The following is a 72,089-nucleotide window of genomic DNA, read 5'->3' as shown; positions in this document are numbered from 1 at the left end:
ACTGTTTGTATAAAAGCTAACATTGTTTTAAGTCTAACCAGTGCTGCTGTGGCGATGACAGTTATAAATGATAATATATCACAAAGTTGCTTTTAAACTGACTTCCACCACAGTGGGCTGCGCATTTCAATGCACAAGTAGGATTTATCCCACTTGCGCAGAGCAGCATCTGGAACACGTGTTTAGCGTGGTGTAATGAGTGGAAGCTCTGGCTGGGTTGTTTGAGGTGCACTGCACTTCGTCATTCAAACAATTGACTGGCTCCATCTTAAAGTCCAAAATACGGTTTGAATAAAAGCTAACATTGTTGTTAGGCTAACCAGTGCTGCTGTGGTGTTAAAAACAATGAGACTTCTGCTAGACCACAACCACATGCCACAGTCTGTCTGTTCGAGGCTAGCCAGAACTACTATTGTGTGGAGGCGCATGTGTCCTATGTGGATGGCCTAATTTTGTCATGGCCATTCTTCTTCTTTTTTCACAATGAGAGCCTGTGGGCAGGCATTAGATTAATGATACTAAAGGGAGGCACTAATTACATAGATATCTGTTCAGCAGCTGAACCTGTAAACTGCCCTTGAGGGAGGAAATGTTGAAATGGACTCTTATCATTTGGTACATCCATGCTAAAATGGTGACACAATATGATTGTACTGTGTGTGTCTGCATAATGCCATGCTGGCTTACTAGTTTTCTTCTTTCCTGGAAACATGAGTATATCTGGGCCTCTCCTGCATTTCACTTGCACAGCAATGTGCCCCTGATTTGACACAAATCAGCTTTGTATGGTATCTAAGGGATGCACTTCCACTCTTTGCCTTATGAGACAATGGCACCGATTAAGCAGAGTGTAGAGAGTAAGCAAAGGCTTATAGAGTGTGATACTGTATTCACTCCTAAATAAATGTCAATGCAGTTGGAAATTAAAGTTATTAAAAAGACATTCCGGAACATAACCTATATATCCTGTAATTTGCAGTATTGGCAGTGCGGCATGTACCTTTTTAAATTTGTTACGGCACTTTTTATTTTGGTATTGGTAACCGCATTCGAACTTTTTAAATTGTCCAATCACCTTGAAAATGGAACATAGTTCAAACTGTTGTCTCAATATTGGCCGCTGCCGTCCTTCATGTGTGCAATGTTCACGTGATTTACTGTAAAGTCATGAATGTGTGCATTCTGGATCTCCTCGAAGAGTGTATAGCTAGCCAAAGCTAGCTACCCACTCTTGCTGGGTGCCTTACCAATGTTGCCATATTAACATCCCTGTTAAAAGCAATAGCAATAAACCAGTGGGTCCACAATTCCTTACGCATTTCGTCATGAGCATTGTATTAGTGCGTTTTCAACTAAATATACAGCAGTTTCAATGTCTAAATCTGTAAATATGTATATGTATATATCAGAGCTGCCAAGTCTCACGCAATCGCCGTGAGACTCACGCATTTCAAACAGTTCTCACGCTCTCACGCCGCATCTCTATTTCTCACAGCGAGAAATAACAATTGTTTTACGGGACTTTCCTTGAAATTCCTTGAAAGAAAGCTACCGGACATGAGTTTCGTGGCATCTTTCTGCACGCGCGTTAACTTGAGTCTGCAATCGAAGCGGCAGGCGAGCGCTGATGGAAGAACCTGTGTTCACGCGAGCTGCAAGAACGTAGCAAGCAGTGTTGCCAGATTGGGCTACTTTTGGTCACACTGGACGGGTGGCAGCTGGACGGGTGGCAGCTTTTAGACTGGTTGGGCTGGACATTGTCAATTCCGTCTGGCAACCGTGGTAGCAAAATATGTGCATACATTACAACATCGTATCTGGTAGCCTACTGGACTGGGTTGCACCAATATGGCGTAAGTCATTACTAAATGCAGGCATTTAGTAGTTACTAAACCCCTAGTTGTTACTAGCTAGTTTCAAACTAGTTGTTTACTAATTTCGGTTGCACCACGCCAATCTTTTGCCAATCTTAGCTAGTAAATACTCAGTTTTGGTAACTGTTTTTTGTTTCTCTACTGTAACATAACCAGGTACATTAATAATAATAATTATTAATAATTACAATTTACAATACAAATACAACAATTGGGGGTCCCTCAAAAAAAATGTGGGCGCGCCATGCGCGCACAAAGTCACCCACCAAGCCCTCATTCTGACCCAGGAAAAACCCTGGTATGTACTGTATAACATGATAGCCATCTATGAGCAATGCACTGTATATAAGATGATGACCACGGGTCTTTCTGCTGCTGACCAAGGGTCTGAGTCCTGTTGAAGGGGCCCAATTTTTCTTTTAGAGTCTGTAGGCTACTGTATTTGTTTATTAAGATTTCATAAATATGATATATTGTCAGAATTTTTTTCTTGTTTTATAAAATGTTAATTATTTTCATTTCTTGTGCTGGTTTATTATGAACAACATGTAACATTGCAGGAAACTAGCACAAATAATTGGGTGGGAGAGAGGGGCCGCCGCTGCCAAAACGTGCACCGTTTTGGGTCGCTCCACCGCCAAAAAATCTCACTCCAAACTTTTGGTGAAACTTGGCAGCCCTGTATATAGTATAAATATTTTAAATCCACACTTCTCCGTTCTCTGTTTCAAAGCAGAAACCCCATGTAGGCTATATTATGTAAGTTAAAAGAACATAAGGTGATGGGCAGTATTTTTCCGGTGATCTCTCTCTCTCTGTCTCTCCCCGGTAGTTTAGTATTCTCTTGCCAGGCAACAATGTGACAGATACTTTCCATCTTGCTATGTTGCGATCAAACTTGCGTGAAATGACATGTCATTGGCACAATTGCGAAATATTAAAACCAATAACATTCCTGTGGAAATGCACATGCTCTGAATGATTTGTCTAATCTTTCTCTCGTTCTCATAAAAAATAAATAGATAATACGTTCTATTTTCTTCATGATCAACACACAGTTTCCCAATTAAACAAATTCTTTATTTATGGTCTTTATTGTCATTGCTATAGTACAGGTACCAAACAACGAAATTTAGGAGGGGTGGCTCCCCTGGTGCTAGGAAAGAAAAAAAAACTAAAAACCAAAAAGAAACACAAGAAGGGAAGGAGCTGGTTTACATAAATAAAGGCTATGTACACTATCCACTATACTATACTGTACAGATAGACGACTAGGGTTGTCATATTGCACATAGTGTTATTGCACATTCATTTGAAGTGTCGCAGTTTGCAGGCTAGAAATTTACATATTTGTGCCTCAGCACTACACCTGATTTTTTCAGTCCAGCAGCTGCCATCAATCCGTCCAGACTGTCCAGGGCCCAGAACCTAGGTCTTTGCTGTGTTCAGGGCCTGGATGGCCCTGGGGTAGAAGCTGTGCTTCAGTCTGTTTGTCCTTGCGGCCATGGTCCTGTACCGCCTTTTCGAGGGCAGCCGGGTAAAGTGTTCGTACCCAGGGTGGGTTGGGTCTCTGGAGATCTTGGAGGCCTTCCTGAGACAGCGTGTGTTGTACAGCTCTTCCAGAGAGGGGAGGGGGGCGCCGGTGATCTTCTGGGCTGTTCTCACGACTCTCTGTAGCGCATTTCTCTCCGCGGTTGTGCAGCTGGAGAACCAGTTGCAGATGCCGTAGGTGAGGATGCTCTCCACTGCGCCGCGGTAGTAGGCCACCATTATCTAATGTTAAATGACGTGAATGCTTTCTGCTTATAACCGTTTCACTTTTCAAATCGCTCTTTAAGGATGGATGACAACAGAGACTGAACCCGGAACAATTTATAATGACTGTGAACCATAGACATTACAACCCTCCTTTCCTTACATTTCTTTTCTTTAACAATAACTATACATCACTTGAACTCAACAATGTATTTTTAACATAGTGCACATTATTCAAAATCAGTGAGGTATGACGGTGGTCTTCTGCTTTCCCTAACTGGGTACCTGTGAACAGGTGACTGTGGTCTAGGGTTGTCAGGGCGTAAGAGTTCAGCTGTTTGCTGAGGATTTATTTCAGTCCAGTCCATCACATCTTGCATGTCAACTGATTGAGAGTGGTGATCGTCAACCTTAGGTAGAGTCTTGAAGTGGGATGAGTTTCTGGTGATCATATGATTGTTGTTTTTGGCTGTCACCATGGAGCCTTTGATCGCGATGATCTTGTATGGGTGGGGATTGTAAGCAGAGCACAGCTTCCCTTCCTTCTTTTGACGACAGAGAACCCTATCACCAGCCTTCAGAGCCAAAGGAGCCACATGGCGCCTCTTTTCCGCATTGTGTTTCATCCTGTGCTTTGCCATCGTATCTGCTCGTCGTAGTTTTGCATCAGTCTGGGACTGACAGGGGAGAGGGGGCGCAGGTAGCTTGATCCGTAGGGGCCTACCAAACAGCACATCAGCTGGAGCCATCCCAGTGGAGCAGTGTGGCGTGGCACGGTAGTTCCGTAGAAATGCATACAGAGTCTGTTTCCATGGACGACCTTCAACATGTGTAGCACGTATAGTCTTTTCCAAGGTGCGCATGAATCGTTCTGCCTCTGCATTGGCCTGAGGCCACAATGGAGTTATCTTCCTGTGTCTGAAACCCAGATATGTTGCAAAGTCTGCAAATTCTGAGCTCTGAAAGGGGGGGCCATTATCTGTTTTGACCTGTAGTGGAATTCCCAGAGTAGAGAATATCTTGTCGAGTTTAGGGATAGTGGCTCTGGCTGACGTGGACTGAAGAATCTCCACCTCTGGGTACCTTGAGTATTCATCAACAACAACCAAGAGATAATCACCAGAGGGGAATGGACCACAGAAATCAACACTAACCTTTTCCCATGGTGACGATGGCAGCTCAGACATGCAGAGGGGTTCTTGTGTGTGGTTGGGCACAACAGCCTGACATGGGACGCAGCCAGCTATCATTGCCTCCACTTGCTTGTCAATGCCAGGGAACCAGACTTTCTCCCTGATCAGCTTCTTAGTCTTGACTATCCCCTGGTGACCTTCATGTGCAAGCGATATTGCTCTGACTTGTAAAGAGTGGGGGACGACAATCTTTGTGCCACGCAGTATAGTGTCACCATTAACAGTCACTGTCAGTTCATCTTTGATTTACCATAGACATTACATTATTGACAGCCATTATCGAGGCAACTCAATGTGCATAGGGCTGGCTGTAGCAGTTCGCAGCCAAGCCGCTGGACAAACACGCTGGCAGTGAAAAAGCCGCGTCAGAAAGTCGTGAGTATATGACTTGCTTATATATGATTATTTTCTAAAAGTGTTCCTCTGTGATCGCTGTGGATTTCTCAAGTAAAGCGGCCTGTTTTGACTTTCACCATCATTGGACCCAGAACACACTTATAATGAAGTGAAATTAAACATATTATTAACGGCCATTATCAAAGGCAAACTCAATGTACAAAGATAGGGCTGGCAGTAGCAGCTCCGTATTAAAGAACAGTAGTCATAGCAGAATTCTCTTTCCGGTGATATCTTAATTAAGTTATTGAAAGTGGTTAAGAGAGAGAAGGTGAGCGGGAAATAGGGACAGCATGAGAAGGAAAAAGAGAAGTAGAGTGCACAACTAACAAAACTGTGGTCAAATCAGTTTGAGGGAGATATTTTAATTAACCCAAAGCTTGACTGTGAAACCCAACTTTCAAAGACGAGGTACTCTTATGTATCGTCATCTTGGTGCGTTCTTCTAGCATCAACATCTAATGATTATCTTCCTCTACCCTCCCATCTCTCTTTCTCTCTGCATCTCTCTCTGTCTCTCTGTCTGTGTGTGTGTGCGTGACTGCGTTACTTACTCTGCTTATAACCGATTCACTTTTCAAATCGCTCTTTAAGGATGGATGACAGAAGAGACTGAACCCAGAACAATTTATAATGAAGTGAATGAAATGAAACATTATATTATTGACGGCCATTCTCGAAGGCAAACTCAATGTGCATAGAGCTGGCTGTAGTAGCTCGCAGCCAAGCTGCTGGACAAACATGCTGGCAGTGAAAAAGCCGTGACAGAAAGTCGTGAGTATATGACTTGCTATTATTTTCTAAAAGTGTTCCTCTGTGATAGCTGTGGATTATTCTCAAGTAAAGCGGCCTGTTTTGACTTTCACCATCATTCCCTCATCCTGTCTCATCTCTGCTCCTGGGTCCTACACTCCACCTCACATGTTCAGAACTGATTGTAACTTTAGTGTTTAGCACCACTTTGATGTGTCTTCCAATAAATACCCCCTTTCTTGTGTCTCTCCTTCTCTCCTTCTCCACAGCTGGCTTTGTGCATTCCATGGCCTGCATTAAATGCCCATGTTGCTGATTTGATATGTGACTGTGGATGCTGCAATCAATGTACAAAGCAGCTCATAATGCATACTATGATACTAAGGTCTCTCCCTTTGAGCAAGTGCATTCCTGATTGCTCCAAACATTTACAATAACACTGCCCCATCCATCCATCCACCACACCCACCCACAACCAGACACTTAAAACCATGTCTTTACCTTGTACTGCCAGGTGCATTTTGTTTTGAAAACACATGCTTCTTGGCAATGTCGTATGTGAAGCAGAAGAGGAGTCCAATACTCTGAGTGGATTAGGCCTCACAGTACTATGTGCACATTGGAGCTCCAGAGACAGAGGCAGTATGGAAGCAATCCCACTGAGAGTAGCTCCTGTCCTGTCTCAGGCCTGCGGCTCTCATGTGTGAAGAATGCAGCGTATGGAGGCAGTCGACTGAAAAGCCTACCGGGTGCTTGAGCAAAGGTGACTCAAAAATCTGTTTTCACCCCAGACATAGAGTATGGAACTATTCCACCTCACATTCCAGCAGTTACTTTTATTGTAAGATTCTTTGATAACAATATGCAAGTGTAGTGCTCTTACACTATTGAACTAGTACAGCAGAAAAACAAATAATCGGAGTTATTACACATACAAGTTAAACACATGCATGGTATTTATTGATTTATATATTGTACTGTACCTGTGATTTGGCTGTGTGTTCTCTATTACAGGTTGGCAACTGCCATTTTTAGACATATCAGTCACTTTATAAAGAGCAGCTAATGGCTTATGTACAGTATGCACGTCCAAAAAGCTTCTTAAGCTTTCACACAGAGCTTAGCACCTGAGTGAGCTGTGAAGACCAGACCCATAGATACAGAGTGTTAACTCAGTGGTGAAAATGTAGAATTATTTCATTATGCAATTATTATAGTATGCACAGTAGCAATGCTTGAATGCAGAGATATGGACGGTGGATAATGCACATTGATCTTAACCACTAGCCAGACAGATATCACTCTTAAGCAATCTATCAATCGTAATAATCCTTCCTGGTGTTTCTGTGACACTCGGTGACTCCTGCTCAGTCCATGCGTGCCTGTTTACAGCAGTCAACAAACAAATTTAGCGTTATAACTACATTCTGTGGATTACTAGTTTGTCTTATTGTTTTTTCATTCAACCTTTTACACCTGATGACCTAACAACCGGTGAACTACACCAAACTTGAAGCAATGCCACCAAAAGCGAGAAACGGAGATGAGGACTATAACACTGTGTGATCTGATGGAACAGCAGAACATTTTCTATAAAGAGCTGTTGGAACAACAGGACCACAGCTATAAGAACTTTAACAATAATGACCGAGGCAAACAACACAAGACTTGATGAATTCGCTAAAGAAATAAGTGGACTGCGTGGAAGCCATCACCATACCCAAAAGGATGTGGATGAAACGCTAAGGAAAAGCAATCTTACTCAAAGCTTTCTGAAATTGACACTGAAGTTTCAATTATTTTCCACAAACATCCGTTCATTTCTGCCAAAAATTGACTACCTGGAGGTCACAACGAAACAACATTGTGATTGACGGGAACCAGGAGTCTAATAACGAGAGCTGGGCTGAGTCGGAGGCTAAAGTGTGGAAACTCTTTTCTGACGAGCTCAAAATCACTGGGATTGAGCTAGAATGGACTGAACGACCAACTGGAGAGAGAACCAGGCCAATCGTTGCAAAGTTTCTCAAATTTAAAGACAAAGTCAGGGCCATGGAGAAAGCAACGGATTTAAAAGGAACGAACGTGTACATCAATAAGGACTATTCGGATACAGTGCGACAAATGCATAAAGAGCTCTTACCAGCCATGAGGGCAGCACGCAAGCGTGGGGACATAGCATTCCTGTGATACCACAGACTTAGGCCCGATCCCAATTTCCTTCCCTACCCCTACGGCTCGTTTTGGAGTGCCACTCTCTTTGGAGCCAAGACCTCTGAATACAGCCACAAGGCGTAGTGGTTGAAATCTTTCCCTATGAAATGGGAAAACCCTTCAAGACCCTGATACGTCATCAGTAGTGTTATAGAAAAGCATTGACGCTCGCGATTCATTCACAACTTAAGTTTTATGCTATCAATCGATCAAACAAATAAAAAAGAACAATGCTTCATTATCAGACCATGACAGAATAACGGTGCTCTGTAGGCTATCAACCTGTGCTCCAACCCTGCCAGTCTGCACTGATATAGGACAACAGTGCAACAACTTCGGGGCTGAACTTTTGTTAAATTTCGGGCATCATATGCCATCAAAGAGGACGTGGAGCACTTCACATACCTAGGGAGCAACATCAGCAGGGATGGAGGAGCAGACAGGGACATAGTAGCACGCATCAGCAAAGCACAAGTAGCCTTCAATATACTCAGGCCCATCTGGCTGTCCAAGCAACTCTCCAACAACACAAAGCTACGGATCTTCAATACCAATGTGAAGACTGTCCTGCTCTACGGCTCTGAAACGTGGAGGACCACCGAGGGCCTCACAAGCAAGATCCAGGTGTTTGTCAACAAATGCCTGCGGTACATCCTCAAGCTGTGGTGGCCCACCAGAATCACAAATGAAGAGCTGTGGAGAATAACAAACCAGGACAGCATAGCTACCACCATCAAAAGGAGAAAGTGGAGCTGGATAGGGCACACCCTTAGGAAGGACTCCAACAACATCACTAGACAGGCCTTGGACTACAACCCGCAGGGGAAGAGGAAAGTTGGAAGGCCGAAAAACACCTGGAGACGTTCCACACTCCAAGACCTGAAGAACATCGGGGTGAGCTGGCAAGAAACAAAGGCCCAGGCCCAAAAGAGAGTGAGATGGAGAGCTCTGGTGGACGCCCTATGCCCCTCAACGGGGTGAAGAGGACTAACTAACCTAACTATGCCATCAAAGGGGGAAAATGCAACATGAAATATGTCAAAATGCACCAGTATCATGCACAGATCAGCCTTAAAACATGTAACGTTAGATAGATAACATTAGACATGGAGCGCTGATTTATTTTTATGGTGGTCCGGAATCTGATGTGACAGGAACGCTGGAGAAACAGCCGCTGTCCACAGTGCTAGTCAGCTACATGATATAACCCATCAATAATATTACATAGTAACAACTGCTTGGATTAGATTGTGTGTTTTGGTTTAATAAGTGCCATAGCTATGTTAATGTTAATGTTAATTTTATTTATAATGCGCCCCCCATCCAACTTTTACATCGGCCCGGGGCGCAGCCCGGGTAAAGGAACAGATAAAGACAAGGACAAGGACAAGGAACACAGAAAGCAAACAGACACAGACTACTTAAACGAACATCTCAAGGGATACAATTTACAACAAATAGGGAGTAGACTTAGGGAACATCATTGACGAAGAGGTGGGTTTTTAACTTGGCTCTAAAGGAGTGGGGGCAGAGTGGGGGCAGACTTGATGGCGGAAGGGAGCGCGTTCCACAGGGTCGGTGCTATCACCGCAAAGGCACGGTCACCCTTCCTCTTGAGGTTGGTGCGGGGGACCCTCAGGCTGAGTTGGGCGTCGGACCTGAGCCTGGGCCTTGAGGTGGAAGACAGGTCCAGGAGGTCCTTGATGTAGGGTGGGGCGAGACTGTTGAGAGCTTTGTAGACAAAGGTGCAGATCTTGATATATAGAGTAGCTATAGCGTCATATGCCATCAAAGGGGGAAATAGGTCAAAACACGCGACTATCATGCACAAATCAGCCTAATGTTAGATAGATAACTTACGTTTCCATTGGACTGGGACGCCGGGGTGCTCTTACAATCTCCGCATTTGTTGCAGAGGAACAGGGTGACTGACAAACGCGCAGATATGAGGTCTCCGGTCTCTTGCCTTGGGTTGTTTTTTGTTATGCTTGTTATAAAGAAAGGTCTATAATACATTGAAATGACATTAAACTAAGATAATAATATGGTTATCATATTTTTTCTTATCTTTAATAACAAGTAATTACAGAAAAAATAATTACATTTGTGAGTGTCTTCCGCATTGCCTAGAGCGAAATCCGATTTATGTAGATGATTCGCAATGCATCCTGGGAGGTAGGGTTATGGTTCCGAATCGAACATGGTCCCGAAAAATCTCCAAACGGAGCCGTGGAAAGCCCTCCCCCTTCCCCCTAGCCCTTGATGAAAACATGAATTGGGACACCCCACCCCTATAGACAGCTTACACTCAGCTCTGATGCACCCACATACTGACAGGCCACCAGTGGTAACTACTGGTTGACTACTACTGAATGGTTGAATGGAACTCCCTACCAGGTCATATCTCTAAAACCCAGAATAAAATCTGTTTAATAAAACAAGTGAAGCAACACATCATACACATTAGATCCTAGCTGAGTATTTTGTTTTTGTGAGGCTCACTAAAAACTACGACCGTGAGCATTGCTAACTTTTATTTTGTTTTTATTTTTGTCATTTGTTGTTATGTATATTGATGTTTTTCTTCTTTGTTATATGTTATGTATGGACCCCAGGAAGTGTAGCTGATGTTTTGCATCAGCTAATGGTGATCCTAATAAATAAATTCAAATCAAAACAAACAGTTAATATGATTTCGATCTGTCTGCAAATGGGAAGAGGCCCGAGCAGAACAATGATACCCTGTTACTTCAGCACTGTCAGCTAGAGATGAATGTGTCCAATTGTTAATCACCCAAAGGCATAGCCAGACCTGCTTGTACTCCTCAATAAAGAAGGTCTTGCTAAATGTGTGTGGCCTTCCATTGAATATTTCATTGAGGTCAAGGGTAAACTGCAGTCATACTTGAATACATTGAGTTAAAGAAGGCACCGGTGGCTGCACACTGGACTGGTTGATCAAGTTAATGGTGTAAGTAGAAGGGAGGTACACATTGAGTAATTCAACCAGATGATTTCTGAAAAAAATCAGAGACTCCATGTGACGGGGTCTTGTGCAGAAGCCTGGTCCCCAAGTAGGGCAAGGTGATTTTTCAGTTTTTCACATATTATGAAAGTGCAGATTGTCACTGACCATGTCACATATCTGACGATAAATTAGATGCTTAGTTTTCCTAAACTATAACATGTTGTTTGATTTAACAATTAATTATGGTTGAAATTGTTCCCTCAGCAATGAGAGCACTGAGGTAAGAATATCCTAGTTTTATTTCTGTGGGGCTAGATGATATCGGAAGATTTTCCGTATGCAAATTGATTTTATTTCTCCCTCTTAACGAGTGCTGCTCCCACATATTACACAGCTACCTTCAGCAATGACATACTAAAGAAACAGAGTTTCTGTTCAAATGAATTAACAGGATGTTCTGAGTCTTTTTTTGTCACCCTGGTCACTGCAAAGTCATTCTCTATGGTTAACAGCCATATGGCAGAGGTACAAAGCACAGGAACTATGCATTTCAGAGAAAGACTTATGATGGTTAAAATAGTGTGTACAACACAATAAAACAAAGTATTCATTAATATGCAAATGAATTCCCTGCAGGAACCACATGATTCATTATGATAAAAGTCCCAGTAAATGTATGTGAGGAGTCCAGATGTATGTGACAGTTTCATATGATGAACTGTGATTTTGGTGATGTTATGCCAGCCTCAATTTAGAAATCTGTTTGTGTAACTCACAAAGTGAATATTCTGTCACAATACTGTAGGTATACTTCTACTTCTACTTATTAGAATGGCAGTTATCACGTGAAGGTTTGGCAAGGAAATGTGACCAGATTTTGTTAATAGCAAAGTATATCATAATATTAATAATCTGACTCCAAGTAATTGAATTAACCCTATATGCAAAGAATTGTTGAGTTTGTGCTGAATTAGTGCATGAATAGTCAAATGAGGCTTTAAGAATACTGTATACTTATACAATTATTACGCTTTTTGAAAAACCTTAATTCTAAATGCCTATAAATCAAGTCCAATAGAATATTAGAAGACTGTGTAGCTTTGCTGAGGAATACGGAGTACCAACCAGGCACTGATTAAATGCTTTCATGACATTGTTTAATGTCTGCTAATTAGGTGAAAACAATGACTTAATTAGAAGCAAGATATTAACACATTAGAAATATGAATAGAGGTAATCTCATTAGGTTCTGCACATTTTAAGATTGCTTTAGAACACTATCCAAAACTCAATCCACATTTTTTTTGATAGCATCCAAGACACACAAAGATTTTAATCTAACTGGAAATCTATTCTAACCTGCTTTCCTGTACCGCATCAATTGCATTAGTAGAACAATATTAGTCTACACACTATTAAAGGAACATTTCACAGATGATCATCAATGGTCACTCAACAGCAAGTTATAAGTGGTCTTTGATATGTCCCAATGATGGGATCCTGTAACATCCGTGGTGCTTTGCGGCTCCCTGCTAGCCACAAAAGCGTGTCTAAGCTAAGATGCACATTTTGAGGTCAAAAATCAGTATGTGTCCCTTTAAGATCAACATTGCTCATTGCGTAGGCGCTCATCCATCTCCCATAGATCATTAATAAAGAGGACTCAAGTATCAGAGCTGAAACCCAGAAGTTATGCATGTGCACATGTAATGACTTCATAAGGTTCCTTCATCTGCATACAATCAAACTGTGCAGTGAGCCATTAAGAAGCTTGGAGGATGAAGACCAGGTCGACACTGATGAAGAACCTGCCATCTGAACAACAAGGCAGCAAATCAATCAGTCTGTCACCAGCCTCGAAGGGCTGCTGCTTGTCCCAAAACTTTCTTTTCCTCTTTTGAACAGTGGAAACTTTGGAAATGTGGGTATCTCAGAGAGCTTGTGCTGTAAACGTAGTAAAAAATAAGTAGATCATATTTTTCTCTGAATAGCATAACAAAATCAGACTCATTATTATTTTGGTTAGAAACAGATGGTGTACCACCAATTAGACAGTGAATTTACATTATTAGTAATTGAGATTTGCTGTTGGCTTTAGCACAGAATAGAACAGTATTATATTTTTGTTGCTGCTCAGCACTATACACAGCCTCCATTCCTTTCAGTATCACCACAGTCATATATCTTCATTTGGATATAGACAAAAGACAGTCATTGCAACTCAACAGAAGATTTGACTACAGTAAAAAAATAAAATCATGAAAGTCTGAATAAAGGTCAGTGTCTTTAAAATAAACTAACTCAATAAACCATGCAAATATTATCACACAGATGATATTTTCATTTCCAATTGAATAATACACTTTGTTAAATACTTAATAGATGCAGTACAGCCCAAACTGGTATTTGTTCATGAATTGTATCAAATACTTTTTCAAGCACTAATGATCTAGAATCGTCTTCTCTATCTAAAGCTTGAAAGTTATTTGCCAATGATTACATGATAGCCGGTAGTCAATAATTACTGCATCAATAGCTAAATGAAGGTAGAGACCGTCTGACCTTCTCACAACAAGGATCTTATTATTGGTGCTCCATATTCAGAGGACATTTACACTGTTTAGTAAGGGTCAGGGAGGGGAATGTGTCTGTGAATAGAAAGGCATTTAGAATGATAATTTTATGTTGAAAACACATTTTGCCATTCAAATGTGACCATGATAAGCTCAGCTGATTAACATTTACTCTGAGTTACAGAATGATAAGCATAATGTTGAATTACACAACAAAATCACTTTTGCCCTTTTTCTTGCAGTACTTATTTTGTTACCTAATATTTGTATGGCTCACTAAAATTGTGACATTGTTGTTGAATGTTAGGACAGAAGATGAAATGTCAAAACTAATGTCCCTGGTACAAACCCCTTGTTTTATTGACCAGTTGAGTACACTGATAAATGTTCAATGCTATTGGTCCACTCACTTCTTCCGCTGGTTGTTGCTGGGATGGACAGCACATCAGATAACATGACATGAACTAATAGAGAAGAAACGGCACATATCAGGAAAACAAAAACATGCAAGGGGCACATTTTGCAGGCCTTTGATTCTGGTTGGAACTAAGGAACCCTCTGCAGAGTTAATTTAATTTTGGCCCGTAAGCATTAAATCCCTACTTTGAACCACATACTGCCTTGAGATTAGAGGGTGCCTCGAGTATTTCTCAAGCAAGCTATTATGAAAAGATTCTATATATTTTCACCACTCATAATTATGTTCAACGGCAGTCAAGAAAAGAGCTAAGCTGGTTTACTGACAAGTGTAATAGACCTTAAAATTCATTTGGTTACAAATGTTTGGATGTGGATTTCAGGCTACTCAATGATGAATGTGATGCCTGCTTATGTCCCTTATGTCACAAATATTGTCACATACGTTGTCTGTACAACTACGGAACATGTGAAGTGAGAGCATACATTTCAAAACGTCCTCGTTAACAAAGAAAACCCAGAATGAAAACACCCTGTGTGCCCTCTTTGTGCCAGAAAGTACCTGACGGATCATCTGTGGATAAAGAAATATTTTCAAGAAATGCAAGATTGCCCCTCAGTAAATCTTGTCATATCTGGTTTACTGATGTATCTATAATGTCCCCCTTGGTTTGATTTAGCCTCAATCCCAATTAAAGTGCATCAGAGCATTGTTTGAATAGCAATACCCACTGTTGTTTTAACAAAAAAAGCTTTAATTAAAACAACAACCCACCTTCGTACAAAATCAGTACAATCAAACTGGAATGTCCTTTTGCTGCCAAGAAACCTTTAATGTATCATCAATACATTAGTTTGCTGCTGCATAATGGATTTGGAGCATATTTGCTAATATTTACACATTGATAATGAAGTAGATAGTTTGTTTGACGTTGATGTTTTTTCTTAGGATCACCATTACATTTTCTCCTTGTTTTTCCTTGTAAACCTCTGTGATGCAGAGGCAAGGCAAGTTTATTTGTATAGCACATTTCATACAACAGGGGCAATTCAAAGTGCTTTACATACATTATTTTAAAATACAGCAAGAGGAGCATAGTAAGAAAATAAAAATTACAATGAATAAAATCACATATAAGAACTAAATAGATAAAACATTCAATAAGACAATAGTTAATGGAAAAAATACATTTATAGAAGTGTTTGTGTTTAATCATAACTGCTGCAAAACATGAAGGTTTTTAGCTTAGATTTAAATATTTTAAGGGTTTGGGCCTGTTTGATTTCTTCAGGGAGTTTGTTCCAGGAGGATGCAGCAGTGTGACTGAAAGCTGCTGCACCGTGTTTTGTTTTCACTCTTGGAATGATTAGCTGATTATTAATTCAGTAGAATTCGAAGTCTTCACCTTTGGCTACAGGGATACTGCTTTCGTATGCAAATCCCATTTATAGACAATTTCACCACATTCTTTAACCGTAGTGAGCTGTTTGCGAGAGATAGGTTTCACCCAAACAGGTATGGTGCCCGCCTGCTGTCCCTGTCCATGAACCTCGCTGTCCGGCCCTGGACCTGGCCGGTGTCCAGACGAGACTGATGTGGGATGAGTCCGATCCATTCCTCTAACACCAAACATGCCATCCAGACTATTGTCTCCCATCGGACTCCCACCACCACAAATAAGGTAATACATGGCGCAAATATGAGAAACTTATTACCCATTTCATTAAGTATTCCCTCGAGTCAGTCCCAGTGTCAAAATGACATCTCCATGGCAATTTTGAATATCAGGTCCCTATCGAACAAAAAAACATTTATCATAAATGATCATTTGTGATAGAAAACTCGATTGTATGCTACTCACAGAAACCTGGCTAGATACAAATGGAGCAGCAGCCCTTATTGAGGCATCTCCCCCCAACTACAGTTTTTTCCAATCAATCAGAAATGGAAAAAAGGGGGGAGGAACAGCTACCATAGCTTCAAATAATCTAAACTGCAAGAGCATATCCTTTGATATATTCTCCTCCTTTGAATATCATGCCACAGTTATGGCATGCCAACCACCTATTCTAACGGTAACTGTATACAGGCCGCCGAAACCAGACCCTACCTTCCTACCTGACTTCTCTGAGTTCCTATCCATTATCCATCCCAACTATGATAGGATTATTATCACTGGAGATTTTAATTTTCATGTTGATAATGAGGCTGACTTGAGGGCTAGGGATTTTATTGACCTCTTGAAATCTATGGATTTTATCCAACATGTCAATGAACCCACTCACAATCACGGCCATACCCTTGATCTTGTGATTACAAAGGGTCTCGAGGTCTCAATATCAGGTATCAGCGACCTGGCCCTCTCTGACCATTTCTGTATTTTCTTTACCATTGTAACACGTAAAGCTGAAAGCAATGCTGAACGTGTTGTTAAAAAACTTTATCTTACCCCTGCAGTGGCTGAGAATTTCAAAGCTTTAATGAACAGTAATCACACAACTCCCACGTTATATGAAAACGACTTAGTAATTACCTTTAACAATAAAGTTAAAATGGCCCTAGACTCCCTGGCACCTACCAAACTAAAAAAGGTTGGAGCCAAGAGGAGCGCACCATGGCGTAACAGTGAAATAAATCTCCTTAAGAGAACATGTAGGAAAGCTGAGCGCAGATGGAGAAAGAGCAAATTACAGGTTGATCAGAATATTTTTAAAGAACGTCTATCTGCCTTTAACTTGGCAATGTGAAATGCTAGGAAAAATCACTTCTCAAATATAATATCTACAAACAAGAATAACCCCAGGGTCTTGTTCTCGACAATTGATTGCCTTGTAAACCCTGCTCCTAGAACACTAGACGGCGCAGCCTCTGTCACCAAATGCGAGGAATTTGCAGCCCACTTCAGGGATAAGATAACAAATATTAGAATGGGTATTACTCAGGAAAGACAATCTCACTTTTCTAAGCAACATTTTAGAAAAGGCAGCGTACAAACAGCTTCATGAATTCTTAGTCTTAAATAATAGGTATGACCCATTTCAGTCAGGTTTCCGATCATACCACAGCACAGAAACCGCTTTACTTAAGGTAACTAATGACCTTAGGATAAATACAGACTCGAAAAAACTCTTGATTCTTGTACTCTTAGACTTAAGCGCAGACTTTGATACGGTAGACCATTCCATACTTATTGAGAGACTTGAAAACTGGGTTGGCCTCTCAGGTCCGGTCTTAAACTGGTTCAGGACTTACCTGGCTGACCGAGACTACTTTGTAGCCCTTGGTAACCATAAGTCCAAAAATTATAGCGCAACCTGTGGAGTTCCCCAGGGGTCCATTTTAGGACCGTTGCTTTTTAGCCTATACATGCTACCCCTCAGTTCTGTTATCAAGAGGCATAGTGTTAACTACCACAGCTATGCTGACAACACTCAGTTTTACATCTCAGTAACTCCCAACGACTACAAGATGATCGACCACCTGATAGATTGTATTGCTGATATTAATATTTGGATGACACAACATTTTCTCCAACTCAATCAATAAAAAACAGAGATATTGATCATTGGCGAGAAAACTGGGAGAGAGAAATTATCTGCACACTTGAAAACACTAGCTCTTAACACTAAGTGTCAGGCTAGGAATCTTGGTGTCATAATTGACCCAGATCTACATTTTGAAACTCATATTAATAATACTATTAAAACATCCTTCTACCATTTAAGAAACATCACTAAGGTACAATCATTTCTCTCCCAGGCAGACACCGAAAAATTAATGCATGCGTTTGTTACTAGTCGGCTAGATTACTGTAATGCTCTCCTGACAGGTCTCCCCCAAAAAATGATTAATAGACTACAAATGGTTCAGAATGCTGCTGCTCGTGTCCTTACTAGGACCAAACGAAGAGCGCACATCACACCTGTCTTGAGATCACTACACTGGCTCCCTGTCAGTTATAGAATAGACTTTAAGATCCTTTTACTAGTCTATAAATCACTCCACTGCGATGCGCCCAATTACATGGTGGACATGCTCATAAGATACACACCAGCTAGACCCCTAAGGTCTAGTGGCACGGAACTTCTAATAGTGCCAGAGGCTAGGACTAAGAGATTTGGAGGATCAGCTTTGAGCATATATGCTCCTAGATTGTGGAACACCCTACCTGAGGGCTTGAGGTTGTCTAAAACTCAGGAAATGTTTAAGCGAGACCTCAAAACCTACTTATTCAATGTCGCCTTTTGCTACTAAGGGGAGACATTGGACATTATAGAACTAGGATCACTAGGCCATTACACCATACTCGTGTTTTGAGATTTGTGTTGACAGGAAAAAGAACCTGGGTGCTGATGAGGCACTGTCAGCTCCCAGTAGCACCTAGAGCAGTACTGGAATCGGTACCAGGATGTACCTGGACCACCATCAGGTTGTAATGCTGTCATCTTTATTATGTTGTTGCATCATAACTGCGCTTAAGATTCTCTTTTGGCAGGACCTGTGCCCATGCTGGATGCAGAACGATGCAGATATAACACTAAATTTATGGACAGTGTGTACGCCGATAATATGCATGGAACTTTTCCTGGATACATGGTGTACAGGTTTTTCGCCCTTGCTTGCTTGCTTTGCGCCGGTGGTCCTTGGGCCTCCCCTTGGGGGCCCCCGGCTGCCCCGTGTGCTTGGTTTGTTCCGGGGCACCTGCTTGGCCGTCCTTGTGCGGGGCCTTTGTGGTCTGTGCTTGCTTGGCTGGGCCGGGTGTGCTGGTGGTGGGGCGGGCTGGGTGTGTGGGGCGGCGGGGGCTCCCCGGGGGGGGGGGGTGTGGGGGCCCACCGCTGGGTGCTGGTAGGCAAACTGGCTAGTAGTCGCTCTATGTATAGAGGGCTGCAAGGGAATTTTCCTGGCTACATAGTGTACAGGTTTTTACTTTTACTTTTGCCTGCTTGCGGCTCTGTCAGTATTGATTGATTGATTGATTGATTGATTGATTGATTGACTGAGAATGTTCATTATGTGAAGCGCATTGAGTTGCATCTTGTAAGAAATGCGCTATACAAATACAATTTGATTTGATTTGATTTGATTTGATTAGTCTCAGCTGACCTTAGGGACCTTGCGGGAATATAGGGTGGGAGGAGATCTGATATGTATTTTGGTCCAAGACCAAATGTAATGTATGTAATTAGGAGGATTTTGACTTCAATTCTCTGAGAGACTGGTAGCCAGTGCAGGGATCTCAGGATTGGTGTAATGTGTTCAAATTTCTTTGTTTTTGTTAGGACCCTAGCTGTGGCATTTTGGATGAGCTGCAATTTATGAACAGCTCCTTTAGATAGGCCTGTTAGTAGACCATTACAATAATCAAGTCTACTCGAAAACAAATGCATGGATGAGTTTTTCAAGGTCTTGCTTGGACATGAAACCTCTCATTCTTGTTATGTTTTTCAGGTGATAGTAGGCTGATTTTTAGTTTGAAGAGAGAGAGAATCAAGTTTTGCACTGACTTTCAATCTTTTGTCAGGTCCACCGAATACAATTATCTCTGTTTTGTCCTTGTTTAGTTGGAGGAAGTTTTCATCCAGGCGTTTATTTGCTCAATGCAATTACAGAGATTGTCAATGGGACTATAGTCGTTCGGTGAGAGGGCTATGTAGATTTGAGTGTCATCCGCATAGTTGTGGTAGGCAATTTTGTTCTTTTTTATGATGTGTCCCAATGGAAGCATGTAGAGATTGAATAGAAGGGGGCCAAGGATTGACCGTTGGGGAACCCCACATGTCATTTTAATTTGGTCAGATACAAAGTTGCCAATGGAGACATAGTAGCTTCTGTCCTGTAGGTAGGATCTAAACCAGTTTAGGGCAGTGCCCGAAAGTCCAACCCAGGTTTTTTGTCTATCTATTAGAATGTTGTGGTCTACAGTGTCAAAGGCAGCGCTAAGATCTAGTAGTACCAAAACTGAAGATTTTTCCGGAGTCTGTGTTTAAGGGCCATTTCAATGCTATGTAGGTGGCCGAAAGCCTGATTGAAAGTCATCGAAGAGATCATTTAGGGTCAAATAATTGTTAAGTTGTTTGTGGGCAACCATTTCAATTATTTTTTTATAGGTTTGATATGGGTCTGTACTTGTTTAGTACAAATGGGTCTAGGCCGTTCTTTTTTAGTAGAGGCTTAATAGTGGACTTAAAGGATCGTTTTTCTCCATCTGCGCTCTGCTTTACGACATTCTCTTTTTTGGGTCTTTACGAATGGAGCAGTTCTCCAGGGAGCTTATTGCTTACCAGAGATGCATTTGGATCTAATGGGTGCAATATCATCAATGGTTTTTGTGATTTTTAAGTTGAAATCGTGTAGGAGGTCATTTACTGAGGTTGAAATAGAAGTTTTGGGGAGGGCTAGGGAAAAGGCCTGTGTGAACAGTGCATTGGTGTTTTATTTTATATATCGTTTGGAAATAGTTTTAGACATAGTTTGAATAACCGGGAAGATAGATACATCAAAGAATATGCAACAATGGTCAGATAGGGCAATGTCAGTTACAACAACATTTGAAATATCTAGGCCTTTGGTGATGATAAGGTCCAGAGTGTGACCTCGATTATGAGTAGGGAGGTTCACATGTTGTTGAAGTTCAAAAACATCTAACAGAACAGAGAGTTTGGCTTTGTTGTCCTCTGAGTTATCTACATGAATATTGAAATCACCAGCAATGATCAGACCATTAAATTCAGCAGTAATGATGGAGAGAAGCTCTGTAAGTTCATTAAAGAAGATAGTAGAGTATTGGGCTGGTCTATATAAAATTATAACTGTTTGCAGTTAAAACTTTCTCGGAAAAGAGAGGCGATTCCACCACCTTCCACCACCTTTAACAACATCTAAGGTTCTAAAATTGGGGGGTGCTGACTCGATAAGAATTGGTGTCTTGTTATCTTTATCTAGCCACGTCTCAGTTATAAATAAGAAATCTAGTTCATAGGAGCTAATCAAGTCGTTGATTAAGAGAGACTTCTGGCATTGAAAAGTGCTAGCTTGAGTGGTTTTGTGGTCTCTGTGTGTGGCAGGGTACAGAAATACAATTTGAGGGGTGTATAAAGCATTCTGACTTGCAATTAACTGTTCTGTTACTGATATGAACAGGGATAGCAAGAATTGAGAGTCCGAAATGTCAATGGTATCAACTCTATGGAAGCGGGGACTGTTAGAGCATCAACTGATTATGGGTGTCATCCGGGGGAAAGGGATGGGTGTTGTAGATAGTGTCCTGCGGTGTCGGGGTATGGGTGGGGCGATGGGTATTGTTGATGAGGTTGGCGTCACAGGGAGTGTGGGGCCAGGTGTTGTAGAATGGAGAGTTGCCTGAGATGGAGCAGCTCTCAGGGTGAGCTCTACTCCTGGCTTCACCATTTTCTCTAACTTATCTGAGAAAGGCAGGAACGGCGTGAGTTGGAGGAAGGAGAAATCAGTGGACTCAGTGGATGAGTGTCTCAGGGAGTTTGGGGTAGAGTGGTTTGGGAGGTTTGGGGCAGGGAGAGTTGGTGGGGGGAGAGAAAGGGGGCTGCACCGTTGCCTTAGTGGGGGTTCAACGAGTTGGCTAATGATTAGTTTTGCCCTGGCAACTTTGGAGTGCAGTTTAGGCAGTTGCGATGGGGAGACTGATAAGTCATCTGCAGCGCGCATTTCAGCCAGCTGTGATGACTTTGGAGGGGCCTTTACTGTAGGCTGTGATGAGTCGCAGGACTGCGGGGAGAGTTTATCCACTGTGAACAATTCAGCTGCCTGTGCTGAGTCTGAAGAACCCTGTGTTGTAGGCCTTTCAGTTGGTTCAAGAGCAGGGAACGGGGAAGAGGGAGCAGAGTTTACGAGGTTGAAGAGTATGTTGTTCATTAAATGGTATTCTCCCGATCTGTTTAAGTGAAGGCCATCTCTTTTGAATAGGTCTCTCTGCCTCCAGAATATGTTCCAGTGGTCAATACATTTCAGCCCTTTAAGTTTGCACGCACCAGAGAGCCACGTGTTAAGGCTTAGGAGCCGGCTGAATTCGAGGTTACTTCTGTCAACAGTGGGTAGCAGTCCACAGATGAATGTCTCAATCTTAAGCTTGTCAAGTCTATTGAAAAGTTCCATAAAATCTCGTCTCAAGTCTACTGAGTCTATTTTAAAGCAGAAAATAAAAGCAAAGAAAGCAATAGGCAGGGGGAAGCAAGCAAGAAGCACGTCTACCGTCCTTCAGCACCCGGAAGCAAGCCGAGCAGAGCTTTGTTTCCTCCACATACCCCACATTGTGGAAAATAGATAAATCTCAGAAGCGCCAGTTTTATCTTCATCCTCAAAAATCGACAGGTCTCCCCAAGGGACCTGAAGTATGAAGTAAGAGCTGGCCAGCTTTATAGGAGACAATCGACAGCTGGATGAAGAGAGAGCCATCGTGTGCAAACATGTCACAGAATTTAATGCCACTCAATGTCAACAAAGGCAAAACATGCACACAATTCCTCTCTTCAGGAAGCAGATACAGAGAAGTGTCTGTAGATCTTTAAAACAAATGACTGTATATATGATATCCATTGACAGCTGATTGCAGGTGTGATTGCAGGCGTGCTTGCAGGCGTGCTTGCAGGCGTTATAAGCTATGTGAGCTGGGCAATTAGCTTTAAGAATGAGATTGTTGGCACTGCTCAATAATTGGTAAAAGGAGTAGTGTTTTCCAAAGTTGACATTGGCATTGTCTGCTGCATAGGCTGTGATGTGTCTAATATCCAGTTCACGCTTTTCCACAGTTCATCAGAGCTTGATGTATGCCATTTGTAGTTTCATCACTGTCTTCATACATGTCAAGTAACTTGCACTGCACTCCATCAGACACAGAGAAATATCTTACACACACTGGGAACATTTTTCTATTTCCCTTGTTTGAGGCAACACTGGCAACTGAGAAATACACATGCTCACCTTCGGTCGGGGACAGATCATCCAAAATATCCCGGTCTTTGGTCAGAAAATATTAATTGTAATTATCTCAGCTTTCGTTCTTCGCAAGTTCATTTTCTTCACAACATTTGAGTCATGAAAAAAAAAAGAACTGTTGAACTTAAGCCATGAGCTTAAGCCAAGACAGTCGGTGGGTACATAGGGAAAAATAAGAAATAGAAGGACCTTCATTCCTTATTTGTGTGCCCATAAGTGCTGTATACCTTGTGTTCTACTTCCTTCTAATAAGAATATATTAAAAAAAAAATAAAAATAAAAAAGACAGTCGGTGCTGTTGTAGCTGAGTCCATGTTTAACCCTATGGTACACAGGAGGCTTTATTTGCTGTCATTTTGTAATTTTCCGCAGTAGATGTCGCCAAGAATGCACCGGTATCGCTTGCAATAAGGGAGACAAGGGAGGTCCTGTATAGGACAAACCAATTTAGCCCATTATAGCGGACATCCCAGCTAATATGGGACAGTTGGCAACCCTAACTGGGGCGGTTGGCTAGCTAGCATAGGGCTTTGCGCCTACAGAGCTTTGCGCCTACAGAGCTTTGCACCAACAGAGCTATCTGAAAACAAAAATGCTACCAGTTGGTGGCATAGTAACTAGCATGCTAGCTTTCTACCACCATTGCTGTACTGTTTTGGTGTGTGGGTTTTTTCTCTCAAGAGACAATTTACTCTTTTGGTTGTTGGCCTCTCTATGTCTATAGTATGTGTACCAACCAGTGTCTCCGTTTTGTCTCCCAGAAAACATGGCTCCGGTTTCAGGAGACACCGCACCAAGAGAGCGAGCCCCATGGCCTGCCTGAATGGATGCGGCCGTGCCTTGTGGAGATCCTGTCTGCCTTATAGGACCTCCTCGGTAAGGGCAAAGCCTTCTCTATGGTGAAGCTCTATCTGGCTTCCATCTCAGTGTGCCACGGAGTATTCAATAGAACAGCACAGCGCACCACCTCATATGCTATTTTATGAAGGGAGTGTGATGTCTAGCGCAGTGTTCCCAATACTTTTGGTGCAATGAAATAGGGGGACTATGTATACACATTTTAAAATCAGGAATCACAGGGGAAACAAGCCAACTACTCCTCCACTGTAATTTCAAAGGTAGAATCAATCAGTGGTTTGTTCAAGTGTTCAAATAAGCATAGAATATGCAAACATTATGTGTTTAGAACAGGTGCGTGGGAAAAAATAAGAAGAAATATATTATCGGGAGCTCTCACTACATTTCCACTATGATCAACACAATCATTCTCCACTTTAGGCTTCATGTCTTCTTTACAACACAGATATTCAGACAATGAATTGCAATAACCGCTACGAGTTGTACAGAATTTTGAGGGCCTATATGACATTAACCTGCACATTTGACTTGTATTATGGCTGCTAAAAAGGAATGGGATATCCTAGAAAGGCCTATCATGAACATTATGCATGATTAGGTATTCAACGCATGGAGACAACATAATAGCATATCCCTGACATTATCATTGGCAGTGAGCAATCATGTCTCAATGGGGTTGGCACTGGGTTGTTCATTTCTCTAAACCTTTATATGTACAGTATAGCATATCATTAGCTGCACAATCTACAGGCAGTTTACTATGCAAAAATGGAGAATAAAACGATATTTAGAAAACTCTGCCATATTGAAGCATCACATAACGTGATAACACTCTTGTGACCACTAATTAGTTATAATGGATCTTAAACGTAGTCTTGATTTGACACTGATCAATAAATCACAGAATTGTAGCAACAATGGAGACACATTGAAATTATCTGAATCATACTAGGTCTGAAAATGCATCACTGATTACTTACATTAATTACAGGTCACTACACAACCTGACATCTTATGGAATACCCACACACAGCCAGTGTTAATGATTGCCTCTAGTTTTGAAGCAAAATAAACACATTTTGCCTAAAAAATACAAATATAACTTCAAAACAAATAATTTAGGCTATCTATTTTCCACTGTCAGTTGAACCACTGGTACACCCCTCCTTTTAACAACATATAACTTATTCCTTGAGTGAAGGAATGGTACTGTATGTTGACAACTTAATGTGCTTCCCATCATTCTCTTAAATTGTCCTCTTGGATTACAGCACAAAATCTACTGAAACCCATTAATGCATGAACTACATTAAAACTGGGCTTTAACCCTTTGGCAGTGCTTCAGGTTATGCAATAGCTAATCATTCTGAGTGCTGCAGAGCTTATACAGGATGCCTTTATTTCCTAATATAACACAAGGGTCCATGCTCATGGGCCAAAATACTGCACATAATCTAATATGATGCTTCTGTTTGGTTGATGATCTTGGATCACGAAACCAACATGCTAAACTTAAATTGCCAATGGCCGCTCCATTGCCATGATTGCTTTGTTTGTACAATGCCACAGAAACTAATACATTGACAAACTGTAAACATGTACTTGTGCAGATATAATATGTCAACAATTACTATCTCTACTCGGTTACATGGCTCGGTTACATGGCTCACTATACACTATACACTATCTCTACACTATCTCTACTCGGCTGTGGCTCAGGAGGTAGATCCGGCGTCTAATGATCGCAAGGTTGGCAGATCGGCGGTTCAAGCCCTGGCTGGCCACATGTCGAAATGTCCTTGGGCAAGATACTGAACCCCAAATTGCTCCCAGTGAGCGGGCTGGCGCCTTGCATGGTAGCTTGCCGCCATTGGTGTGTGAATGGGTGAATGAGAGGCCGTTGTAAAGCGCTTTGGATAAAGGCGCTATATACTGTAAGTGCAGTCCACATATACTGTATATGTTTTCTTACTTCTGTGTGATTTTTAAAAATGCTGTTCTTTAAAATCCACTACCATAGCAACACTCATTTGCTTACCTCTTCCAACCACATATGACTCTTTTAACCTATGTTTAGCAGCTGTCCTCAACAGACCATTATTTAAGTCAAGTCATTGACGCAATCAGATTAAAATACCTTTGTTGTAGGAGAAAATTAAAAACCACACTCAAACAAAGTGATCTTTGCAACGAACATCTGAATCATCAAACTCAAATGGCCAATGGCCTCTGGTCCTAGCATATATTTGCTTTTCTTATGATGACTGATGTACTGTATATGTATATGTGATTCACTTACTTAGCCAAATGTACTTGTTGTAAATCGCTTTGGATAACAGCGTCTGCTAAATGTCTAAAATGTAAAAAATAAATTTAAAAAATGTTAATGTAGATATAAATAGGATTTTAAGTGAAAAATATGTCTCATTTGTTAGAGCAAACTAAATGTAAACAGATTAGGACATATTGTATTACATGTGCCTAGTTGCGTACTACAGTACAGTACATGAAATATAGGATCCAGTGCACCATCTGTGTAATAAGAACATTAGATTTTGCACTTCTAGTGACACCTCATAACTCAAGTAATGAAAGTGATGCTGTTGGATAATTTGTATAATTTCACCCTACAGTTGAAAAAGTAGTGCTAATGAACAGAAACTGATTCCCGTAGCATGCCCGGAGTGTGGTGCGTATGCATGTGGATTTCATGCAGCCCAGTGCCACGGGCACTAAAATGAAAGTTAACAGTACTGCTGCTTTAAAAGTTAAACTAGAGATTCATAGATTATATTTGTACAAACTATATATTGACCACTGGGAAGCAAAAAGAAATAGTCAAGATATCTGGTAGCTTCTTTTTAAGAAGTCGCTCTTTGCTCTGAATATCCCTAGACATTATTTAAGGATTTGAAAGAGGGGGATGATAGTAATTAGTTCAGTAATGAAATAAGATTTGGGTTAATCCATTTTATTACTTTTGCAAAAACCTTGGGAGTGAAACACTTGATTCATACACAGCTGAATGTCTTCCAATGTGGTCATGCAGGAATATGACTGAATTCAATAAAATAAAAAAACAGGAAGAAATCTGAGGAAATTTGAGATTATAAAAAAAGAAGAAAGAAGAGGCAATGATCTTCTTGAGTGCACACATTTTAACCTGTCTGCCTGATTTGTAGTGACAAGAAACTGTATTCTAAAGCATTGGTCTCTTGAGATTTCTGTAGGGAAACTAATCCATTACAAACAGACAGATTTTATTAAAGGGTGGATTGCAGAGGGCGATATGCATCATCTACAAAATATAATAAACATTATAGATGCGCTCCCTGATGGCAGTGCTATCTTATTCTATGGCAGATGAGATGGTTGAAGCAATGGATTATTCATGAAGATGGCTTCATCATTAGGAGGCTCTAATTAAATGTTAAGAGCCGTAGGGCCTGATTTCCTACTCGTATCTGGTGCAGAGTTTGTATGTGTTATTTTCTTGAGGTAAAGTGTAAAAAGTCAAAGGTTTTTGGTGTTTCGACTGTTTGGTCCTATCCCTTGACAGAAGTTTCAAAACGTTTCACTACTACCGTATAACATTTAACTTGGATTAAAAGCTAATGTGAAGAAAAATTGTGATCTCAGTGTATTGAGTGATTTTCCACTCTACCAAAGGTGACCTGCTCTAACAAAAAAGAACATGGACAGAGGGACAAGTCAGGCTTAAAACAGAATGATAATGTTCATTTCTTATATCATTGCTCCAGCTGGGGCCCAACACAGTATTAGGAATGTCTATTTCTGTCTAGTTCTGCCGAACACTGGGGTTTTTAACTGAAACAGATCACGTCAAAATGTCAGGATGTCATATCAGAGTTCCAAATGGTTGTGAACTTAATTGTGAACTCAATTAAATGGCATTTTAAAGGTTTCAATGTGAATCTTGTAGCTGATCCTCTGCAATATGCCCAGCAGTACTTTGTCAAGATGCAATAATCTAAACTTGATAGATCCCATACAGATCTGTAGACAACCATCATAGAATATTATGGCAAAACACACTGCAACTGCGATTGAGGTTTCCACGGTAAAATAAATAATTAAAAATCAACTACTAATCTTTCTGCAGCGTTGGTTGTTGTGACAAATTAGCCATAGCTTGAGGGTTTTGAGTTTCATAAGTGTTGTACAACACATTGTATGACAGATTAATGTCTGCAATATTCCACTCAATCATTAGTTACCAGTACAATAAACCCTCGGGGGACATAACAGGTCTTTGTCATGCCAAGAAAATAGAAAACTAAAGGCAGGCCACTCCACGTGTGGTGATACCATTCCTCATTCCATTCCATGCATTAAAATGAGCCCTCGATTTCTACCTCCACCAGCCTACCCTGCTCTCCTGTGTACCCTGAGAGAGGTCAGTGATGATAAATCACAGTCAAGGCCATGGCTGGTGGTTAGGAAATGTTGAAGAAAAGCCTTGGAGTCACGACCTGCTACTGTACCTTATTAAACTGTCTCTCTGACATATATTGTCATACAATTCATTCAGTATCATGGGCTGTGCTACAGTTTTACAACCAGCATTTGCTGAATGTTTATCAACACAGAAGTACCATTTATGGACAAAGATATGTTGGAAATATAAGAGGTACTATTTGGAAATAAGTAGGTAGCCTTAGGTATTTTATGTCTGGCTCTTATGTTGTGGTGAATCTATTGTAATACTATCTTCAAGTATTGCACCATTCAGATACCATCATTTGATGAAACATGTTATGTGGCAGCAGTTGTCTCCACTATCTGACGTTATCATTATAAAGCATGTGAAGTGATATGCACATTCAATTCAATGTCATTCCACGTATTTGCTGTACTGTAGTTACCCAAACTCTTGCCAGAAGCTACTATGGCTAAGCATGTAAAATATTAAACAGGTATAATTAAATTTGTAAAGTGTATGGTTCCCTTGAGACCATGAGGGGGAAAAAAGAAAAAGAAAAATGAAAACACCCTCTGAGGATTAGTGGAAAATAATAATATTCTTGAAAATCAGCTAAAAACATATTTTGCCTGTGCATTGTTCAACAATATCTTCATATTCTGTGGTGGTCTTCATTTGAATAATATAATGACATGAATGCCTTCAGAATAAAGTAAATGAGAGCACAAGAAGGAGACTACCAAGGGGCAGATAAGAACAGGTGAAGTCAAACAGAATGTTCCTGTCCAGTGAGCACATTAAACTGACAGATTTATGCTCCTTCTGCCAGACAAGCTCTGGACACTAAGTACACTTGAGGAAACACGGGATTTAACATTTCTAGCTTAACTGGGAATCTTTAAAAAACAGACTCTGAACCAAAGCAAACACCACAGAGGACCTCAGCACAACCCCCAAGCCCCATCAACCACACACTCACGCACGCATGCATACACACTGATGTCCTGATGCCTTTGTGACCGATGACAGGCTCTGCACTCCCATTCCAAATTGCTGCCGCCACATTGTTAATTTAGTGGAGCGCTACAGGGGAATTAAAAATCAGGCTAGCAGGGAGCTTGATTTGCTGAGTAACACAAATTCACACCATCCCAAAGGAAAAAGATGGTGCTCATTCAAGTAGCTCATGTATTGAAATGCTGCACAGATACAGTATCTGGAGTATGGGATTTCAGTGCATTCAACTGTAAATCATTTGCTACTACATAAAGATGGTCCAAGCAAATCCAGAGAGATATTTGACAATGTGAATGGATGGAATGGAATCCACTGCATGGAATTTAGGGTATTCTAAAAAAGAAAAAAGAATTGTGGAATAATTCAAGGTAAATAGTGAATTCAAAATGTACAGTAGTGATACTCTTTGGATTCTAATAATATAGAAAATAACTTTTTGGCTGTTTTGAGATTTCCATACATGGATATGCCGTGACCCTTAACATTCTGGTGAGAGTGCCTGGGTCATTGGGATTCTACTCTATACTGTATCTACAGTATACCCATTTAGCCCTCCATTTACTGATGCCTTAGTACTCAGTAATGTGAGTTGTGCATCATGCAGATGGAGAATTGGCCCTCAATTACCTTCTAGCATCATAGAAGGTCAACATGGTCTTTGGTGAAATGTACAACTCTCCGTCTACAGGCCTATACGACAGCCTGTGGATCACTAACCTTGAGAGGAAATGAGGAAAGAGCCATTCATCTTTGGGATTACATGTCTCAGTAAAACATACACAGTACTTTATTTCAATCAAGACTATAGGATTGTAAACCACAGACATGAAAGCTGAAGAACATAAATCATATTCTGTGATGTAATGGTATGTATGGTGTATGTATGGTATGTATGGTGCAGAATACAGTCAGGAACCCTGCTGGGATTTCTCATGTTCATACTTGTCTCTTGAAGCGCCTATGTGGACAAGCTTGTGATCATTAAGTAAGACCTCCTGATATTCTCCATATAAAAACGTGTAAATAACACTCTATAATGTATTATAAATTATCTTTACACAGATAACACCACATGGTGTCACTGAACAAGATTCTGTATTGTTGATTTTTTAAATTAAACTGCCCGTATGCAAGATGTCCTTGATTAATTGATTGAACTATCATTTAATTGAGAAGTTAATTCCATTGAACAGTGTAAATGAACCAGGACCGATTAATGTAAACCAGTCAAAGTGCTCATTTTCAATCAGAGCAAGGCCCTCACGATGGGCCTATATGACTGACTCAGTAACATGAAAGACCAATAATGTGATGGAGAGGCAATTTACTGCCGCTCTCCATCTTTCTCCATGACCTTTTCCCAGATGTGTGTAATGTATTTGTGTCCCTCGCGTCGCTGTAAATAATACCAAGGCAGAATCACAGACCTGTTATATCACCTGTACTCAGTCTTCACAAAATGCCGCCCAATCATCAAACAGAGGGGACTAGATTGATTGTATGAATTTAAGGTGGTCCGCCTTCACAGATGTTACAGTGTCATTGTAAAATATTGAGCCTATTATTGCCTAAAAAAGACGAAACAGAAAAATAATACCCAATGGTTTCAATCATGAAAGCCTATAATGATGAATGTCAAGATACTGAACGGAATGAGCTTCAATAGTATAAAAATGTGGTATGACTTTTCCTGTAGCGGTTACAGAGGCTGGCGTGATGCAAAATGCCAATGTTTTTTAAATCAGAAAAAAAAAATCTGGACATTCACAGATTTTAAACATTTCTAAATGTTCATTGATGTCTCATGATTTATATAATGGACTATCTATTGTACATTTTTATTATATTATTATTATTACATGATTATTATACAGTATGCCCAAAGTATTTTCCAAGAGTCTTTAGCTTGAGAAACTTCCAGAATTGTACAGATAACTGTTGAACTGTTGAACTGTTGATAACTGTTGAATAACTGTTAATTCCTCTGGTCCAGTCCCAATGCCATCCCCTCTGCCTTCTCTCCTCTAAGAATAGAGGACACAGGAGATGAGGAGCTGCAGCTGCTCCTCCTGAATCTCATTTACCTGCTGTCGTAGCTTCACTTTGAGAACCACATCGGTAATTAATCGGTTTTTCGTCTTCTGAAGAAAACCCCTCAGCCACTTTCCTAGCAGGAACCGGTACATGCAAGACAGACAGCAACATTTCCTCAGGAGACCCTCCTGTCAAGCAGAAACTTTGAGAGACTACTGAAAATTTGAGGAGAGTGCAGAGGCTGATATGGGCAGAAAATTAAAAGCAACCGTCCTCAGAAGCCATCAGTGTTGTTTTGTTCATTGATTGATTTCATGTTGGCTGAGCCTTCCAGCCACGGGCCAACATGAAACTCTCCAGTGTACAGCAGGCTCACTAATGGCTTCTTGATAAAAGGCATTCATCATAGGCTGTAATCAGATGTGCATCTGCACTTAATACAAGAATGAGGTTGAGGCCTGAACTCTGAGCTCTCTGAAATATGCATGTTATGTGTGTTTTGATCTAATATGAAGGCCCCCCTCCGATATGTGAAATGCTACAAGCTATATTGCGCTAGTTCTTTCATCTTGTGCATTCTGTGTTTGTCGAAGCGAAATTTTATCAGAAATCATGAATCACAGGAAATTAAGGAATCTATTCTGATATCAGAGAATAGAGAGAATATACAGTGCTCCACATTCTGAATCTCCTCATCCCTGGCATCTCCAGGGCTTTGAGAATGTCTCAGCGTGTTCAATTAAAAACCAAAAGTCATTAAAAATGTAGTCACCTTGAGACTCCTCAGTAGTGAACTGCTTTGGATTTGCCTGGCGTTTCAGAGTACACCTAGGGACGCAGATAACGCTTTAATTGTCTACATTTGAAATTAACATTTAGATGTGCAATAAAACAAAACAATCCCATGCATACTGCGCTGAGGAAAAACAGAGAACGGGATCATACAACTAGAACGTTCATCAAAAAGCCACAACAAAACAGTTGCATATGGGTGTAGACAACTGAGAAGGCTAAGGGGCCAACCCGACTCTAGTGAGAGTGCAGGTTTGATACACTAGAAAGGAATAGACAGATATTGAAACCACTTGCTTGATGGTGTAGTAGTTACAATATAGCCTTATTATTTATCAAGTAATTTACCTAACCTTTACACAATAATAGGTTCATATAATAGAAATTGAACATGTTGTTACGACCCACCACACTACGGCCGTAACACATGTACACACACTTGATTGTTTTGTTTGCAAACAATGAGTAAGCTGTCCATCTCTGTAAATAATTTGAACAGTTTATTTATTAATTAGTAATGGATTAGATAGAGGCACCGCAGGTAACTTAAGGTCTATCTATATTAATTGCTCAGAATATTCAATGATATTACATGTATCAACTAAAGCATTAATAATGTCTTGGAGCAATTTGATATTAATGAGGTGCTGCATCATAAACCAGAAAGACACTTGATGGCACAAACTAATAAAGTTACTTGAATTAATTAGGTATTCAAGATATCTCATAGTTTTAACAATACCAAAGGGAATACTACTTTAATTTACTTACCTGTGTCAAGAGACATTTGAAATAGTTAATGAACGCATCTGCCATAGAAACTCATTAATTTCTCCTTACTGAAAGGAAAATGACACTGATGAAATGACACTGATGCCATCCCACAGTAACCATGTCTCCATAATTGCAGGAGCTTTCCCCCTGTAAAACAAATAGAGGTAGCAGTAAACCCAGATAAGAGGTAATAGACGCCCGTTACAAGGATTAACTGGGAGACACAATGTTGTACATCAAGCTCTAATTCATATGGGAGCATAAGAACATGTTTACATACAGTATATAATATGGAAAGCAGCATATAAGCAAACACATTGCTTTGTGGACCTAGCCATAATGTTCATTTTAACTTACAATCACAGAGATGCTCCACAGTGGAAAAAGGGACGACCAGAGGAGTATTTCTTGTTGTCTAAATCAAAATAACAAGGGGAGTCATTACCAGCAGACAGGGCACAGAGGTGCACACATCGATAACTAAGCAACTAACAGGTCTACAAGTTAATACTCAACAAATGAGGGCAAAAACATTACTGCATGGGAATGCTGCGCATAGAGGATTATGCAAGTCAAATGGATGTTGAGGAATCTCTTTTTCATGGTAACAACATTTGAAGAACATTAGCACCAGGGGGATTCTAATTACATAACACCAGGCAGCCAGCACTGAAATATAGAAGGTTTCATTCTCCAACCAGCAAACAGTAATTCTACAGCAACTATATACAGCTGTCCGTGTGATCATGTTGTGTGAGCTTTCACTGCTAGGATGCATTTAGGTAAGGCTGTCGCATAAGGCTGTTGCATGAGTTTGGTAAGAGAACCATGCATTCCCATGCATGGTTAAAACATAGAGCACTTTATCAGGAAACATTGAACACAATGATTTGTTTTATTCTCCAAGAATCCCATTATTCTCTCTTTGGCTCAGAGCATTTATGGGCAGCAGTGACACAGAACGTTCAATGGCAGTTCAAGGGACACTTTATTTCACACTTACTATAAAGAACTTAGATTTTGGCATGGCTCATGTGGTCAGCATGGTTATCTCACAATGGGATTGAAAAACTTGTCAGTGCTTGATTGTGCAAGGTCAGCCTCTGGTGTGGCCACAGGCGTAGGCTGTCCTGCTGGGAGTGAGAAACACAAACACATATCCTCTCCTCTCCTCTCCTCTCCTCTCCCCCTATCCTCTCCTTTTACTGTATAGTTTCCTAGGTCGATCCACAGGTACAGCAATTACAGATTGGCCAAATTCATGACAAATTCACATAGCTCAGTTTAATTACTCAGATAACAAAGGAGCTACAGCATGTACACCTGTGTGTTTCACCTGTGTGTTTCAGAACTACTGTATTGTCCAACCGCTCAAATAAATCAAATTGATGACAAAGTATGTAGCAATAGTGATATTTGATCTTGGCAATGCATGTCATGAGGACAATCAACTTTGGAATTAGAATGATAACTATATTTAGAACATTCACATTTCCAGGATACATACAAAACATTATTTGCAGAGAGAGCGTGTTTGCAATTGTGTCTTGTCTCACACTGTAAACATTGTTTTGTTGAGTATCTGAATGATACTGACTGATAGTCTTTGGTCAACAGGATAGAATCCAAGGCTGGTTTGGCACTATGGATAAAGGAGCCTGAGCTCAAAGTTTTATCTGCAATACAGCACAGCACTCTAGTGGCCACTCTAGTGGTGTGTGTGTGTGTGTGTGTGTGTGTGTGTGTGTGTGTGTGTGTGTGTGTGTGTGTGTGTGTGTTTGTGTGTGTGTGTGTGTGTGTGTGTGTGTGTATACTGTGATACTGTGTATTGTGTTGTGCACTATTGCCTAGAAATAAACTGTGACGTGAAGGTGCACTCCAATGCCATCCTATACACTTCAATGAATGACTCCCTGACGTTAGACTCCAGATGCTGGGAGAGCAATTTCAATTAAACATATTGTTAAGCGCAATGTCACATTTTACATCTGCTTTTACAGATAATGATCATTGAATCCAACAATTTTCAGGCAGGTGCCATTCAAAGAAATTCTGAATAAAAGGAATAACACATCATATCCATTCATAAAGTCTCGAAGAGACTTGATGAGGCATATCCATAGAACACATTTGAATATACATTTTACATGCAGTGTGATGGGAAGGAAGTGACTTATCCTACAATTATGAGATAATTACTCACATTTAAGATGACATTTCAACACACCAAACATTTATGTGTGTGTGTGTGTGTGTGTGTGTGTGTTCATATGCGTGTGTGCATGTGTGTGTGTGTGTGTGTGTGTGTGTGTGTGTGTGTGTGTGTGTTCATGTGCGTGTGTGTTCATGTGCGTGTGTGCCTGTGTTTGAGAGAGAGAGATTTAAAGGACTTTATGTAACCAATTTTATGGCTTCGATGTAACCTGAATCAATATAATCAAGTCCTTCCATGTAACTTCATAAGGGCCTCATAGGGCATCTGTAACCTGTAACGATTCTTTGTAACATTTACTTATCTTAGAATTAGAAGTCAAAAGCAGTATTCATCCGGAGAATCCTTCCATTCAAACTCAGTGGGGAAAAGAAGAGCAATTGTTGCCGTGTCTATCAAGAACAGAATAAGCAACAACCATGCCTTCAACCACACTCAATCTGTCTCCTCATGAGGCTGAATGTGCTCTGTCAAGGGAAGCCCACATCAAACCATTTCAGTTTAGCAGCCAGGTTTAAGTGAGCGTGTTTCGTCTCCCATTAAGAGACTCTATATAATAAGCAATAACCATGCCATGCCAAACTGTCTCCTCATATGGCTGATTATGCTCTGTCAATAAGAGAAGTCCATGCATAATAGCTCTCTGGCTGAATTGGGAGTTTGGAAGGAGCTAGAGGTCTGTTGTTGTTTTTTCAAATAATATATCAAAGATACAGCTAAGATGGCATACTCTAAGAAGCTTGTTGTATTTAGGGTTGAGAATTCACAGGCAGGTCTAGCCTGCTTCCATTCATGCTATTTAGGATTACCAAGTCTTTGTGCATTTTCCAACTTCTAAAAGAAAATATTAAATTGGCACATTTTAAACCTTCACTACATCAAACTATACACCATCCTCTATTGTAAAAGGTAAATGAGACTGTGGAATTGTATAAATATTAATCTGGAGACCAGACGTTTGCTATTCTTCCATTCAAAGTGACTAGGGGGGAAAAGGAGAAACATTTTTTTGCATTTCTATCAAGAACAAAATAACCAATGCCTTTACACTCAAACTGAATAGGCTCACATCAAATTGTTCCCTTATTGACCGAGCACAGATGCCCTATTTTATATTTTTGCTTACTTGATTTGACTCTTTTTGACTTTTTTATTTTTTAAGGAAATTGTTTTATCATCACTTCATTATCATTGTACGTTGTAAAAAGTAATGTTAAGTTGTTTTAAAAAATGACTTATTTCGGAGTAGGTCCTATAGGGTGTCCTCTGTGTAACTCGAATTTTGCAAGTGGGATAAATCCTTGAAAATGTAGATAATTATTGTAAGACTGCACTCACTCACCACAACAGGTGGTAAAAACATAGACTTAAAATGTTTAAAAAGTGGTACAATATACACCCATTAAAAAAGGGTTTCAACCTGGGTTTGCAACCCATAGGGATTCCTTTTTTTTACAAAAAAAAAAAAGATAAGACAATAATCTGTCAAATAAATAAATAAAATATGAATTGATACCTCTCTAAAATAATGGAAAAACATGATAATTATACCGTACTTTCATGTTAATACCACATGGGGCTTCTGTTTAACTTTAGATCAATATAATGCAAAAACAATGCTAAATGATTTTTTCTGGTACAGTAGCTTTAAGAACAAAAACATAGAGTACTAATCATGTGTCACATCATCAAAAACATTATTTTGCACCAAGACAACGATGCCCTGAACCCTGAGATAAACTCCACTGTATGAATTTATGAGTAGCAACAGAGGAGCAGGTCACTTCTCTGTAAAGTTACTTGGCCTGACAAAACTATTAAGTCTAACTTGCATCAGTGAACACAATCAATCCATGGTATGCAATTTTCATGACATGTCAATTACCAAGAGGCAATAAGATTCCATTCAACATTTCACAACTTTTGTGTGTCAGAAAAAAAGTACTCTTCTTTTCAAGTGAATGTGAATAGTTGCTCAAATAGCCAGCCATAGCAATTAAGAGAGACAATCAAACCATAATTATCCCATTTTAGGTATCCTCACGACTAAATTGACTTATTCAATGGATTTTGAAATGTCCATCATGTCTATATAATCCCTGTCTCATTATAAAACAGCTTTAAAATAAATGAATATGAGAAAATACAGTTGAGAAAGAATCTGAATAAAAGAGGCTAGGTACGTATGTGCTGAAATGTACAGTAGGAGTTAACACCAGGGATGAATTGTACTTTTAATTAAATACTGCCATACAATCACACTTATCTCCCCTCTGTGGGTGCAAAAAGAGACAAAACACAATTTTTACAAGAACATAAAACAGATATTACAATGATAGGGCTGTACCTCAGGAGGTATTCATGAACAATGAATGGGCTTGTTCTTTCTTTTTAATTTGCATGATCGGCTGCTCCTGTGCTTGCTGTCTTCCTGGCACACAGCTAAAATCCACAATGTCCTATTTGGCTCTGAAGTATAGCTCTGCAATGATGAATTGCTTTTATACATGTCTACAAAGTGCAGGCTCAATTGAATACCAAAAGCTTTGTATTTTGTAAGAAGAAACATTCTATCTAAAATCATGTTCACTGCATTCACCATGTGCAATTTCAGTCAAATTGAACAGAATGGTAATATATCTGTGGTTGAAATACAACAGGTCTAAGTGAATGTCAACAGGTAAGACCAGTAAGAGTGGAGTAAGACCCAGTCATGTGTCGATCACCTCTGCGCAACAACAGTAGCCTATTCTCTGTTGCTGTACTGTAAACGTGTGGCCAAGTGATACTACTGAAGTGGCAACTATGGATTTGACCCTACACTATATAAGCTGTGCATTCTTTGCTGAGTTAATCTGTGATAGACATTTGTCACTTTTGAGATACTCATTCAAGACAATAGTATAGGTAGGCTTATGACTTTGGGGGATAACCACTGTGTGTTGCCCTATTGTGTTTAATAGGGGACAACAAACCTATAAACACACACACACACACACACACACACACACCCACACACACACACACACATACACCCACACTCCTACCCTCCCACACAGATAAGATCCCCACAGACTACTGCATTACAAAAGTCATAAGAAAAGACCAGACTGTGATTGGAATATGTCTCTGTGAAAAAGGGTACACACGGCAAAGGCCCTTGTGGGAAGATAGGACAACCCCTATAGCTCTGGGCTAGAGAGGAATAGCAATAATACTGTATCATGGAATGTAATATCATGACCAGAGACTGAGCTACCCAGAGCTCTAAATTCATTTGAACATAAACGTCTAGTGTGAAATACAAACAGTGACATTTAGATGCATTCTGATGATATGAAGGAATTTCAATACCAATGTATTTTAGGCCTACAGTATGTGCAAAAACATGTTTTCCCTTTTTTTCTCCATTCTTCCATTCCATTCTTCTCTTCTGTTCTGCAGGCTGTTGTTACCATTTAACCAACCACAGCTCTAAGTATGAAGAGAGCAAACATACACAATGCTGAGTGGATTAGAACGAATACAACTATCATGTAGCAGCAACAACTATTCATCAATACATCAACAGTAAACTACACCTCCAACATTTGCCACTTCCAGATGGTCTACTACAGTGGTGACAGCAGCTGCTACTTCAGCGGAGGAGAGACGAGCAGTGGAGGGCCTCCCCTCCCCTACGTCGGTCACACCAAGGAACCAGCACTGCTGAATGAATGAATGAATGAATGAATGAATGGTCTTTATTGTCATTGATATAGAACAGGTACCAAACAACGAAATTTGGGAGGGGGGGCTCCCCTGGTGCTAGGAAAAAAAACTAAAAACAAGAAGGGAAAAGAGCTGGTTTACATAAATAAAGGCTATGTACACTATCCACTATACTATAACTATACTATACAAATAAAACACTGTGCTGTACTCTATGCTATGCTATACCTATTCTAACATTTCCTATCTCTGAACCGTATGTACCCGAGGGTTGTCATATTGCACATAGTGTTATTGCACATTCATTTAAAGTGTCGCAGTTTGCAGGTTTGAAATGACGCTGACGGTGGATGCGAGATTCCCCTGAAGTCTGCCAGGGTGCAGCATCAGGCAGGTTGACATGCACAAACACAAAGGACTGGGAACATGTCACACAATGTCAAATAATTAATAACCATGATTTATGATACTCGGGGTAAATTAAGGTGGCTAGAGATATTTTGGATAGCCATTTAGTATTTTCATTTTTCTTTTCTTTTTTTTTCTTTTTAAATCATGGAATTGTTATTTGTCTTTCATAAAGAATGCTGCCCTTGACATTGATCGATATATGTTTTGTTTTTATGATGGTAGATACAAATTATCTAAGATATTATTGTTCTCTGGTGTATTCTGCGCAACCGCGAAAAACAGAGGGACGTCACGACACGTTTGAGACACGCGGAAACGGGAAAACACAAACACATGAGTCTGTACAGATAGCGTAGACGAATTTGATCGCGTACGGAGATTGCTTTGAAACTGTTAACGGACACCAGATACAAGGTAAGGAATTGTCCACCCCTGTATACAGATCTGTATATCTTGATAGTGTTTTTCCTTACCAGGCAACAGTAGCACCGTTACTGCAGATTGTGGGTGACAGCCTCGGTATATCCTACTTCCGCTAGGCGATACTGATGTCCCAGCGCCGGCAGAAAGCGAGCGTCTGCATGGTCCTCTGTGTATTTCTCTGGAGAATAGAATGAATGTTGGTTAAATCATAGGCAAGTGAGACAAAGTATGTGAATGGTCTGTTCAACGAATCTTCTTGCACTTTCATAACATAGTTTTAACTTTATAATGTTTGACCGTAGGCTATTGGAATAATTACCTGCAACAGCTTTCACTTTTCTCCGTTTTGTGTCCGTTATAGATTGATTGATACCTCTTTCATGTTTCGTTTTAGGTCTTGGGGTTCACTATGTCAACTCAGCCCCTCATCAAATCAAAGCAGACCGAGAAGACAATCAATGGAATATCCACCCAGGTTGTTTGCACAGAATTCAGCAACTACATATTTGTAGTTCTCACACAGTATGGAAAGATTGGAACGTTGATATCTGTAACACCTGACTCCAGATCGAATGACATCAGCAGTCCCTTGTTCACCACCAAAGTATTGCTGGGGAAAGATGAGGTAGAGACTGATTATGAACATGGTAACATTTTGATGTGTGACATTGTTGTTTGTCTCATGAAGGTTTACACGTCGTCACCTTCTTCAAATAATGGCTTACGCCACTATTGAGGAAAATGACGTTTTTGCCGAAATATCATATATTCTGTATTATTTTACAAATTACAAAACAATTACCAAAGAAAATACACATTTTGAGTTCATTTTCAGTTTTCTCTTTATCTCAAAACTTTACTTAAAATATAAAATATGACGTAAGCCCTTATTTTAAGAAGGTGACAACGTGATATGTAAAATTGTGTTGTTCATGTCATGAAAATGGTTACGTTGTTTGATACTGTACTGTACAGTATGTGGCAACTGTTAAAATCGTGTTTTTGTCTTTTTACAGGCTCTAACACATGTCTGTGCCAAAAACCTGGCAACGTTTGTGTCACAAGAGGCAGGTAACAGGCCAGTTCTACTAGGCTTGTCACTCAAGGACAGCTCCATTGCTGCAATAAAAGACATGAAAGATGTAATCAAAAGTTGTCAAGTTTGGTAACGTTTTGGGGGAAGGAGCAACATAATGGACTACCTGCAAAGGAAACAAACTGAAATTGGGTTAAAGCCAATAACCCAACAAGTTGCCTTTGCAGAATGTTTATTTTCTTCCATCCGTTTGATACTGTATTTTTGTTGTCTGTTTTCTGGTTGTACAGTAAATGTCAAGGGGGTGCATTACAGAAAAACAAATTACTGTATGTCAAATGAATGGGAAGTCCATGTATTGTGTCCAGAAATTACTTCAGAAAAATTTTATTGAATTCCAGTGTACCCTTATACAATATTGCCCAATGTACACAACATAATAAAGAAATATCTAACTTGTAGTAGGTTTCTCTTTTTTATAAAAGTAAAGAGATTTAACACACGTGTGTAAAACATGCTGCGATGATGTAGCCCTAGGGAAGTCTACTCACGTATTGTGCAATAACATTGACTGTACATCCCATGACGTCACATGATGATTACCCTACGTCGTGGATCACGTGACCTGCACCATCCTACCTGAACCTGCATGTTTACCTGAAGTTGGTCGGATTCGGAAGAGGAGTTTGATGAATAGGGACAATTATCTGAGAGGTTATGCGGTAGGCTAGTCATCTTTTGATTTGAACACCAATGATTTAAACAAACATACTTTGTAGTTTACTAGTAGTCTACTAAAATAACTTGCTCTATCTGATCTGGACTTCGACCTCTGATTACCTGTTTGCAACAAGGAAGTATTGAGATTCTCTGTTGGTGCGTTTGACGGGAAGCCATTTCATATGGCAACCTGCCTCACTGAAATTTGATACAAATTAAATGATTAAATCATTATTTTAATCCTTAGAGTGTAACTGTAAACATTCAGATTCAACGCAAGTGTTGGGAGTCAAGTGCAAGTTTCACCCTGCCGTTCCATCTTAAGGCGTTAATTTACTTTCTATGTGGATAAAGCGGAACGTAAAGGACAAACGAGATCAGCAAGGTAAGCTGCTACCAGGGACGTTTATCTCTGTCGGAACTTTTATTTATGGTCTAGATTTACTGGGAGGGGGTTTACTGTGTGCTTCTACATTCAGAACTCACAGCTGCTCTGATCAGGGATATATCACCTGCTCTATGAGCAATACCTTTGTGTGTTGTGAGGAAGTGTTCCTTTTTGTATGGTGTAAGTGTCCCACTTCCCTTAAACAGCATGTTTTTATTCTTTCAGATGAACAGCTCTTTGGAGGAGATGGGGCTGGATTCAGGAATCAACCAAAATGACTCTTTCATCCATCTTGCTGCCCCAATTCTGCCAGACAAGTCTGACATGTCCAACATGACTATCCTTCGAACAGGCAATGGGACAATCATAGAGAGCCAGATGTTTCTGAATACAACGGCTGCTCAAGCTCTGTCAGGGATCTTTGTGTGGTCAGCGCTGCTCATCACTTGCCATCAGGTGGGCTTCATATTCCTCGACTCTTGCTTTGATATTTAAATGCAAACAGCAGGTAATGGGAGCCAGGAGGGTGCCTCAGGTCCACTCCACCCTTGCCAGAAGACAAAAGCTCACTCCCAAGATAAACAATGTGGTGGTTTTCACTTTTACATTAGACCCAGTGTCAGATGAGGAATACCTACAGGCCCTCGTGCTTACAGCCACTCTATTCAAAAGCAAGACAGAGGATGAATTTCTTTTAATTTGCGCAGTTGATCCAGGACGTGGTTCTTCCTACCTTGTTATTATGTTGTTCCCATGACTGTGACTACCACATCGAATGGTATGAACAGCCCATGCTGATAAGAGCACAATGCAAACAGCAGTCATCGATTTATGGGCGTAGGTCTTATCACCAGGATTCAGAGTACATTAAGGGTTGTTTTTTTCTGTTACTGAGATTCACTGTATTTGAGAGACAATGGTGATAGCTTATCAAACCGCGGTTTCATGTGCATGTGTTATCAGCAGGAAGATTATGTTGATATAGAGGTCACATGTGTAGCATTGCCATAAAGGATAGTCATTTAATAATGTGATCCTATCAGCAGAGGACTCCTATTGTGTTTTGATGCTTCTCAGCAGTAGGGAAAGCTCTCATATTTTGCTGATCACCCGATAAACCTCAGTGCTGAATATGTCCATCCAACCTTCTCTGTATAGACAGGGAGGCCCCAGGGAATCCTTTTGTGTGTTTGCTTTGGTACTCAATGATTAGTCCAAAGATGCCATGTTTAACATGCATTTAGTGTATTCAATATACAGTATGTGCAGAGGTAGTATTGTAAACATCAGTTTAGTTTAGAGGTATATACAGTTATGGGCTATTTACAGTTATGAGCTATGTACAGTGAGGTAGTTTATGTACAGTATCTAATGTGCAGTGTAAAGTATAAAAGAAGCTATATCAAGAGATGTGAAATATACAGTATGCTCAACGGTAGCATCAACTTTTATGATTCAGCTTCATTGTACATCGTCATAACCTCAGTCCCCATTACTACTGCAAATAAACCCTTGCAAATGCAGGCAGGTATACCCCTGCCAGGTCATACCTTGTGTGTTAGATTCAAATTGTCTTTGAGAAAGACTAGGGTCTTGAAAAGAGAATTCTACCTCAGCCTTCTTGACTTTCCATTTAGTTAATGTGAATGTTAGTTTCTCTCAACTTTAGCATAATAACCCTGCAAAAATGGTTATGCAAACGATGTTTGTTTGAGGCATATCTGTTATGTAACTTGGATTGCAGAGATGGGTGTTCGGCCTACGAGAAATAATTCCTTTACGGCTTATGCTCTCCCTGTGCTACCCTCAGCGGTAGTTTGATTGCTTCAAAGCCTGACATCTTCCATGTGGGAAGCTAATACCTGTGGAAGCAAGTTTAGTTAATAACTAAAGACTGTGAACAAATAGCCCAGAATAAAGGCCATCCTCACCCTGTCAGAATAGTCACCCGGCATTCCATGATGTCCCTATTTTGTCTCTGAGCCTCAAAGTGCTGCACCCTCCATTAAAAACATGCTATTTACATACAATGTGTAGTAGTTGTGACCAGGAAACCTGTGGCAGGTTTGCGTAAGGCAAGCATATGCAAAGCTCAGGGATGATGATAAAACCGCCTTCAGGAGTGATTTTAGTATTCTGATGTACCATCTGATTTCCTCGAAAAAGATTGGTTCTGGAGAGTTGTCCCCACGTGCTGCATACTAATAATGCTGTTAGATTAGATTCTCACTGTATTTGGAAGATGCCTAGCTGTAGACGTTGTTTTGTAGACATTGTGTTACATATTTTCTCAGACAGGCTATACCTCCCAGCAAATTTGTGATCAATCAATCCATATGTTTTGTATGGCATTAGCATAATCAGTGCCTGGCCCTCTCACAGTGAGTGCTTGGCATAGAAGACGCACACAATGTTTTGGTCCAACCTGGATGTTTGGAGTCTCCCTGCTATCAGGGGAAGTGTTACAAGGTCAGTAAGAGTTATACTCCAGCACAGCCCAACTGAAATTAGCCTGGGCTGGAGCTGGATGTGGGCTACTGCTCAGCTGCAGTAGTATTGAGTCAGACTGGAGCCATTACCCAGGGCACATCTTTGTCTGGCTGTCAGGTCAGCATTATGGAGCCTGGAGGACCACAGCTTTTCCCTGCTATTCCGGGGAAATGGAGGACATCAGTCTGCAGCCTGCCGCACTTCACTTCTCAAGGGGGCCAAATATATCACGCTCCAGCCCTCAGTGGCCAAGCTTTAATGTGCAAGCTCTAATGGACATTTAATCATTTTGCATGCTCATGTGTGAGTGGTCCAGAACTCAAAATGCCATGGTGCACTGCTCAAAATGGATAGAATTGTAATACTCAACTGTGGCTATTGCTGGTATTTAAGATGGATAGGTAGATTATTTGCTTTTAGTTTCAATTGACATTGCCACACAAAATATTCAGGACTCACATGGAGGGGTTTATTGCAGTGTGTTCTGTGCAAACTCAATTCTATGGATGCTCTGAACTTTCATTCAACCCATGGCATTCGTGATCCATAAAATATAGATTATTTCTGTGCTGTTTAGCCTTCTGTGCTATGTCCTTAAACATGCTGTTGAATAGAAGAATTTAATCAAATGTAATAATCTGAAACAGTGCACAGTGCACCGCTTAACTTTTGCTTTTATCTGTCCCAAGTGTAAAAATGGCAAATGACATACTGTCGGTACAGAGTTTATCCTAAAACGCACACTCACTTTTCAGTCAAGCTCTTGACAGTTTTCCTTGGTCAGCAGAAAATGAATCTGCTCACCATGTTACCCCAAATCCACTGTGTGTGATCATTCAGAATTAAAATTCGTTCCCTCCCCTACCTCATTCTTACCTCTCGACCCCAATCTGCAGAGTGTGTCATATTTTTGGTATATTTTAATGAATAATGCATATATAATATATATATATATATACAGTATATAATAATGCATCGTATTCAAGTGCCTGTTGGTCCCTATGTGATGTGAAGCCAAATCTTGCCTTAAGAGGGTTCCAAAAGTACCCTTTACTCATTGTATACCCTTTTATATGTATTTAAATCACTGGCCCTTAACATAACTCATCAGGTTTAGCTAAATTATTCATAATGCCTGGTCTGCTAGCTACAATTGGGATTTGATTTCCTCAATGCTTGTTGTAATTTTTTTCTTCATATCTCTCTTGTATTGTTTGTGCTCCTCTTACAGATCTACACACACCTGAGATCTTACACCGTACCCAATGAGCAGCGCTACATCATTCGCATTCTCTTCATTGTGCCGATCTATGCCTTTGACTCCTGGCTCAGCCTGCTCTTCATCAGCAATGACCAGTACTATGTCTACTTTGACTCCATTCGAGACTGCTATGAAGGTACGGTAAACAAGTGCCGCCCCACCCTTCTCCTCCTCCAGGCAGTTGCCCCATATCTCACCCAACCCTGCTTACACAACGCCCTCATGACGGTCCCAGCTGTATGCACCTGTGAGAGAGTGTCAGTAGGCACAGTGGGAGTGCTCTGTCTGGGCAGTAATGTCTTTGGAGCTCCGATGAGTTTAGCAAACAAGAGGTGCTGGTATCTATCTGCCCCCCACATTCGATGGTGATAGGGATAGAGGCTAAAAGTAACTGACCAAACTTGTTTTTCTCACCTGTCAGTGCTTCCCTAGTGGGAGAGATTGCCTATTGTTCAAGGTGTCCGGTTTCCAGGGGGTGTTGTTTTCAGACCTGCCTCTTTCCTTTTTAGGGCTTAGTGGTTTTAGAATTATATTATTTGCAGAGAATGGTATGTATTTGAGTCTAGATTATTTTAATCAAAACGTTTATCTTTTATCTATTTAAAAGAGTTGTGGTTTTTTAATTCCAGTTTAACTGGAAATGTTCATCTATCTTGCAGCTATTCTTACCATTCAATTATTCATGTCCGAAAGATTGCACTTTGAATTGCCTTTCTTTAACAGTCATTATGTACTGAGGCAATAAGAAAAGACTGGAGTGCTTTCCCAGTGGAAGAGGTGAATCACATGAAAATGGATTGAGTGTAATTTGAGATAGAGAATTGTAAAACTTTTAGTATTTCACATCCATTATTCACTGGATGAATTTTGAATGTGGAGACAAGTTTGTGATTGGTGGAGATTTCTCTCTATGAACAGAAGTCTGACAAACTGTTGAACTGACTTCCCTTGGCTATGGCACAGCCACAGTGTAGAACTGTACCACACTGAGTAGACAGTGGACACCACCATCATTAGTTTAGTTTAAGCCCTCCTGAAATAGCAACAAAGGATTAGGAAGGGTGTTCAGGACAGCGAACATCTTAAACCGCTTAGTGTTAGAATGAAAACATTGTTTTTTAAATGTGATTGATTCCTTTTATATACAAAAAAGCTACGGTCTTATTGTTCTTAAAAATGAACAATTATCTTGTCTCAATAAAGGTCATATACAGTGTTATTAAAGCCTTATTTGATTCATTCTATTTGACCATTCTTGCTAAATCAGCACAAACTCAACAATTCTTTGTACATAGTGATAATTACATTGGAGTCAGATTATCAATATTATATGCTTTGCTATTCACAAAATATAGCCACAAGTCTCATCTTAACCTTAGCGTGGAAACTTTAACATTATTAATCCACTACAGTAAAGCATAGCATCACACTGTCCATTACATGATGACTGTGAGTAACTTTGTCCTCTCTCTTCATTACAGCATTTGTCATTTACAACTTCCTGAGCCTTTCCTTTGAGTACCTTGGGGGAGAGAGTGCAATCATGTCAGAGATCCGAGGGAAGCCCATTGAGTGAGTGCTCTCATTCCCATTCCCCCAGACAATGGAGACCTATTATTCTGTGGCTTAATACCACTGTCTGATACTACACAGAAGTCTGTTACAGAAGTGCTTTTCAAAAGACCCCACCCAGATTGTGTTGGTGTTGTGGTGTTTTTGTGTTGCAAATTTTAACATTACGATCAGGTTTTGGACAACATTATAATGCATGGGGCATCTATGCTACCACTCGGCACCTTAATAGCAAGCTGCCAGCAACTACTGTCTCTGTGCACTCGTCAAACCTGGAACAGTTAACACCACTCTTAGCCATGCATAATGAACTTTCACTTATAAGACCTCACTTGCATGAGTTTGAGAATAATATAAAATATTATTTTGAAAACCACGCAATTAAGTACACATTTAAAGCTCACATTTGTGACAACACTTATTATTATTTGTACTTCCTCTTTTTAAGGTCAAGTTGCCTGTATGGAACCTGCTGCTTGGTTGGAATTAGCTACTCTATCGGCTTTTTAAGATTCTGCAAGCAGGTGAGTTTCAGTCCTTTTCCTCACTGCCTACTAGGGTTGGGTACCGAAAATCGGTACCGGTAGGTACCGGTTACTTTACATTCGGTATATACCCGTACCGAATCGCAAAGGAGATTTCGGTGCCTCATTTCGGTACTTTTCTATCTCGCGACGTCACATCGCCTGTTAAATTTCCACTCAGTGAAAGCAGCGAGTACGGAAGGATAACGAGAAGGTTGCTAATAGCAACTTCCGCTAGCGGGTTGGCGTAACGCGACGCTCGACTTATGGGTGTGTTCCGTAAACTCGTTCTGGAATTCTGATCACCACTCGTGGAATGCCTTCTGTCCAATCAAATGACTTGCTCCCCTTATGACGTCGGGCCCAGTGTGCGCTGCGACGCTCTCAGAGCGAGTTTACGAACGCAAGCCTTTGATTGGACAGTGCACTCCAGGATTCGACGCGTCTGTTGATGACGTTGTGCGGATGTGTGGCTGCGTCTCTGCGAGGAGGACAACATGATCGGGGATCTCCTGATATTCGGGTACTGTCCTTATCCTACTACTGTGTCTGAAAAATCAATCGTCATGTCAGCATGGACCAGAGAGGGGGAGGGGAGTAGTAGTAGCTGAGCGGCAACAGAGTTTGGATTTTGACGAGGTGGAGGGCTCCAGTTTATCAGAGTTATATTTCCTCTTGGTTCTGGGGGCTATGCAGGCCTCTTCACTAGATCCCTTTTCTAAGAATATTCTGATGTCCTTGAGGGGCTGCCGAACAAGTGTGTACTCGTATTCGACATCAGTACCAACGATAGGCACCCCCAGCTTAATGGAGTCCCCAAGGCTCAGGAGTTTTATTTTCATTTATTTTAATTTGAGTGTATATTTAACTAATATATATTGTGCCTCAGCAATAAAAAAGTGAAAAGCTGTTTAATGTTGTCGACCGTGTTATTATTATATATATATGTCATTTAAAAAAATCAAAAGTACCGAATTAAGTACCGTTTTGGTACCGGTACCGTTTTTAAAGTATCGGTTAGGTACCGGTACCGGATAAAACCCAAACGGTACCCAACCCTACTGCCTACTAGATCCTCTCCCTTTTAGAAATAAATTAATGCAAAATATCGATGGATAGGCCTACATTAAAGGAAACCTATTATGCTTTTTTTCCACAAGTTAATGTAGGTCTTTGGAGTCTCCAAACATGTTTACATTTACATTACATTTTTGGCATTTAGCAGACGCCTTATTCCAAAGCGACTTACAATCAATACATTTGAATACTAAGCATGTGAATCAGCAATCCATCATTCGTTGCAGGAAGAGTAATCTAGCTCGGGCCCGGGGCCACTGATAGAAGGAAAAACCTTCTCCCTATCGCCTTCTACTAAAACTTTTTTTTTTTTTTTTTACTGGAGAAACTGAGAAACAGTACAAGGGGGGCAATAGAAGTTCTTAGGGACACAGTAGAGGGGAAAGCGGGTGTCTTTAGGAGACGTAGTGGTGAGGGTCGGAAGATTTCTCAGGAGGAGCAGTTAAGATGTAACCTGAAGAGATGGGTCTTCAGTCTACGACGGAAGATGGGTAGTGACTCTGCCGTTCTGACAGCCGTGGGGAGCTCATTCCACCAGCGGGGAGCCAGTGTTGTGAAGAGACGTGATCGGGCAGCCCGACTGCTGTGTAGAGGAGGTGGGGCCAGTCGGCCAGCCGAGGTGGAGGAGCGGAGTGAGCGGGCAGGGGTTTGGGGGGTTACCATTTCCTTCAGGTAGGCAGGGGCTGTCCCTTTAGCTGCCTGGTATGCAAGCACCAGGGTCTTGAATCTGATGCGAGCTGCTATCCGGAGCCAGTGCAGGGTGCGAAGGAGAGGGGTGACCTGCGAGTATTTGGGGAGGTTGAATACCAGCCGGGCAGCAGCATTCTGGATGAGCTGCAGAGGTCTAATGGCTGAAGCGGGGAGCCCAGCCAGGAGTACATTGCAGTAATCCAGGCGGGAGATGACCAGTGCCTGGGTCAAGAGTCATTGTCATTGAAGTTTTTTGCTGAAAATACCACACAGATTTGAATCTAAAGGCATTCTAGCATGCCTCTGTTTCAGTCCTTTTCTCAGCGGGCTGTTTCAAGGGTCGGGAAATCATCTGCGGTTTTCTGCGGATTTGCTGTGTGGCAGCATGGTGAAAAAACACGGTTCCCGGGTAATATAATTAAAAACCAAATATCCCAGTATTCCCCACAAAACAAGGAATCCAAAACCCTTTCAATGGAAACAATCGGACCTTGCGTTCGACAGTGACATGGAGATACACGCGAGTCGAGAAATCATCAACGGTTTTCTGCTGATTCGCTGTGTGGCAGTGCGGCGAAAAAACACACTGTTCCCGGGAGAATAGAATTAAAACAAAAACAAGGAATCCAAAACCATTTACATGGGATCGGAGTTCGAATGTAGCGGACGGATGAATACGGCGGGGGAAATGTTCAACACAGTGCCTGATTTAATACAATGGATGTCAATACTCGCCACTTTGATGCTCCCAATGTGACGTGAGGCCGAGAGACAAATCTGAATGGCTTGTTGAATCACATGTTTTCTGAAATACGCAGCCCACTGCAAATTTCACAGTTTCTGTGTTAGTAGGGTCATCAGAGAGCCAAATGTATAGCACAAGCACTGAAACAGTGAGTTTTCATAATATGGGTATAATGATCTTAAAAATTAAACCTCTATCATTTAGCTTTTTAATGGCTCGTCTATAGCGAAATGATAGCTGTTGTGAATTGACTGTCCACTTCCAGAGGATGGCATCCACTGGTTAGAAAAAGAAAACAAAAGCTTTCTGAAACAGGTGAAAGAAGCATGGGCATAAACACAGAGCAGTAATATGAGCTGTCAGCCTGGAGCAGAGTATCTTTGGATGCTGCATGTGCTTTGAGTCCAACATTGATGGAAATTGGATCTGAGAGGAATGCAAACTGTGAAAAGACGATGAAATTAATATTTCTGTTAGGAAAAGGAGGTGATAAACACTTGGCACGCTCTGACAGGACTCCGACGTGGGGTGTTTTCGAAGCACAACCTTGTTGTTCCCTCTGGTGGTGAACTTGTGGATGAACAGATATTGTCCTCTCTGTGAGAGGACAAGATCAATACATTTGATTACCTGGGGGTTTCAGGAAGAGGACTTGTGATACAAAGCACAAGCCTGTACTACTGAGGTTACTACATTATTTCACATTCAAGGTCGGCGGATGACCACTAGGAGAACTAGTAACCTTTGAAACCTTAGGGGACTTTAACATGACCTTTTTTCCTTCTACATCGCTTTGGCATAATCACAATCAATGCATGCCACAGATTTAGGTTTTTAAATTACGACCCATAAAGACTTTTCAGATCCAACAACCGTTATGATGTAGCTGTCAAATGCATCATTCATTAAATTGTATGTGTGTTTATTGGGTGTCTCATCTCATCCTGTATTGTGTCATTTAGGCAACTCTTCAGTTCTGTGTCGTCAAACCCATCATGGCCGTCATCACCATCCTCTTGCAAGCCTTTGGCAAATACCATGATGGAGATTTTAAGTGAGCAGATATTTTCAGTCATATCATTTCACACATTGATATTTCCTTCCATCTGTTTGTTTGATATAAGGTTCATCCTTCCCATACTTGTACATCCAATAGCTTAATGAGTTTTTACATTTCACATGAAACATGGAATGGTTAAAATTTAAAGATCCAAGCATGTGTCAATATTAAGCAGGCCATGTGCTGATACTGTGACATTGAGTAACACGTATAGTTCTGCAGACCATAACAAAGCCTGCCAGAATAAATGTGGTACGGTGAATATAGATCTCCCACTAATGTCAATGCCTGCATCCTGTTCCCCTGTGCAGTGTGAATGGAGGATACCTCTACATCACCATCATCTACAACTTCTCTGTCAGCCTGGCCCTCTACGCTCTCTTCCTCTTCTTCTTTGCTACCAGTGACCTGCTGAGGCCATATGAACCTGTGCTCAAGTTCCTCACCATCAAATCTGTGATCTTCCTGTCTTTCTGGCAAGGCAAGTTGGTCCCTTTACTTGCCTTCGTTAAATAGTATTGTTTAATGTCCCAATGGTAATTGGAACTGAACTCAATCTACCATTGACTCTCAGGTTTAATTAATTTGAGTTAACTATTGTTGTTGTTGTTTAGGTATGTTGCTGGCAATCCTGGAACGCTGTGGGGTCATCCCTAATGCGTTGTTCATCGACGGCCAAGAAGTTGGTGCTGGCACAGTGGCGGCAGGCTGGCAGAACTTCATCATCTGCATCGAGATGTTCTTTGCTGCCATTGCCCTCCGCTATGCCTTCACCTGCACTGTGTACCAGGAGAAAAAGAACGACATACCAGGTAGCGGCACCAGCACCCATCCACTGAGAGAGGAGGTGCAGCTCAGGCTGCTGAAAGGGTCCTTTTCGTTTACCACCAGAAATATACTTATATCATAGCTAATGGTCCTGTCTCCCCTCAGAATATGTTAGCTCGCATACACATGCAAAATGACAACACTTTTTTCTACAATCTCATTAGATACATCATGAGCAAGAAATAGTTGACACTCAATTAAAGCCATATGTATTTTTGATCATATCCTTAAGTGTCTGAAACATATTATGAAGCCAGAATATAGTCTATATAATGTGAGGTCATTACGGTCACACTGGCCAGTGACAATGCAGTTCTCTGTCACATTCACAGCTTGTTAAGAGGCACAGTAAAATGTACAGAGTGAACAGTGTTCCAGTCATGTCTGAGGTCAGCAGAGGGTGCTTCAGTCATCAGGGTATATATCATTACTCATGGCTCAGAGAACAGTTGCTAGCACAGCACAGTATAGGAAGATGAAGAGGTTTCATATGCCCTCTCTGCACTCAATAGCAGGCAGATGGAGGTATCCTGCTGACGTCATCACTGTTCACATAAGTCTAAGACAAATGGAGACCCAGGGAAAAGCCTTCTGCAGAGATATCAATCATTCCAACGTGTTCTTTCCCACATTGGTAATCCCTCTGGCCTTCAGCTACAAGGCGTGCAGGCAGGAAGAGAATTGCTAAGTGCTGATAAAGTGTGAAATGTTTCCATCTCCATTTCATTTGACCGGTAAAAGGATTTTCTTCATCTTGCAGCAAGATCAAAAGAATCTCATGACAAAACAAATTGGTGATTTTCCTTGTTTGGTATTCTTCATGCTTGCACAGAAAATGCATTATTCATTTTCCATATTTGCTATTCATTTTAAAGCTATGATAATGTGCCTGCAGAAATTTAAACAGCAACTTAGATTCTTATTGTGATCCAAACACCTGATGAAATGCATCTGAAAGCTAGACTATTCTCTGAAGAATGTTCAGATATGGTTTTGAATGTGTGATTTTTCTTCTCAAAGGGAGGCATGGTATTTTTTAAAGACCCATTGTTACAGTACATTATTAGGTATTGTTTTGTACAAATGCAAGGGTCGTGATTCTTTGACTGTATTTAAATCTCCTGAACCTAAATGATAACCATTTAGAATCTTTTGCCTTTGTAGCTCCTGATTTTAAGGTTAGAGAGTTAGAGACACATAACAACCCCCACACTGTCCCCAGTCCTTGGATGGAAATGTCAGCAGTGTATGAAAGTGTTTTCTCCTGTGGTGGTTTGATAGGCTGACATGCCTCCAGGCTGTCCTTTTCCAAGCCTGTCTGAGCAGGCCAGCTGTGAGGAGAAGCTTAGGAGAGCATGCCTAACCGTATCTCTGACCCTGAAGCTCACGTAACCCGCCCACAGCGCCTCCCTTCCAGAGACCTGGCCCAGACTGCACTGCCACTGACCCTGAAACAGAAGGCTGTTGTCGGCCTCACCACGGCCCAGGCGCTCCCTGGGCCATACTTAAGACGCCCTGGTATTACAGGGGCAAGTGCAGCCGGCCGCCAGCTGGAGTACAGGGAGCTGAGCTTGAAGGCAGAATATTCCGGGCTCGAGGGCGAGAGGAAGCATCTTCACTCCCACTAATACTCCTTCCCTGTCAGCTCTCTCCATTCTCTCATTCATCAACACAGCAGAGGGGAATACTAACTAGAGGCTTTCATAATGGTTGGGCACTGGGAACGACATCCTCAGAAAATGTTGTTTGCACTACTTTGTTGCCTGTAATTATATTCTGGAATGAGTCGGCCCCTCATTAAGTACATTTAGTACACTTACTTGTAGGTTGTTGAAAGCGTTGCTCTGTATTTACTAGTCTGTGGGTGTGTTATCTTGTCTCGTTCTTCAGACAACAACGCTCCCATGCAGAGCATCTCCAGTGGTCTGAAGGAGACCATGAACCCTGGTGATATCGTACAGGATGCCATCCACAACTTTTCCCCAGCCTACCAGCAGTACGCCCAGCAGTCTACCCAGGAGGTGGTGCAGCCTACACAGAATGGCAAGGCAGGCCCAGGCAGCAGCAAGAGCTCCAAGAAGTCTGACAAAATCATGCTGATCACCTCTGACGATGAGTTCTAGACAGTCGTCCCTCATCAGTATCCATCCTTGTGTTTGTTTCCTGGCTGCCACCCCAATCAAACACTTGTGCAGCAGATCCCCATGTTAGAACTGGAATCCATCTGTGTGGTTAATTTGTATATTATTTCATCTCAGTTTTTACAATGAACTCTTAACAACAGTCCTGTTATAATGGATAATTCCTGCAGATAGGATCACAAGGTGGCTGGAATGAAGATTTGTTTAAATAAGCTTGTATGTGAATATGATGGCGTTTCTGCTTCACTATGATACCAGAGGAAAATGGATTTTGCTGAACCATGTCAGGAAAGGCTGGACCTATGCAAAGTCTTTCTCAGTGATGTCCTGATCTTGATTGTGTCTCAGTTGTAGCAGTGAATGAGATCTCTGGCCACTGAAGTGTGTACTCCTCTGATTCATGTAACTTTCAAAGAGGGGTAGATTAATGTGTGACTTCAGGAGGGAACCCAGGAAGTAGCCACTGGCTGGGACTGCCACTTCAGGGACCATCTTTTGCGTTTGCTTGTTTGAAGTATTTGCCCAGCAGTCCGCTGTTGGGTCTCCTGATGAATGGAAGGATTCTTTTCAAAGACACACTGGCTTTGGAGCAGGCACTTCAAACTGTAGATTCAAGCACTTTGAAATCCTTTGTATCTAACATGCCATGAACAAATTGGAGGATAAGCCCAGCTCCCACCAATTGAAGAGTTGTGGTATTCTCATTCATTTTCTCAGCATGCATTTTATTTGTATAATTCAGCAGAGCTACACAGTGGTTTAAAAAAAATAATAATAAAAAAAAAATCTAAAATATAGCCCAACATCTGCAGTATTGTTAATATGTTTATACATTTTTAATTTCTCATGTTAATATTGTGGTTCCTGTTCTGATTCACTGAAGAATAAATGTGCAAAGCAATTGGTTTAATATTAAATTAATTAATGTGATTTGACAATCTTTTAAAAACGTTTAAAACATGTTCAGCTTATGAATTGCTACATTATGTAAACAGTGTGTAGTATCGCAGTAGTATCAATGTGTTTGAAGTGATTTCTGCAAACCAGTTTGATTGGTTGGTTTAGAATAGATGTTAAGAATAGAGGTTTAGAATAAAATTAAAATAATTAAACTAAAATGTACAATAGTTTGGTTTTAAGTCAATTGAACATAGTGTGTCTTTGGTTTTGTTTGTTAGTTTCAGGTTAAATAGCATGTTTTGGTATGTACCGTAGGTGTGTCATCGAGGGGCATCAATCTACCCATTTACAATCAATACCATGAAGTATAAGGAAAGTGCAATCTGGTTTTGCATTTATGGAATGTAAATGAAGTTCATGTAATTGTTCCCTCTTGATACTGTATCCTCTTGTGCCAATGATTGCTGCCTTACAGGGAAAAAAGAGACATGTAGGATTGGGTACACATTTATCATGAAATGATCATGTAGTGTTATCACTGTCCATCATGAAATAGTAGATTTATATTTGGTTGCAGATTTGACTTTGTGATGCATCAAGCCACATTTTGCACACAAAAAAAATATGTAAATGTAAAATAAACTATTGATAGTATGTGACATACTGTATGTACTTTCATATTCTGCTTCACCATGAGCCTATAGATAAGCCATCATTATCCTGCAATTTAAACGAACAATTGTTGTAATGAGAAAAAAAGCTTTATTTAAAAGTACAAAAACAGACACAGCAGACTTCTATTTACAGGAATAATTTACCTCCTTATTTTAAATCGGAACAGAAACAAACAATGGTATTTTATTTGTACATGAGGGTAGTTCATTGAGGAAACATGTAAATAAAATAATTTAGATGTTGAAAATAAAATTACAGAAAAAAATAAATATTGAAGTTCAAATAAAATACGAGCGAGCAGAGTAATAATGACATAAGTCATGAAGGGTACAGGTTCTCTTCAAAGTTTTGCTGCTTCATTATTGTCCTTATTTACAGTCACCATTGGCTATTAAGCAGTATAGAACTATTCATTATGCCTCAGAACGACCACTCACTAGACTAGATCTAGTTTTGTTGTGGCTCTACTATAAAACTGGAAATCCCATTCATGTTGAAAGTCTGCACCAACTGATATCATAGCAAACCACTGCGTGATACAAGGTAAGACTGGGTGGAAATATGACATCCATCATATTATACATATCATTCTTTCACCCATTACCTTGAAATTCAATCTTAAATGTTGACGTATACAAAGTAATAATTTCGAGCAGCGTACTTTATATGTCATGGAGCTTTTATGAATTTATCGGCAAATCTGCTGAACATAGAACATACAGGTACAATTTCCTATGTGCGTTCAAGGTAGATAGCTTTTAGGACTGACAAAGCAATATGTAAAAATTTGTAGTTGAAACATAGATATATACTTGGGTGAAAAATATACAATAACTTAACCTCACCAGCCTAAAAGACCACATACAGCAAAAATACAAGACAACAATAAAAAATAAAAAATAAGTACCCACTTAGTTCAAAATCCATAAACCCAATTTCTTTAAGGTTGCATTGTAATTGTCCACACTGTATAAAGAAGATGCTATTACCTACTGCAGAAATGTCTAGCACTCAGATAGCCCAGTGCTCTATGCAGAGAACATTAATTACCATCCCCTGTCAGTCAATCTATCCATTAATGCTCTGACTGTGACCCTACTATAACAGTCTGTGGCCTTTTATTAATAGAAAGTGCAGACTGATTACACAGTCACATGATGTTATGGAAGAGCATGCTTGCCATTACTTCCATACCCTGTCTCCAAATAGAGCTACAGAAGATGGGTATGAGCCTTTACAAGTGAGTTTCAAAACAATTAGGGAGAAAATGCAACTTTCAGTACATTTAATTCACCTATTTTCAGGTTTGGCCTTGATCTTTACACAAAAATATACTTTTTGCACTTATGTAATGACTTCTACAGTACAGTATTCTGTCTGTGGTTGGAACGGTAATCTATGTAACTGAAAGCAACACAACTGCCATGGGTCTTTGCATTTCATATCCAATTGGGTCTCCATAACAATTTTGGTAAACTTTCTGCCTGTTCACAGCATTTATAAAGACTGCCACCAGAGGTCATTGTTAAGCTCAGATAAGGGGGTTATTTAGTAGGTTTATTTGCTTTAACCATAGCATCATCATCATCAACTAAAACCATTTAAAATGCTTAGTCAGCCTAATCAAGCTCAGCAATGTGACATAAGCTGCCTTTCTTAGAGAAGCATGTATACACACATGGCAATTACACAAGTTCCTTATTTTCATCTACCCACTACACCTATTCAAAGAACACAGACAGTCATTAAACTGTAAACACAGACAGTCTAATTTGTGGACTAACTGAGGGTAATGGGCAGGAAAAAAATATTAGCTGGGCCTAAAAGGGTAAAATACAATTATAAAGTCAGCAGAGTGGATTCCTTATGATATACTGTAAGTGAAAGATAACTATCCTGCTGAGATCAGTAAATACAAATCAAAAGAGGTTTGACTTTAGATAATGATTACAGGATCACACCACTCCCAGAATATTTAATGTCCCCATAACAAAGACACAATTATAGAAAAATACAAATATATAAATCAATAAAACAACTAAATATCAGAAGGAAAACAAAAATGGTGTAACAACATATAAACCAAATGAAAATACAAAATGAGAATGATAAGAGCACAGCAATGGCCCCGCTTGAAAACGCAGAGGGCCACACAGCAGCGAAGTCCCCCACAGTACTCTTTGCAGCTTTGAAACAGGGGCAGAGGAACAGTCATGTCCACTTGGGTAAGAGAACACTGAGATTGGCAAACTCTAAACTAACTTTGATGATAAGGGATGAAATGGAAATATATATATATATATATATATTAAAAAATATACAGTCATGGCCAAAAGTATTGGCACCCCTGTACTAGCAGAGGAAAAAAAGCCAAATATGATATCATTCCAACATAACTCCAAAAATGGACTGGACAAGATTATTGGCAACTTAATATTTGGTAGCACACCCTTTCGAAAAAATAACTGAAATCAATTGCTTCCTGTAACCATGAATGAGTTTCTTACACCTGTCTACTGGAATTTTGGGCTACTCTTCTTTTTCTAACTGCTTCAGGTCGCTCACATCTGAAGGGTGCCTTCTCTCAACTGCTGTTTTGAGATCCCTCCATGGGTGTTCTACGGGATTTAGATCTGGACTCATTGCTGGCCACTTCAGAACTCTCCAGCACTTAAACCATTTCTGTTTGCTTTTTGAAGTATGCTTTGGGTCATTATCCTGCTGGAAGACCCATGACCTCTGACGGAGACCCAGCTTTCTGACACTGGGCCCTATATTCACCCCAAAATTATTTGGTAGTCTTCAGATTAAATGACACCATGCACAGTCAAGGCATCTGGTGCCAGAAGCAGCAAAGCCACCCCAAAACATCTGTGAACCTCCAGCATGTTTGACTGTGTACTTTACCAAAAAGCTCTATTTTGGTCTCATCTGTCCACGGGACGTTCTCCTAGAATGATTTTGGATCCCCAGGTAAGTTTTGGCAAAGTCTCTGTGTCAACAGTGGGGTCCTCCTGGGTCTCCTACCATAGCGTCCCATTTCATTCAGATTGCGACAGATAGTACGAGCTGATACTGTTGTCCCCTGTCTGTAGGTCAGCTTGAATTTGTTTGGAAGTTGATTGAGGTTTTTTATCCACCATTCCAACAATCCTTCGTTGCAATCTTTTTATAAATGTTTCTCTTCCATCCACGTCTAGGGAGGTTAGCTACAGTGCCATGTGCTGTAAACGTCTTGATGACGTTGTGGACACAGGAACATTAAAATCTCTGGATTTTTAATCCAGACTTGTAGCCTTGAGATTGTCCATGCTTTTCTACAATTTTGTTTCTCAAATCCTCAGACATTTGCTCTTCTTTCTTTTCTCCATGCTCAGTGTGGTACACACCAACACACAACACAAAGGTTGAATCAACCTTTTTCCATTTTAACTGGTTGCAAGTGTGATTTCTATATTGCCAGCACCTGTAACTTGCCACAGGTGAGTTTAAATACAAATTAAAGGAGCATTACATGCTTGAAATACAATTATTCCTTACAATTTTGAATAATTTTGTCCAGTCCATTTTTGGAGTTCTGTGTGGAATGATATCTGATTTGCCTTTTTCCCCTCAGCTTTTTTGTGTTGTTCCAATGCAAACAAAATAAATAAACGTGTAAATACCAAAGCATTTGTAATTGCAAAAATGTTTGGGGAGAAGTGGTGCATTATCTGACAGAAGTGAAGGGGTGCCAATATGTTTGTCCATGACTGTATATAGATTCAAAATAATGAACTACAAATGAATCCTTCATAAAATGTGGGGTATATTTTGCTACTTGGTGAGTCTTTGGATTTGGTCATGAAACCAAACCAATTTTGTGTCAGGATTTCTCTTACCCAAGAGTCTGTGTCGAAAGTATTAATGTTCAAGGTATATTGTTTCAGAGTTACCAACACCGGCAGCAGCACTTTCTGATGACCTAGCAGTAGGAATGATTTCTAAGAGGACGGAGTACTCCATGTAAAGTGACAAAGGAGGCAGTTGAGAGCTTACATTTTCCTTCTCTCGCATTGAAACTAAAGCAGAGGCTCTAGCTTAAATCTGTAATATACAGGAAATAATTCAATTGCATTTCATTCGTCAAGATAGCTCCCATTATCACTATATCCAATATGGATGACCTACCACGACATATGGCATTGTGTGTAAAGGAAAGTTTGGAGGCAAGAAATCATAGGTAAGTGCTTGTCTTTTCCATCTAACAAATGTGGCATCCTTGGTAATGGATGCAACAATAAACTAGCTGCTCCTTTAGCAATGACGATTCAAATCACAAACTATGAAAAGCATCACACAAGTCAATCTCCTAATGGGCTATGATATTTCCCTAGAATTTGTTCTCTGAATATGTTGATTTCTCTCTGCAGTTAAATGATTTTTAGATCTATGCAGCAAGTGCTTTTTGTTAGTTTTATACTGTGACCACAGTTTCATAGTAAGTGCCAGTCAATGATCAGCAAGTAATGGGTGTTAAATATTACTTATTGCAGTAGACTGACTTGTTTCCCTGTCCTGTAGCGTTACTGTCTCACAGCTGTAAGGATTTGGCCAGTGGTCAATTTCATGTACTTTTATGTATATTATATTATTCTTGCAGATAGGCTATATACTATCTGAATCATCACCATTAAACCAGGATTATTACATCTGTCATATTATTATGTTATTTTTTCCAATAACTGAAGTGCCCTGAATTTGGGCCATCCAGCTAGTCATGCCTTTATTAAACATGACCATTATTAAACATACACTGGCTTTAATGGCTTTTAAACTGTTTTTAAAAATAGAAATAGAAATGTACACATATTGTAAAAGAGTGAGATATCAAGATATATACTATTACAGAGATCACTCATAGATCAGTTTAAGGCAAAAGCTTCACTGGCTCAATTTGTGTTGAGACATCAGTAAATATGTGCTTTCATACAAGAAAGAAAAGTATTTTAGGCATAGATCAGCAATTTTTTTGTATCTTTTTTTCATTTTCTACTAATATAAATATTAACATGTTTATTGTAATTATACAATGATTATATATTACTTTTATCTCTGATGAATGCAAGATACCACAGGCATCAGAGCTGTCTCAGACCAGTGCTGCCACGGTCATGTATATCAAGTACTCATTCACACTGCACTAAGAGCTCATCTCTGCTGTCAGTCAAGGAGGGAGGGTCAGAGAGGCCCAATGGCCTGCCGGTGCTGGGGGGTTATAGCACAGTGCACAGACAATGTAGAATATGTGAGAGAAAAGAGAAAGTAGTGAATGCAGCATTATTGTTATCACACAGAGCTAGACACCCCACCCCCCTTCCCTCAGTCCTATTACTGAGCTTCCTCTCAGCATTGGTCAGGTGGGTCAGGGCTGGGTCAGAACCGGCATGGACCAGGCGGGACAGGGAGAGCCCAGTCCTATCAGCACTAGGAGGCAGCTGAGAAGGCGGCAGGGTTGATGTTGTGTTTGGCAGACTTGATAATGGTGATTACGCTGGTGGTGCCCACCTTCCCTGGGGAGAGGGGCCCGCGGGTGACAGTCCGGGCAAAACACTGCAGGGCCTCGTACTTAGTGCGGAGGGCATCCAGCTCCAGCCTCATGCTGGCGTTCTCACGTGCCAGCTTGTCGACCTCATGTTGCAGCTCTATCTTTTGTTTCTCCAGCTCCTCCTTCTGGGTGACACGTTTGATGCGGCAGCTGGCGGCGTATCCTCGGTTCTTCAGGGTCCGCCGGCGCTGCTTCAGCCGCGCCATGTCGTCCTTGGTCAGCCCACGCAGGTGCTGGTTGAGCTCCCGCACAGACAAGGCCACCAGCTCATCATCACTGAGCGCCGGGTCATTCTCACCCACCTCCTTCTTAACCTACAACAGACAGATCAACTACGAATGATCCACCGCTTTTCTGAAGAAATGTCATGTGAAGCTAAACTACAAATTGCATGAGTAATACAAACTTACCTTTAAAGCTTTGCTTGGTTTAAAATCAGTCGTCATACCCTGCATGCATACAACTGGCCAGAATCTCACAGAAGTCACACTGTAAAAAACAAAACAAAAAGAAAGAAAAAAAAGGAAAATCATTGACATTGAAATTGACATTGTTATTCAAATGTTCAATACTATACTGTGTTTATTGTGAAACTGAGTATTGGTTAATAGTGTTCTATTGGCATGGCTGAATTTATTTGCAGAAAGCAAAATAGTCTGAACAGTCACTCCCCTTTCCCAAGAAGGTTAGGGTCCCACCACAACGCTCCTGAGTTAGGTCATGTAGTGAGCTCTGTGAGTGTTCTGCTGCCAGACATGGCCAGCAGAGGTCAGTACCTCACTGAGAGATTGTTATACTTTTGTGCAACCCTGTTTACTTGCTGTAGGAGGAGGGGCCCTCACAATGTAGTTCACCAGACCATAGCAAGAAAGCAGGAATAGAAACAGGTCAGCTCTCCCCACACAGCTTTGTCTGATCTCTCCGCATAGACACTGGGCCTGGGCTATTTTTTATCAAAGTAGTTTTTAGAAAGGCCTATCTGTACACTACAGTACACATGCCTATGAGTTGAGACTGCCGCCATGGCCAAAAAAAGACATACTGTTGTATGCCTGTGAAAAAGCTTACACTCGCGCACCCACCCCCCCCCAAAAAAGGCTCAATTTCAGGACCCACCACCCTGACTCGAAGACTGCTGCCATGGAAACGCCCTGCAAATGGGTGTGGGAGTACAAGTCACATGGCCAGCCAAAGGGTAAACAAGCCTCATTCATAACCCTGCCACAGACTACACATGGTAGAAATTACAAGACCAGATCTTTAAGTGAGGATCACCAAGGCAGTCTTTGTACAATAAAGAGCATCCCAAAATCAAATGTTCATTGGCCTTTTGATTTGTTCCCTCTTGACAAAATGAATAATTTAAATACATCATATCTCAAGAAAAAATGTATTTACTGACATTGCCTGCCCTATACCCTCCTATATCAGTACATGGTGAATTCATCAGTAGTGAAACCTATTCAACACCGAAGCATTTTCCAAGTGTCACCTCAAGGTACATTTAAGGCCATACTGGACTTTACAGTCCTGTAGATACAGTATGTGGAAAATTCCTGGAGGTAGAGTGTCACAGAGGAATAGTTTCCCTTCACAGTCACTGGTGTATTTTTTGCTTAGAGACAATGTACTCTATCGGGTTAGGACTGTGTCTGGTAGGCTGGCTCCTATTACACTGGGCTTTCCTGAGCTGCTCCATGCCCTTATTTAACTCTGCTGGATATATTTAGCCCACTGTGCTGACACAAAATTCTGCCAACTAAACAATTTAAGTGAACATGTGATAAGTGATACCTCATGAAGAGACCAAATATTCAACTACACAGTTCTATCAGCTGCACTCTCCTGAACAAGAAACCATTGGGTGTAGTTTTAATCACTATTCTTTTAGGGATTTTAATATCCCTTTAAGGCACAACTCGTAAGTGGAACAGGGCAGAATGCAAAATGATTGATCTCATAATGTAATGTTCTTTTGCATCAGACCTGAACGTTTTCTGATCATTTAAAAGCTCTGCGTCATCAATCCGTTTTGCCTTTTGTAAACCACACCGGAGGTACAACCACTGCCTATCCGCAAGCTTTTGTCACGAAGCAATAAATTAGAAGAGTGACCTTTAATCTTAACTCTGCCAAACAACGCCTACAAAAACAGTAAGCCTAAAAAAAAAAACACATGAAAACAGGAAACATTTTGGTGACACACATTTGGTGATTCAGAACATCTGATACTAGTTTTGGTGATCCCCTTTAAAAATGTGTCTGATTAATTTGGGGTTTATCCTAATTGTAAGAAATGGCTTAGGGAAGACCATAAGGAATTGCATAGTGTGATGGCAAAAGTAAGAGATGATGAATCAAGTAATGCATTGCAAGCTTAAAAAAAAGAGAGTAAGTTGGCACAAAGTGCCTGTTTTGGACACTGTTGCATCAGAGGGAGACCCTGGGTATATTCCTTGCGAGGATCATAGAAAATGGGTGGAAAAAGGCCTCCCTCTCCTTACATGGGGCCTCAAGCTTTACAGATCAGAGGCCACGTTGTTTCCTTGAAATTCTTTCTGCATGTGCTCCTCTGTTTTGCAAATGGCAGTGGGTCGAGCTCTAAAGGTCCCTCTTTGCTGCCTTGGTTCTTTCAGAGAGGAAAGCAATATAGTCCCAAGGTTAAAGCCCTGTTTTTATCATTATTCGACAAGAGTAACAGGCACATTTGACAATTGAGCATAGCTTTTAACAGCTCACATTTGACAGTCCTCCAAAACATTTCTTCCCCATTCAGATTTTTGAGCACTGCTGCTTGTGGAAAAGTGTTTGGGAAAAGACCTCAAAGAAAAGAAGGTGGATAAAGTGTGGATAACAGAGTCACATTCCTGGTGGAGCGCACACACACAGAGAAAGGAAAGGGGCCCCACATTTCATTTGGGAGGATAAATGCATTCAGAATACATCCTCTGTAATGCACCCAACTCTGGGAATGGAGCTCAGTCTACAGTCTCAGTAGCAAAGCCACTTGCAGTGAAATGTTTAAAATGTCTGGAATTCAGATGTGTCTCATACCAGCAGCCCAAACCTATCAAGCACAGAGATAAAGTGCATGCAATCGATAACAAAATCACTTAGCTAAAATATATTCTAGTATCAAGTTAATACGGGAGGCCGTGTTTTAGATAGAAGATATGAGTAAACCAATGAATATAAAGTATTTGCTGGCCTAGCCACAGGAAGGAATGATGATTTAATCTCCATATTTCATCAGGTCTGAGGTCATGTCGGCCACATCATGGAAGATTACTCATAACATCAAAGTCAACAAATCCAAGTGAAAACACTGTTTTAGGCTCTGAAATGTATGACTGTAAAAAGCCCACTGCTTGGAGTCACCGTTTAGACAAATGAAAGGGCCCAAACAGGAAATAGCCTACATTGGTAAACAATAGACAGTGCCAAATAAAACATATTTCAATGCCAACATGTAGAATTGTGAAATATTTTAAATGTGATATTCAACAGGGGGTCATTTTCAATGTTGCTGACAGTGGCTGAAGTGCAACCGCCTGAATCATAGTGAGATCACCAAAACAGCCTTATTGGATGTATGATGTTAATTTAAATAAATTCAAAATAATACAATATTTTGTACAGTCCCTATCCAAAACAAGTTTTCTGTGCTCAGTTCGCAATAGCCTATATAAATGAATTAATATCCACATATTTGACCAGCGATTGTGACCTTGCTGAAAAAACAAGTCAATAAACTGGAGCCCTGTTACAGTATTAGTCCATAGACACTGTGTGAAATTTCATTCAACCTTGTTTTTGTCATTCAGGCAACTACTCAAATTCAAGCCTGGGCTTCAGTTATGATAGGTAATGCTTTAGGGCATAACCTTTCTCCAAAGTAAACACAGAACATCAAAGACCTAAGTGTTTATGTTCAGGTGATAAATGAAGTGTTGGCTTGTCCTTGATTGTTTTCCTTCTCTTTTCTATTCATTTGGACTGTGGATTCGGCAGAGACCAGACATGCGGCGGCTCTCCTTCACGCCCAGCTGCTATGTTCCTCAGGGGAAGCTGGAGCTCCCCTCTGCCCTGCTCAGAATGTCTTGTCTGTTTCCTCAGGGAACTGGAGAGAGCCCTCTCCACTGTGCGCTCTCTCTGCTCTCTCTCTCTCTCCCTATCCCTCTCCAGCACAGCACATTTGGTGGGATATTATGTAAAGGAAATGGAGAGCATAGCCGAGCTGTGAGTCATGCTGTTTACTGGTAAAAACGAGGACGAGCGGCAGGGAATCACACCCTCCCAAACTGACGTTTCCTGGAAAATCCCGTTGTTTCACAGGGCGGAAGGAAAAGTACAGAGAACCTTGGAAACGGCTGGCATGACTGCCGGAACTTTTTGCGGAAAGGGAGGAGGTAGCGCTAGATATCTGAGAGACGGACTACTTTCCAACTGGGGACACGGGGATTTAAAGGCATGTCAAGTATGCACAAAACAAGGACAAACCTGTCCCCTTCTTACCTCATTGAAGCCATTACATAGCCTAGTGTGCAATGAATAGATGGGAATGAAAATGACTTATCCCAACATTTTCAATCTTGAAATATCAAATGAGAGCAGATCTTGTTTATGCAAGAGACTTGTGATGACATCAGCAAGAAATACCCCGACATTCATTAATCCAACCCTGCCTCTCCATTAAGTGGATAACATTCTTATTCTGTCTAAGTAACGTTGCTGATTAGTAAAGCCCAGTTCTCTAAAAAGTGAGAAAATATAAGATTTTCTTCTTGCTTACTATAGCCTACACCTCCTAATACCATAATTACCAAATTACAAAAACAAGGCACTTTACTTCAGACGTTCCCTACCCACCCCAGACCACAGTGTGGTGAGAGTACTGTTAGATCCAGGAATTCAAACAGAGGATCAGGAATAGGAACTGTGCAGATCATAGTGGGTGGTAGAGCACAGGCACCCATGAGGCACTTATGGAGGAGATGTCAATGTATATCCCGCATGCCTCAGTATAAACTTGTGAATGGGAATGTTTCACAGAATGTGCAATGCAGTCCTTTAAATATTTTTGGTTGTCTGTCATACTGTTTGATTGATGCTTGTAACTTAATTCTTAAGCATAATCATAATGCCTAGCAATAAAATCAAGCTAGTAACAAAAGGATGTTACACATCATAAAAACAGAATATAGCCTACTTTGAGTCTAGTTTCTTCACACTACTGTTATTTCACTTTCACACATTTTTTATTTTATTTTTTAACATTGTGAGTACTTGTAAGTCTAAACCAAAAGTGTAAACACTAATGTATGATAACAGTGTATCCTTGTGACCCTGACAATAGTTGACAACTGAGTACAGAACCTTAGATACCTTCCACTTCCTCCCCCTTCATAGACATCATATTGGTAACCAAACCACACATTAACCCCATGACAGAGCAGAGCACAGCACCCCCCCCCCCCCCCCCCCTCCCACTCGCCATTCTAAAAAGAGGAGAGAATGTGACATACATGGGTGAAGGAGGTCAACACCACAGATACCTCATCAAGTGACTCAGGCAGCCACTCAGACGAGGTTCAGAAGCCCTCATACAGTGTGGAAAAGTTCTGATGAGAAATAACTACTCTCATATTTTCACCATAAATCAGGACAGAAAGGGTCAAATGTCCAATAATATGATCCTCACTCAAAGACATGAAGTCAGCACCAAAAATATGAAATTGATCATGCATTTCCCTCACATCCCATTCTGCTCAGAAACATAAGGACTGCATAGATAAAATGTCAGCCCAGCAACAAGCTTTTTTGAAGGGTGCCATCTAAATAAATATTGCTTTGGCAGCAGGTCTGAGCAGCCTAGATTCAGTTTCATTTTGGACTCTTACACCGTGGCTTCCAAAGCAGTCTAGCCTACATGCTTTTGCTGAGCCAGGACTAACTGAAACGCTGTCTACTGTCAAATCAGGAGGATGTTGGGTGAGAAAAAGAACATCACTCACTGTAGTGAGAAAAGCTATCATATTACTTTTTTTAGCCAAAGTTGCTCCTGATTCAGGAAAATATTTAAGAATTTCTCGAGAGGAAAATCATATCATATAATATATTATTTTTAAAAATAAGAATAAAAAGAGTTTAGAGTTCTTCTCCGTTATAATAAAATGCACGTCGTCTACGGCGGAGGTGCTCCTAACTTGGTGCGGTATGTCTCCTTCTGAAGATAGTTGCCCCCTGTGTATCCTCCTGGTGGTCTACCCTCAGATCGTGCCCTTTGTCCCAGAACTCTAAAATGCAGACCACGTGTTTGTTTCCTAATGTTGTGATATAAAACTAGTAGCAAAAAGAGTTTAGGATAGCTATAATATTGCAGCCTGTAATTGTGGAGCACATTATCATTAAGGCTAAAAAGAGGTTTAATGAATTAATTGAAATAAGCATATCTCGGCTACCTAAGACAGAGGTAAAACATCTGAAGAAGAACAAACACGATCTTAATCAAGTGAAATGTGTTTAACTCGAAAACGTTCAAAGGAGATTGGGAAATTCCTGGTGGTTACTACTACAACACGTGTCCTGTCATGAGCGTTGCCTAAAATGATTATTTTTAAAAACCACAAAAGTTTGTAAACTAGATTGCGACATAGGCTAAACAATAGTTACCCGTCTGTTGGTACTAGACTAAATTGTAATTGTAATCCATCAGCATAATCTTACTTTGGTTACATGCGTAAAATCTGTCACCGTGAGAATTAACATCAGCCATTTACAGAGGAATGTCAAAACATCTTCCAGAAAAACTCACACTCACCTTGTGAACGCGGATATTCTCTGTCGGGAATGTGTAAAAGTTGTCAAGTTGCTGCACTTCGAGAGGCGTTGAAGTTGCGTGTCGCAATTGGGAAAAGCCTCCAGCAATCGAACGGCAATGTGAATGTATCCCCGTACTCAATTAACTACAAAACAACAACAATGTATCAACATTCCACTCTTTGCTTCCGCAAGCACTTACGTCACCAATTCCTCGTGACCGCCCCCTCCATTCATGAAAATAACTTTCTGCTGACGTGAGCCAGGCGGGAAACTAGGGGAAGCCAGAAATAGACGGTAGACGCAGCTGGTGAATACTTTTGGAGAGTTAGTGAAATTAATCTGGAGATTAAAGAAAGATCAAATTCTATTTACGATTATGGCTATTCAAAGATAAATACAAATGTAGGCCTATGCAATCAAAGCTAGTTATTATTAATTATTTTTGGGACCCATTTGCTTGAAGAACATTATACTCTTTTTTTAAATCAAAATTAGTAGTTTTCGTTGGAGACATCTGAGAATAATATTATCAGCCTATAGTATGTGAGATACTAAGTATCTATTTTTATTTCTAAAACTTGGTTGCACCAGTTCAATAGTAGTAACAGCGCCCTCTGTCCTCGCATTTTTCTGTTGGCGATTTCGGATAGAGATGATGCTTGAAATAAAGGTAGTGGTAATTTCAGTCAATCAATACTTCTATCTGATGTGTAATCACAGTTTATTCTATCAATGAACAATTATCTTAATAACTTTCTCCAATAGTGTTTTCTTTGTGTTTCTTTGGCTTGTGCTTGGCCATATGCTTTAAAGACGTTTTTAAAACCGACTAAGATCTAATGCTACAAAACATAGTTGATCCATTTTAGAGTGCAGATACAGGGCAAGTTTAAAATTAGACATAACCATGCAAACCATCTATCTCCAGATGTAGGGCATTTAAATGACACAATTCAGGCACCCATTCAAAAGGCTGTGTATGTGGTCTAATTGGCTTCAAGAGAGTTCATCTGTCCTAACCCTAACCCTAAAGTTACCATATTAATTCAGCTGATCTGAATCAATAGAAACAAAGAATATATTAACAAATTACACAATATTGACAGCAGAGGTTTAAAAATGGTTATAGAAGGTTTGAAAATTATTTATTGTATTATTGGCTACACAAAACATCTCTGGTTTGGGCCTCTCCCAAACGCCATAAAAAGATGTCCTCCCTAAGGAACTGACTAACTCCAATGGAGTTCATCCACTGTACCTGGGCATGGAGCCAGGCAGGTTGGTGGACAATTATTGTTGTGGAGGAGTATTGCAATAGGTGACTCAACACTTGAGTGGTTTCGTCTGAAGAGGCATATGGACCCAATTGTATATCGGTGTGCTTGGATCTTTCATGCTCAGTGTGTTTAAAGTTGAAAGCAAATGGAACTTTATGAGATGAGTAATTGTTAAACTTTGTGTTCTGGGTGGTTCATGCTTCAGTAATGTTCAAACCGGTAATTAAAGCACATCTTGTGAACAGATCAGGTCATGTTTGCAATATCATTTACATTTGTGTTTCCCCATGAGCATCCTCCTCTCATTAGTAAAAAATCTCACAATTGAATCTGCAATGAAGCATGGGATTATGTGGCATGGTTTGGAGCTGGGCTACCCATAATTTATTCGATTTCAGCATAGAGTTTTACAGCTGACAGCCGATTTACAAGAAAAGTGTGCACCCCAGATGTATGTTTTACTTTAACCAGTCTAATTCTTTACCTGCGTCATGACTATTTGATCATTGTTTTGACTCAATAGTATATATGACCTTTAAAATAGATCAGAGGAGTCGTCAGCTCTTATGCTGACAAGAATGATAGGGCCTTCCAGCCATACTGTATGATTCTAAGCTTAGAGAAATAGATCTGAAACAAAGGGGCCCCCTACTGTTGACACAGCAGGGATGATATACAAGCCACTCCTTAGTCTCTCAAGTTAGACTTATGAAAATGTCTGTTAACTTGATGTGGCACTTAAAAATTACATTCCAAAAAGGCTCAAATGTATTATTGTTGTAGCATGTTTTATAGCATTGTAATAGCATGTTTTCTTAGCGTGTAACACATAATGCTATGCCTCATTGTATAGGTCACACCCCCTCTGCTTAAGACATTACAGGTTATTTGCCATAGAGCCTGAAAAGTTGTCACTGACTAAAAGGGAGTCACTGTTAGATACTATATATAGATACTATATATAATTGCTGTCAGGCTAGAATATATGTTCTCAACTTGTATTTGATGGTATTTGTGTACATGTTGGTTTCACCATTCAGAAATTACAACACGTTTTAAGCATAGTCCCCCTATTTCAGGCTGCCAAAAGTAATGGGACAATTGGCTTGATAGTTTCTGGTAAGTCAGGTGTGTTCCATCACATACAATGTTGTGCAGGCAGAGAGCTGTCAACGTGTAGTCTTGACTCTCGGCTTTGCGCTCACCTTCTCCAAATTCATTGGATGGTGGTCATCATACAGTAAGACAATGACCCAAAACATACTTTTGTGTATAAAGCCCAATTTCATCATCTAACGAGCCTAACCTCATTATTGAAATTCAAGAACATCAATTACCTAACTTGTTGTCAGAGTTGGTTAACTCCGCCGAATTGGGTAAATCCGCTTTTCGCTGTGGTGCACTTCTATGGAGGTACACTTCACTGCTGGAACAATCTGCAGAGAATATTTCAGTTGGTTGCTCTGGTGTCGCTCTGGCAGTTTAAAGTTTTGACTGAAGACCTCTTTGTTGAAAAATCTGTTTGTTTTTGTTGATTGTGGTTATAAACTGTGTGTATGCCTTGTAACGGAGACCTTGGTGTAACAAGGTACTTGGTTACCAGTAAAAGGTGAAACCAATGTACAAACACCATCCAATAAAAGCTGAGAATCTTTACTTTAACCTCATAGTAAAGTTTTGGAGTATAAAGCCAAGAGAAGAAAAAATGCTTCAATGTCCCATTACTTTCCCAGGGCACTGTAGTTCCTTACCTTGAAAGTAGTCTATGGGACAGGAGAAACTAATAAATGGATCGGAGTTGTTTTTCTATTTCTTACTTCAGCCACCACTAACAAAAACAAGTGATTGGAGAAACCCAAACAAATATTTATGGTAAACTCACTTCAAAGTAACTTCCAACCAAGTCTGAGAGTTAATTTGAGATTACCATAGACTACTTTTAAGGTAAAGAACTAAAAAGAGGACTGAATTTAGGTGTAGTACATATACGGGCCTAAGCTCACAACCTTATGTATCCAGTCAACCCCATTACAAATGAAAATAAAGTTGAGCTGCCTTCATAAAATGCAACATTTGGGGTGGATTCCTCTTTAAAAATATTGAGTCATGGTGCCCAAGTGTGGTTTTCAAAAGAAACAGATTATTCACAAATTGTTTTTACAGGTTTGTGGACTTCCCATGTGACACAGGGTTTATATTTGGAGCATTGACTAAGCATTCCACTGACTTCACCAAAATATGTTTAACATGAAAAACACTTTATGTAACAAGTTGGCTGGTTGCAGTGGCACATGAGAACAGATGGTGAAATAGCTTCACTTGTAGTAGGAGTAGTCTGCTGGTATTCAGCAGTATTTGCATCTGGGGCTGAGGGTATGATTATATATTTTTTTTATTATATTTTTATTTTTTTTACTTGTATGACACATTTGAAGCATAAAACGTTTTTGATGCATGTTTGATGGAGCATTGAGAATACTGTGACACTCAAGCATAACGCATAAAGAGT

General features: G+C 40.4%; 2 protein-coding genes across 3 annotated transcripts; one reads left to right on the top strand and one right to left on the bottom strand.

The window, feature by feature from the left end:
- The first annotated feature begins 41,456 nt into the window (after positions 1-41,456).
- Positions 41,457-55,824, top strand: tmem184a (transmembrane protein 184a). 2 transcript variants are annotated; one of them, XM_080524740.1, is made up of 10 exons: positions 41,495-41,545; positions 41,791-41,928; positions 42,157-42,387; positions 45,653-45,818; positions 47,164-47,254; positions 47,703-47,778; positions 51,253-51,344; positions 51,662-51,831; positions 51,965-52,162; positions 54,069-55,824. In XM_080524740.1, exons 3-10 carry the CDS (start codon positions 42,157-42,159, stop codon positions 54,299-54,301), a joined length of 1,257 nt encoding a protein of 418 aa, XP_080380866.1. In that variant the 5' UTR covers positions 41,495-41,545; positions 41,791-41,928; the 3' UTR covers positions 54,302-55,824. The 2 variants fall into 2 exon arrangements, with proteins under 2 accessions (XP_080380867.1, XP_080380866.1); XM_080524741.1 differs by lacking the exons at positions 41,791-41,928; positions 42,157-42,387 and having other exon boundaries at positions 41,457-41,545.
- A 5,536-nt stretch (positions 55,825-61,360) lies between these two features.
- mafk (v-maf avian musculoaponeurotic fibrosarcoma oncogene homolog K) lies at positions 61,361-61,960 on the bottom strand (the record flags this gene model as incomplete). The annotated part of the gene is made up of 2 exons (XM_080524133.1): positions 61,892-61,960; positions 61,361-61,795 (listed from the first exon to the last, which is right to left on the bottom strand). The coding sequence occupies exons 1-2, from the start codon at positions 61,934-61,936 to the stop codon at positions 61,361-61,363; spliced, it is 480 nt and encodes a 159-aa protein (XP_080380259.1). The 5' UTR covers positions 61,937-61,960.
- Positions 61,961-72,089: the final 10,129 nt, after the last annotated feature.

This window comes from Nansenia antarctica (genome assembly GCF_963989245.1).
Source record: "Nansenia antarctica genome assembly, chromosome: 2".
In the NCBI taxonomy this organism is placed as follows: Eukaryota; Metazoa; Chordata; class Actinopteri; order Argentiniformes; family Microstomatidae; genus Nansenia; species Nansenia antarctica.
Note: the sequence above shows the minus strand (reverse complement) of the source record. Positions and strands in the feature narration are given on the sequence as shown.

Coding starts and splice junctions, on each gene's coding strand:
- tmem184a (XM_080524740.1), top strand. CDS start 42,157: ATGAACAGCTCTTTGGAGGAGATGGGGCTGGATTCAGGAATCAACCAA. Junction 47,255..47,702: donor ATCCGAGGGAAGCCCATTGA/GTGAGTGCTCTC, acceptor CCTCTTTTTAAG/GTCAAGTTGCCTGTATGGAA. Junction 47,779..51,252: donor TTTTAAGATTCTGCAAGCAG/GTGAGTTTCAGT, acceptor TGTGTCATTTAG/GCAACTCTTCAGTTCTGTGT.